This window comes from Bombina bombina, chromosome 3, assembly GCF_027579735.1.
Source record: "Bombina bombina isolate aBomBom1 chromosome 3, aBomBom1.pri, whole genome shotgun sequence".
In the NCBI taxonomy this organism is placed as follows: Eukaryota; Metazoa; Chordata; class Amphibia; order Anura; family Bombinatoridae; genus Bombina; species Bombina bombina.
Genome location: NC_069501.1, coordinates 889,122,966 through 889,195,054, shown reverse-complemented (window position 1 = coordinate 889,195,054; position 72,089 = coordinate 889,122,966).

The following is a 72,089-nucleotide window of genomic DNA, read 5'->3' as shown; positions in this document are numbered from 1 at the left end:
TACAGCTATAGCTGTAGTACAGAACACTTAGAACATTGGTAGTTAGAGTACAACTACAATACATAACACAAACAAGTAAACTCAACACACACAACAGCAAATTGAAATGAAATTAGCTGGACAGTTATTACAACAGCACATTGTCCATTTTTTCTTGGCCAGTCAGTCTAGCTGTGGTATGAGTAACATATGAAGAAGTGTATATGGATGGAGAAACTTGCAAAGTGCATACTGTGCAGCACTGATTCATGTTTCTAATTGCACATTAAAGGTAGTACTTAGTACAACACACACTTCTTCATGTGTTAGTCATTTAGCTGAGTGACTACTATCCAGGAAAACATGAGGGATGTGGCATTAACAAGGTAAATCCTGCAACCTGTTTTTAACATCCATGCATCAACTAATAGCAGCAGCACTGCAGCATAGTACAGTAAGATTATATTATTCAAAATTAAAACAGAGAATACAATACAAAAACATTGGAATTTGGAAGCTGACCTGCCCTGGTTATGCAGTGGCCATCAATACAGCCAGAATACAGTCAGTGCACAAAGTGCATGTGCATTTTCACACAGGAGAGAAATATGAATCACTAAGGCCTAGATTTGGAGTTTGGCGGTAGCCGTGAAAACCAGCTTTAGAGGCTCCTAACGCTGGTTTTAGGCTACCGCCGGTATTTGGAGTCACTCAAAAAAGGGTCTAACGCTCACTTTTCAGCCGCGACTTTTCCATACCGCAGATCCCCTTACGTCATTTGCGTATCCTATCTTTTCAATGGGATCTTTCTAACTCTGGTATTTAGAGTCGTGTCTGAAGTGAGCGTTAGAATTCTAATGACAAAACTCCAGCCGCAGAAAAAAGTCAGGAGTTAAGAGCTTTCTGGGCTAATGCCGGTTCATAAAGCTCTTAACTACTGTGCTCTAAAGTACACTAACACCCATAACCTACCTATGTACCCCTAAACCGAGGTCCCCGCACATCACCGCCACTCGATTACATTTTTTTAACCCCTAATCTGCCGAACGCCACCTACGTTATACTTATGTACCCCTAATCTGCTGCCCCTAACACCGCCGACCCCTGTATTATATTTATTAACCCCTAACCTGCCCCCCACAACGTCGCCGCCAGCTACCTACAATAATTAACCCCTAATCTGCCGACCGCAAAGCGCCGCCACCTACATTATAGCTATGTACCCCTAATCTGCTGCCCCTAACACCGCCGACCCCTATATTATATTTATTAACCCCTAATCTGCCGCCCTCAACGTCGCCTCCACCTGCCTACACTTATTAACCCCTAATCTGCCGACCGGACCGCACCGCTATTATAATAAAGTTATTAACCCCTAATCTGCCTCACTAACCCTATAATAAATAGTATTAACCCCTAATCTGCCCTCCCTAACATCGCCGACACCTAACTTTAAACATTAACCCCTAATCTGCCGACCGGAGCTCACCGCTATTCTAATAAATGCATTAACCCCTAAAGCTAAGTCTAACCCTAACACTAACACCCCCCTAACTTAAATATAATTTAAATCTAACGAAATTAATTAACTCTTATTAAATAAATTATTCCTATTTAAAGCTAAATACTTACCTGTAAAATAAATCCTAATATAGCTACAATATAAATTATAATTATATTATAGCTATTTTAGGATTTATATTTATTTTACAGGTAACTTTGTATTTATTTTAACCAGGTACAATAGCTATTAAATAGTTAAGAACTATTTAATAGCTACCTAGTTAAAATAATTACAAAATTACCTGTAAAATAAATCCTAACCTAAGTTACAATTAAACCTAACACTACACTATCAATAAATTAAATAAAATACCTACAATTACCTACAATTAAACCTAACACTACACTATCAATAAATTAATTAAATAAAATACCTACAATTACCTACAATTAAACCTAACACTACACTATCAATAAATAAATTAAATACAATTCCTACAAATAACTACAATGAAATAAACTAACTAAAGTACAAAAAATAAAAAAGAACTAAGTTTCAAAAAATAAAAAAATATTTACAAACATAAGAAAAATATTACAACAATTTTAAACTAATTACACCTACTCTAAGCCCCCTAATAAAATAACAAAGACCCCCAAAATAAAAAATGCCCTACCCTATTCTAAATTACTAAAGTTCAAAGCTCTTTTACCTTACCAGCCCTGAACAGGGCCCTTTGCGGGGCATGCCCCAAGAAGTTCAGCTCTTTTGCCTGTAAAAAAAAACATACAATACCCCCCCCCCAACATTACAACCCACCACCCACATACCCCTAATCTAACTCAAACCCCCCTTAAATAAACCTAACACTAAGCCCCTGAAGATCTTCCTACCTTATCTTCACCATACCAGGTTCACCGATCGATCCAGAAGAGCTCCTCCGATGTCCTGATCCAAGCCCAAGCGGGGGGCTGAAGAGGTCCATGATCCGGCTGAAGTCATCATCCAAGTGGGAGCTGAAGAGGTCCATGATCCGACTGAAGTCTTCATCCAAGCAGGAGCTGAAGAGGTCCATGATCCGGATGAAGTCTTCTATCAACGGCATCTTCAATCTTCTTTCTTCGGGAGCCATCATCTTCCATCCGACGCGGAACATCCTCTTCTCCCGACGCCTACTAGCCGAATGACGGTTTCTTTAAATGACGTAATCCAAGATGGCGTCCATTGAATTCCGATTGGCTGATAGGATTCTATCAGCAAATCGGAATTAAGGTAGGAATATTCTGATTGGCTGATGGAATCAGCCAATCAGAATCAAGTTCAATCCGATTGGCTGATCCGATCAGCCAATCAGATTGAGCTCGCATTCTATTGGCTGATCGGAACAGCCAATAGAATGCGAGCTCAATCTGATTGGCTGATTGAATCAGCCAATAGGATTGAACTTGATTCTGATTGGCTGATTCCATCAGCCAATCAGAATATTCCTACCTTAATTCCGATTTGCTGATAGAATCCTATCAGCCAATCGGAATTCAATGGACGCCATCTTGGATGACGTCATTTAAAGGAACCGTCATTTGGCTAGTAGGTGTCGGGAGAAGAGGATGTTCCGCGTCGGATGGAAGATGATGGCTCCCGAAGAAAGAAGATTGAAGATGCCGTTGATAGAAGACTTAATCCGGATCATGGACCTCTTCAGCTCCCGCTTGGATGAAGACTTCAGCCGGATCATGGACCTCTTCAGCCCCCCGCTTGGGCTTGGATCAGGACATCGGAGGAGCTCTTCTGGATCGATCGGTGAACCTGGTATGGTGAAGATAAGGTAGGAAGATCTTCAGGGGCTTAGTGTTAGGTTTATTTAAGGGTGGTTTGGGGTAAATTAGGGGTATGTGGGTGGTGGGTTGTAATGTTGGGGGGGGTATTGTATGTTTTTTTTTACAGGCAAAAGAGCTGAACTTCTTGGGGCATGCCCCGCAAAGGGCCCTGTTCAGGGCTGGTAAGGTAAAAGAGCTTTGAACTTTAGTAATTTAGAATAGGGTAGGGCATTTTTTTTATTTTGGGGGGCTTTGTTATTTTATTAGGGGGCTTAGAGTAGGTGTAATTAGTTTAAAATTGTTGCAATATTTTTCTTTTGTTTGTAAATATTTTTTTATTTTTTGTAACTTAGTTCTTTTTTATTTTTTGTACTTTAGTTAGTTTATTTAATTGTAGTTATTTGTAGGAATTGTATTTAATTTATTTATTGATAGTGTAGTGTTAGGCATAATTGTAACTTAGGTTAGGATTTATTTTACAGGTAATTTTGTAATTATTTTAACTATTTTAGCTATTAAATAGTTCTTAACTATTTAATAGCTATTGTACCTGGTTAAAATAAATACAAAGTTACCTGTAAAATAAATATTAATCCTAAAATAGCTATAATATAATTATAATTTATATTGTAGCTATATATATTCAAAGGTGGATACAGCGCCTATATGTCCAATATACTGATGTGGTATGTGGGGAATAAAGGATGGGAAAAAGCAAATAAGAACATAGAAAATAAAAGAAAAAATAAAAGAAAAATATATATATATATTAAAATAAAATAACAATAAAAGGTCCAGCTAAAAATAGCATATAAAATATATAAACTCTGAAACGATGTTCATATGAGTCCTAGAAGTAATATAAATCGTAGTGAATCTCCAGATGTAGTGGTTGTATAGATATAGTTGGTATATAATACCCTTACCAGATATTACCTCAATCGAATGAGGTAAGTATGCCGCACTGGGGGTATATATAGATGATTGGGTTTCCTCCTTGTATCCTGCTTGTGGTGTTCGTTGACCTCTTGGAGTATGCAGGGATATGCCTCTGATGATGAATAGATCCCTTATACTTCCTATGGATTCGTGGTTGGCCTCTTGGAGTGCTCTTTCTGCTCTGGTATTAACTTTCCTATTGGGCTGCCTCTTCCGACCATTGTGAATAGATCCTAAAGTCTTCCACGCATCTATTTCTCTATCTCTGGCAGCCAACGAATTAATGGACTTAATATATTATGTACAGAAAATCTTTCAGATCTGGGGAACCGAGAGAGTTAAGCCTACTGTTAGTGCGGCCTAGGTTCTGGCAAAAAGAGGATCGGGTTAGCGCACTCTCCAGAGCGCGTTAAGAAAGTTAATACCAGAGCAGAAAGAGCACTCCAAGAGGCCAACCACGAATCCATAGGAAGTATAAGGGATCTATTCATCATCAGAGGCATATCCCTGCATACTCCAAGAGGTCAACGAACACCACAAGCAGGATACAAGGAGGAAACCCAATCATCTATATATACCCCCAGTGCGGCATACTTACCTCATTCGATTGAGGTAATATCTGGTAAGGGTATTATATACCAACTATATCTATACAACCACTACATCTGGAGATTCACTACGATTTATATTACTTCTAGGACTCATATGAACATCGTTTCAGAGTTTATATATTTTATATGCTATTTTTAGCTGGACCTTTTATTGTTATTTTATTTTAATATATATATATATTTTTCTTTTATTTTTTCTTTTATTTTCTATGTTCTTATTTGCTTTTTCCCATCCTTTATTCCCCACATACCACATCAGTATATTGGACATATAGGCGCTGTATCCACCTTTGAATATATATTCTCTTTTACTGTCTAGGGCTTCACAACCCTCCCAGTATATGTCCTATACAGCTGCCACTATTTCCTATACACCTTCTGACCAGCGCCCACAACAGAGTATCACTTGTGTCAACTCAGTACACTGAGGAGACACATTTTACTTATTTCTACATATATTGTAGCTATATTAGGATTTATTTTACAGGTAAGTATTTAGCTTTAAATAGGAATAATTTATTTAATAAGAGTTAATTAATTTCGTTAGATTAAAATTATATTTAATTTAGGGGGGTGTTAGTGTTAGGGTTAGACTTAGCTTTAGGGGTTAATACATTTATTAGAATAGCGGTGAGCTCCAGTCGGCAGATTAAGGGTTAATAATTGAAGTTAGGTGTCGGCGATGTTAGGGAGGGCAGATTAGGGGTTAATACTATTTATTATAGGGTTAGTGAGGCGGATTAGGGGTTAATAACTTTATAATAATAGCGGTGCGGTCCGCTCGGCAGATTAGGGGTTAATAAGTGTAGGCAGGTGGAGGCGACGTTGTGGGGGGCAGATTAGGGGTTAATAAATATAATATAGGGGTCGGCGGTGTTAGGGGCAGCAGATTAGGGGTACATAGGGGTAATGTAAGTAGCGGCGGTTTACGGAGCGGCAGATTAGGGGTTAAAAATAATATACAGGGGTCAGCGATAGCGGGGGCGGCAGAATAGGGGTTAATAAGTGTAAGGTTAGGGGTGTTTAGACTCGGGGTACATGTTAGAGTGTAAGGTGCAGACGTAGGAAGTGTTTCCCCATAGGAAACAATGGGGCTGCGTTAGGAGCTGAACGCGGCTTTTTTGCAGGTGTTAGGTTTTTTTCAGCTCAAACAGCCCCATTGTTTCCTATGGGGGAATTGTGCACGAGCACGTTTTTGAGGCTGGCCGCGTCCGTAAGCAACTCTGGTATTGAGAGTTGCAGTGGCTCTACGCTCCTTTTTTGGAGCCTAACGCAGCCATTCTGTGGACTCTCAATACCAGAGTTATTTTAAAGGTGCGGCCAGAAAAAAGCCAGCGTTAGATACGCGGGTCCTTACCAACAAAACTCTAAATCTAGCCGTAAGTATTTGAGCTGACAACATCATAATGTTTTTTTTGTCATAGTGAGTGACACATTAAGTACAACTATAACATAGAGCTTGTAAAAGCATAGCCCATGAAGGAATTCTAATGATTTTTTGTAATTTGTAATAGTAAATAACTTAGTAATATGTAATAACAAGAGAATAACATAAATAAAATAGATTAAATATATATATATATATATATATATATATATATATATATATATAACATTTAAAATTTGCATGGTTTTTAGACTTTAGATAGGTTAGGTTGTTTTTGGATACAAAAACCAACATCTGACTAGGACAATACAGCTACAGTAGTACTGTAGTACCATTTTTTATTTCAAGCATTACTAGTGTTTTTAGTGGGTTAGTGGCTTCAAGCATGAACGTTGACAGGTCACCACATTTCCTCCTGTGCTAAAAGCCCTCTCTGATGGTGAACTAGTTGCAGGAACACAAAGATATTTTTGTGCAAGCTTGCTCAATTTTGGAAAGTTAATCTGATATAGTTTCCACCATTGCAGAGGATTTTTCTCACTATCAAATTGAGGGAGAAAACAGGTAGCTGTTCAGCTCTGATGCTATGGCTTCTTCAAATTGCAGAGATGACGCAGCGGACTCAGTCTTGAAAAGATTTCCTAAAGACTTTCTTGATTTCTTTGCGGGAGGAGGACCATCTGCTGCAGTTGCTGGCACTGTTTCTTCTTCTACATCTATAACTTTGTATGGGGGACTGCTGAATGCTTGACTTGGATTCTGCAAAACTTGCTGCTCAGACACAATGGCCATATCAGACATCACCCTGGCCTTGATGCTTGTAATTTTATCTGTATTTATGTAGGTTGTCTTGAATCATGGATCAAGGAATGATGCCATATCTAGCAGATCTTGAGTATCTTCATCTTCATAGTTTCTATTCATATATTCAAGAATTTTGGATGTCAGTGTCTTGGTAAGGTCAGAATCATCTGCCTCCAGAGCCAGTATCTTTGTATTTAATAGATGCAGAACTGGTTTAACATATGATACACTGACTTGCCCAAGTGCCTTACTCACAGATTCTAGAACATCAGTGTCCTGCCATTGTGGAACCAGATGTCTGTTTTTTTTGTCTGCAGAGAGAACCTGAGTCAATGCTCTCTGTTGCTCTAAAACTCTCTCTATCATCTTTTGCCTTGAGCTCCACCTTGTTGGGCACTCTGTTATAAGTGAATGCTTTGGCAGTTGAAGTTCTTCCTGGGCTTGAGTTAATGTCACCTTCTTTTTCCAGCTGTGTGAGAAATAGCAAACAATTTTCTTGCATAAGCCTGTGGATCTAGAAATGTGAGGCTCATCTTTCACTGCATTTTCAATTGCAAGATGCAACCTGTGCCCAAAACACTGTAGTCTTGTCCATTTATTCAGAGCAACAGCCTTGACGATGTTTGTGCCATTGTCTGTGGTGATTGATACTTGTTGATCCTCACAGAGTCCCCATGAGGCCAAAGCTTCTCTCCAACCTTGTGCTACATTCTCTCCAGTGTGGTCAGAAGGAAAGTATGATGTTTGCAATCATACGGCTAGATTAAGAGATTTGCGTTATGAGTGAAAAAGCCTCATAACGTTGCATTTTTCACTACCGCTGCTATTATGAGTCTTGTCAGAATAGGTGTACCACACACTTTTTTGGCCGTGCCCGTAACGCAACATAAAATAGACTAAAACTAAAATGGCATTTTAGTCAAAAGATTATGACTAAAACTTAATCAAAATGAAATTTTAGTCAAAAGACTATGACTAAAACTAAATCAAAATGGCATTTTAGTCAAAAGACAATGACTAAAACTAAATTAAAATGGCATTTTAGTCAAAAGACTATGGCATCTACTTATCAAAGCGTCAACTTTTTTGCATTCTGCGGCACCAATACGCTCACCTAACATCGCTGCCGCGGACCTGAATACGCTCTCCAAAGTTACCAAAAAAGCTGTCAAAAAGCTGAGCACCAAGTACGGTGCGATGAGCAGCGGACTGTTGTTAACAGTCATCGATCTCGCTGCTATTCTGCTTTTTTACAGCTTTCTTGGTACCCTGTCACTAAACGCCCACACTATACTATACTGTTTTACCCCCTAAACCGCCGCTCATGGACCCCGCCGCAACTAAAGTTTTTAACTCCTAAACCGCCGATCCCGGACCCCGCCAGAATTATTAACCCCTTATCTGCCCCCCTACACCGCAGCCACCTACCTACATTTATTGACCCCTAATCTGCCGCCCCAACGTCGCCGTCACTATATTAAATTTATTAACCCCTAAACCTAAGTCTAACCCTAACACCCCCTAACTTAAATATAATTTAAATAAATCGAAATAAATATTCCTATCATTAATTAAATTATTCCTATTTAAAACTAAATACTTACCTATAAATAAGCCCTAAGCTAGCTACAATATAACCAATAGTTACATTGTAGCTAGCTTAGGGTTTATTTTTATTTTACAGGCAAGTTTTTATTTATTTTAACTAGGTACAATAGTTATTAAATAGTTATTAACTATTTAAAAACTTCCTAGTTAAAATAAAGACAAATATACCTGTAAAATAAAAACTAACCGAAGTTCAAATTACACCTAACACAAAAATAAGTACAAAAAAAACAAAAACTAAATTACAGAAAATAAAATAATTACAAGATTTTTAAACTAAATACACCTAATCTAATCCCCCTAACAAAATAAAAAAGCCCCCCCAAAATGAAAAAGCCCTACCCTACCCAAAATTACAAATAGCCCTTAAAAGAGCCTTTTTGCGGGGCATTGCCCCAAAGTAATCAGCTCTTTTACCTGTAAAATAAAAATTACAACCCCCCCAACATTAAAACCCACCACCCACACAACCAACCATACTCTAAAACCCACCCAATCCCCCCTTAAAAAGCCTAACACTAACCCCTTGAAGATCACCCTACCTTCAGAAGTCTTCACCCAACCGGGCCAAAGTCATCCACGAAGCCAGCAGAAGTGGTCCTCCAGACGGGCAGAAGTGATCCTCCAGACGGGCAGAAGTCTTCATCCAGGCGGCATCTTCTATCTTCCTCCATCCGGCGCGGATCGGCTCTATCTTCAAGAAATCTGACGTGGAGCATCCTCTTCAACGTCTTCTTGATGAATGAATGTTCCTTTAAATGACGTCATCCAAGATGGCGTCCCTTGAATTCCGATTGGCTGATCAGCCAATTGGAATTAAGGTAGGAAAAATCCTATTGGCTGATGCAATCAGCCAATAGGATTGAGTTTGCATTCTATTGGCTGTTCCAACCAGCCAATAGAATGTGAGCTCAATCCTATTGGCTGATTGGATCAGCCAATAGGATTGAACTTCATTTAAAGGAACATTCATTCATCAAGAAGACGTCGAAAGAAGAGGATGCTCCGCGTTGGATGTCTTGAAGATGGAGCCGCTCCGCGCCGGATGGATGAAGATAGAAGATGCCGCCTGGATGAAGACTTCTTCTCGTCTGGAGGATCATTTCTGTCCGTCTGGAGGACCACTTCTGCCGGCTTCGTGGAGGACTTCGGCCCGGTTGGGTGAAGACTTCTCAAGGTAGGGTGATCTTCAAGGGGTTAGTCTTAGGTTTTTTTAAGGGGGGATTGGGTGGGTTTTAGAGTAGGGTTGGTTGTGTGGGTGGTGCTTTCAGACTCCCATTGATTCCTATGGCATCCGCCGTCTCCAGGGCGGCGGATTGTAAACCAGGTATGCTGGGCCGGAATTGTGCCGAGCGTATCTGGTAGTTATTTGATAACTTCCAAAAGTAGTCAGATTGTGCCAATCTTGCGTTTGGAACATCTGTAGTGACGTAAGCATCGATCTGTGTCGGACTGAGACCGGCGGATCGTATGTTACGTCACCAAATTCTACTTTTGCTGGTTTGTAGGGTTTGATAACTAAGGCGAATCAGGCTCGCCACAAATACTCTGCGGAATTCGAGCGTATTTGCGGTTGACGGCTTGATAAATACATGACTATGTCTAAAACTAAATCAAAATGGCATTTTAGTCAAAAGACTGACTAAAACTAAATCAAAATGGCATTTTAGTCAAAAGACTATGACTAAAACTAAATCAAAATGGCATTTTAGTCAAAAGACTATGACTGAATCTAAATCAAAATTTGCTGACAAAAACATTTTATGCAAGGTGTTATAATCAATCCATATCTAATGACTGCTCTTTTGTAAAATTTACGAAATTTAATTTGATAAAATTTAAGATAAAGACATTTAATAAGTTGCACTTCTGTTTGTTAATGAAACTTGGTTTTATTTAATTTGAAGTTTAATAAAGATGTTATATATCACAACGGCTAAATCTGTGTCTGTATTGCATGTTTAAACCTTAATACCATAAATAATAACAGGTGTTATGTTTACTCCTGGAGTATATAATGAGTTTGCAAATTATAGAAAAATGCTTAAATAATGCATTACACTTTAACTAAACCCCTTAGATTTTTGTTGACTAAAATCTACTGGGGATTTAGTCGACTAAAATCTGCTGGAGATTAAGTCGGCTAAAACTAGACTAAAACTAAAACAATTCAGATGACTAAAATACGACTAAAACTAAGATGGCATTTTAGTCAAAAGACTAAAATTAAGACTAAATCGAAACTTGCCGTCGAAATTAACACTGAACGTAACTACCGCACCTTTCAAAAAGTCCTTTTTCAATGGGACTTCCATAACGCCGGTATTAGATGTTTTGCCTGAAGTGAGCGGTACAGCCTATACTGACAAGATTTGTACCGCCATCTAAATTCAGTAGTTATGGGTTTTACGTTACAAAGCTGTAGCATAAAACTCATAAATAAAGTGTTACAAAGTACACTAACGCCCATAAACTACCTATTAACCCCTAAACCGAGGCCCTCCCGCATCGCAAACACTATAATAAAAATATTAACCCCTAATCTGCTGCTCTGGACATCACCGCCACTATAATAAACATATTAACTCCTAAACCGCCGCACTCCCGCATCGCAAACACTATTTAAATATTATTAACCCCTAATCTGCCACCCCCAACGTGACCGCCACCACTGTACTAAAGTTATTAACCCCTAAACCTAACCCTAAGTCTAACCCTAATTAAAATAAATCTAAATAAAAATTACTATCATTAACTAAATAATTCCTATTTAAAACTAAATACCTATAAAATAAACCCTAAGTCAGCTACAATATAACTAATAGTTACAGCTATCTTAGGTTTTATTTTTATTTCACAGCTGTTTGTATTTATTTTAACTAGGTAGACTAGTTAGTAGATCTTTGCCCAAACCCCTAGGCTAAAAATAAAACCCACCCAATAAATCCTTAAAAAAACCTAACACTAACCCCCGAAGATCCACTTACAGTTTTTGAGGACATTCATCCTCATCAAGCCGGGAGAAGTCTTCATCCAAGCAGGCAGAAGTCCTCAACGAAGCCGGGAGAAGTCTTCATCCAAGCGGGCAGAAGTTCTCAACAAAGCCGGGAGAAGTCTTCATCCTAGCGGCAAGAAGTCGTCCTCCAGGCGGGCAGAAGTCTTCATACAGATGGCATCTTCTATCTTCATCCTTCCGACGCGGAGCGGCTACATCTTCAAGACATCCAGCGAGGAACATCTTCTTCATACGGTCCCAGCCGTACACTGAAGGTTCCTTTAAATGACATCATTCAAGATGGCATCCCTTGAATTCCGATTGGCTGAATTCTATCAGCTAATCGGAATTAAAGGTGAAAAAATAATATTGGCTGATGCAATCAGCCAATAGGATTGAGCTTGAATCCTATTGGCTGATCCCATCAGCCAATAGGATTGAGTTCACATTCTATTAGCTGTTCCAATCAATTGCCGCTTGGATGAAGACTTCTCCCAGCTTCGTTAAGGATTTCTGCCCGCTTGGATGAAGACTTCTCCCGGCTTGATGAGGACGGATGTCCGGTCTTCAAAAACTGTAAGTGGATCTTTGGGGGTTAGTGACAGGTTTTTTTAAGGGTTTATTGAGTGGGTTTTATTTTTAGAATAGGGGTTTGGGCAAAGAAAAAGAGCTAAATGCCCTTTTAAGGGCAAAGCACATCCAAATGTCCTTTTCAGGGCAATGGGGAGCTTAGGTTTTTTAGATAGGATTTTATTTGGGGGGTTTGGTTGTGTGGGTGATGGGTTTTACTGTTGGAGTGGTTGTTTGTATTTTTTTTTTTTTACAGGTTAAAGTGCTGATTTCTTTGGGGCAATGCCCTGCAAAAGGCCCTTTTAAGGGCTGTTGACAGTTTAGTTTAGGCTAGGATTTTTTTTTATTGGGGGGGGGCTTTTTATTTTGATAGGGCTATTAGATTAGGCATAATTAGTTTAAATATTTGTTCATTTCTTTTTTATTTTGTGTAATTTAGTGTTTATTTTTTACTGTAATTTAGTTAATTGTATTTAATTAATGTAATTTATTTAATTGTAGTGTAATGTTAGGTGTTAGTGTAAAACAGGTTAGGTTTTATTTTACAGGTACATTTGTATTTATTTTAACTAGGTAGTTAGTAAATAGTTAATAACTATCTACTAACTAGTCTACCTAGTTAAAATAAATACAAACTTAGCTGTGAAATAAAAATAAAACCTAAGATAGCTACAATGTAACTATATTGTAGCTAGCTTAGGGTTTATTTTACAGGTAAGTATTTAGTTTTAAATAGGAATTAGATAGGTATTGATAGTAAGTTTTATTTAGATTTATTTTAATTATATTAAGGTTAGGGTTAGGTTTAGGGGTTAATATATTTATTTAGTGTTAGTGATGTGGGAAGCCAGAGGTTTAGGGGTTAATAACTTTAGCATAGTGGAAGCGGTGATGTTGGGGCCGGCAGATTAGGGGTTAATAAATGTATGTAGGTTGCGGTGACATTGGGGGCAGCAGATTAGGGGTTAATAAGTGTAGGTAGGTAGCTGCGACATTGGAGTGGAAGATTAGGGGTTAATAAGTGTAGGTAAGTCGCGGCGATGTCGGGAGCGGCAGATTAGGGGGTAATAAGTGTAATGTAGGTGGCAGCGATGTCGGGGGCGGCAGATTAGGGGTGTTTAGACTCTGGGTTTATGTTAGGGTGTTAGGTGTAAACATAACTTTTCTTTCCCCATAGGAATCAATGGAGCTGCGTTTACGGAGCTTTACGCTCCATTATTGCAGGTGTTAGGCTTTTTTTAGCTGGCTCTTCCCATTGATGTTTATGAAGAAATCGTCCACGAGCACGTAAAACCAGCTCAAAGCAGCGCTGGTATTTGTATGCGGTATGGAGCTCAACGCTGCCATATTGCCCACGGCTGCACCCTGGTCCGCCTCTCATCCTCCCTCTCCGCCTCTGTTTTCATGAAGAAAAAAGGATGTTTTTTACTGTACTGTATATATATATATTAGATAAAAAACTTGCACTCACTGGTCTTTTCAAATTTCTTTTACTGTGAATAAAAACTGCTGCTATAAAAAAGATACTTGGCTCCAACAGGGAAGAAGCACGGTTCATTCAGGTGCACAGGATGCACGACATGCAGTGCAATAATTCCAGGGTCAACCTTTGGGCACCCACACAAACAGGAAGAGATACAACATCAGGCATTTCATGACCTGTACTACCACCCACGTAGTTTATAGGTTGAACTGCAGCTGTGGCAGATTTTATGTGGGAAAGTCCACAGATGATGCTAGGACGCGCTTTGCTAATCACAGGTCCACTATTAGAAGTGCCATTAAGAAAGGAACAAGTGACCAGCCAGTGGTGAGACTCTTTTTTGAGTCCGACCATGGGATCAACTATCTTTGTTTTGACTTGATTGACCATGCCCACCCCCCCAAACATGGTGGAGATGGATCCACCGCTCTACAACCAAATGGTTTAAACACCATGTTTGATTGGCATTGCTTCCTGTGAACTATTATTGACTGATGCTAACCTACTTTGGAGTACAACTGTCCTGTATTGAGAGTCTACGATAATGACCATTCTGATAGTCTTCTATATTCTCTAGAGAATTTTCTTAAATACCCTGTATATGTGTAATGCTGATTGTAGATATTGGCTCTGAGCTACTGGGCCTTAGTGAGGCTGCTTTAATTTATATATATTCTGTATGTAGTATATATTTTGTATTTTGCATGTATGCTGGGCTCCGCTTTGTCCCTATATAGGTGCTATATGCACAGTGTATAGTGGACATTGTTTATGGATGTGCTATTGTCTTTGGTAATCTGCCGATTATTTCTCAGGCATATATAGTGCTACATTATTTCATAGTGTCCTGTATGATCCCCTATATACAAGTGCAACCTTACAAGTTAATGCACATAACACCGCTAGCAAGCGTTGTGATGTAACTTATCCGCTATATTGTGCCTGAGAAGGCATACTGTGACAAGCTTTCCTGTCATTGCGTTGGTTGTTTACTCTTCTCCATGGCAACCATGAGGCCAATAACAGATTGGCTCCAGAGAAGCACGTGACTATGACGTGCACCGGAGTGTAGGATGCTGTTACTTCCAGGTACACGCCGCGGCCAATCTGCAAGGATTGTTTGCGGTCCCGGTGATCGGATCATGGCATTGCCATGGGGGTGAGTTTATGAACACCAACGCATGGGAGATGTGATTATTATGCGAGTACCTAGAATCAATACTGATGCTGCATTCAGTCTGTATATTTTCATTATATGTAGGAAGGTTGTGCCTGTATATACTTCCCATTTTTGTAATTCATGTTATGCTTTTCCCCTTTTTTTAAAATATAAGTCACTGTTCACCCATATTGTTTGATATAAGGCTTAGACAGCCACTTGTATATACCACATAAAGGTGTTTTGTTGAATCTGTGACATAGTGGTCACCATGGCAACCATTTGGTGGTCTTTTTGTCCTAATTGGGGGGTGAGGCTATATTTTCAATTTTTATACGTTTGTATCACTCTGTATATTTTGTGTCTGAGGAAGGGGATACTCTGTCCCCGAAACATTAAAAAATACACTTTTTCAAAGTAAAAGTTTTTTGAAAAGACCAGTGAGTGCAAGTTTTTTTATCTACTATTATCAATTCCACTAGCACCCTGGCAGATATATATATATATATGTGTGTGTGTGTGTGTGTATATGTATATATATATATATATATATATATATATATATATATATATATATATATATATATATATATATATATATATATATATAATTATATATATAGGTATAGATATATATACAGATAAATATAGGAATATCTATTTAAAAAATACATAGAACATATTCCTCTATGGGAAGAACATTGGAGGTGAAATATTTACTGTAAATACTGTAAATGTTTTGTATTCATTTTTTGCTTCACGTAACAGTAAACCAATGCTTCCTAGGTCGCGGTAATTATTCTAGCATAAATTGCGATTGCGCTCATGCTTTCGCATTTACTTTCAACTTGTATTACGAGCGCTTCTTCCCATGCAAGCAACCAGCCACGATAAACCCGATATCGCTCAGGCAAAACAGTGTGCCACTCGTAATCTGATCCTTTATAAGTTACACGTGTTTAGCACACCTCAGATCATGAGCTTGGGTGGAGACCCCATGTCAGCCATATACCAGTATTAGACCTCAAATTAGATCCAATGGTCCTACTCCTATGTCAGCTTCTTGTCCACATCAAATTTTATTTCAGACACAAAGACCCGACTTATGCAACATTGTCTGTCTGGTTAAACTAAGGGAAATAAAACTACTTATCAGTCTGCATAAATCAGTGGTTCCTGTAAAATATTTTAATTAACATCTGCAACTACTAACATTACTAAAATATTTTAATTAACATCTGCAACTACTAACATTTAGAAAGTTACCTACTTCTTCCTTTCTTATGTAACTACAATTCGATTTTATTTAGTGTCTACTTGCATTAAGAGGCGGGAGATAAGAATAATTCTCAGCTAGACAGGCTTTATTGATTGAGTAAGAACAGTTGGTAGTGCTGATAAAAGCTTTTTCTATATATACATAGCAGGGAATAATAGACAGACAGAAAGATTGTCTCTATAATATAACCTGCATGTTGTAAACAGGGCAGGTAATAGTGACTATGGAAAGAGTAACTGATTAAGCAATTTAGACTATTTAGAAATTAGACTCAAATTAACCTTTTATTAAATTATATTCATAACTAATTATATATATAAGATATGTATAGTATAGGGTCACAAGATCCTATAAAATAACAGGTGGCAGGTGCCATTCTACAGCTGCATGTTATATCTTTGTATACACTCTTAAAGCTACAATGCTACAAATCTAGTGTCATCACATCTAAGATTATAACTGGTTTTATTTTTAGTCCTATAAACTGTATTTTGTGGATTTTACCTCTATCTAAATAATCCCTCATATATAGGTTTGTTTTTGTTTTCGGGTTGCCTGGTTACTCCTTGCATCATTTGTTTGTGCCGTCCATAGTTGCATCTTTTTAATACCGCACATTGTTTTGTTTTTGTTTTCAGGTTGCCTGGTTACACATTGCATCATCCTTTGGCACTGTCCATGGTCACGTCTATTTTGGTGTCATTGTTTCCACATGGGTCGCATCTCTGACACGGTTCTTCCAGCCATTGGCGTCATTTGATGACATGGTTTGTGACCATCTTTGCACATTTCTCAGACTCTACTGCCTGGGTGTGCTATGCGTTGTCTTAAGTTTTGTTTGCTTGTCTTGGACCATTCTTCTGCCTGCTGCTTTTGTCTTGTTGATGCCTAGAACTTGGCCTTATTATCAACCTCTCTTCTGTCTGCTTATTCCAGTATTGTATTTGCCCGATTGTTGCTGTTTTTGGTCTGTCTACTGATAATTCTGTTTCATAGTGATGGTAATGCTATCACCACTGTGCCAAATACTTGCCCAACTGTCATTTATTTTGGTTATAAGTTCCCTTTTTTTATATTTCTCCATGTCCTTATATATTTAAAAATTGATTCTGTCTTTTTATTTACTGTGTCATTTGACTTCTGCTTCCTATATTTTCACATTCTCCTATTATCCATTTTCCACTTTAGAATAGCACTGTATTGAATGACATGCCTACCCAATTAGCCCATAATACAGGAAAGAAATGTATAGAAAGAAAAAAGATCGGTACAGCAAGGCTGTTAAAAAAATTAGAAGCACAAATTTTATTTTGAGAAAAATTTATGTTGTTATGTAGTGTTCTTTTTTGTGAAACAGAGGCTCCTACATTACAATACAAGGTCTAAAAAAAAAAAAAAGACTGCGTGATTTCTCTCCATGCTGGGCAGTTTTGAATATCACTTTCTTAGAGCCCCCCTTTCAAAAAGTGTTATGTGAAACGCACGTAAGGGGTGTTTTTAGTGGAATTATATTTCCTATTTTAAATATTTTGTCTGGCGATTAATGAAAAACAATATTTGAATAGCATTTATCCTTATGCAGCATGATAATCTTATTACATTATCGAGTCTATCTGATTCCATTATTTTAGGAGCCTTAGCCTCCTTTTGAGTTAATTGTTAGCAGTGTGGAATCAGTGTTATTCCCACTATTAGTACAAAATATACTCAAATATTTCACGCATCATTCCTAACTAGAATATTTTGTCCTAAAGCCCTACTCAATGTGAGTATAGATAAATATTTATTCACCTGCTATGATAGCAGATCATGGGGGAATGCGATTTTAGGTTCACAAGTTCTCAAAGTCTATTTATTACTGCAACACTGCCAAAGTGAGAGGGCAAACTTTCTACTTTCAACACATAATACGAGCATGAATCTCCGAGTGCAAAAAAAGACTTCTAGCTGTTTTAGCATGAGCACAAACTATCGCTCCACTTGTAATCTATCCCTTAATGTGTTTTCAAGAGGTTGAGGTTTTTGAAAAAGAAACAGCTTCTGTAGGGGTAGCTGTGATTTATAGAGATAAACTGCAGCCTAAATAAATAGGAAGAATTCTCATTGTATTGTTCTGTTTTTTTTCTTTGCTCGGTTAAACATTTTAAGGGAAATTTAAATTTTAGTTTAATTTCCCCTGTAAATAATAAATGTTGCAAGGAGTACTTATTGCTAAACATTTCCGCCACATCGTTCTTTCTTTTTTAGAGTTTGTATTTGTAAAAAAAAGATAAATATTATAATGTGTAATTTGCTGCAAAGTATGTAAAATATTTAAGTGGCACTGTTTACCTTTTAAACATCTCAGTAATAACAGTGCATGTATAGAGAGTATGCTTATTGATATTTATAAGAGTTCATTAAACCAGAATGTCCAGAAAAATACTAAACATGTTTGCACATTTTTATAATCTGAAGAACTATGAAAAGAAATGCTAAATAGCAAATGATAGAATAATGTGTATGTAATATGCGGTCATTTGACTTTATTTGACTTTTTACCTTCAGTATTTCTCTAAGTAAAAATCATTGACACTAAACTATCCATTAATGGCAATAATCATTAATATAGTCTACTTGTCTCTTTAGTGCTGAAATCCTTAATAGGCAAATATTTGAAAAAGAAGGGTAATAAAACATTAAGGATGAGTTAATTTTCTTGCAGTGGAAGGGCCAGGAACACTATCCCTCTTTTATTAGCAGCTGTTACTTACTGAGAAATTGGATTCTTTGTAGGCTATGATAACTTTTATTGGTACAGCATTAAAATTACACAGAGATACAGCGGTACATGAATTTCTCAGATCCCATGGAGTTACTGAAATGTAAATAGACTGATGTTACTAATGCTTTTCTCACACATGTAAAGCATCTTGAAAGCTTTTCGTGGAGAAACTATTTAAAGAGCACCATTTGTATAAAGTGAATTTCCTGCCTCAAATAATACATATGAATGTATGATTATAACACATTCAGACGCACTTATTTTGAAGTATTTGTTTGCTAATATTATGTATCCATGTTGATGAAATAAATAAATATAATTTCCAAGCCATGGTAGCAGAAAAAAATACAGATTTTTTTTTTTGTCTTAGACAACTCTTTTTTCTTTACCATTGAGGATCCTATATAAAATGCAGAAATTCTTTAATCTTGAATTTATTAATACCATATATGACTGTCACAAAATATTTGATTTATCTACTATTTTATGTTTTTGTTTTGATTATTTTGAAGTGTACATTTGTTTTATGTTGCAATTTTATTGTAATAATGGTTACTGATTTAAGTAGCCTACTTATTAATGTAATAAAAACAAACATTCATATTAAAATCTGAAAACTGACTAAAAATAGGTTTCTTTCCTAAGATATAGAGAGTCCACAACGCCATTCAATTACTAGTGGGAATATCACTTGTGGCCAGCAGGAGGAGGCAAAGAGCACCACAGCAAAGCTGTTAAAAGTCACTCCTCTACCAATATTCCCCAGTCATTCTCTTTTCCTCTGTCAATGGAGAAGGTGCAGTTTGGTGTCTGAATAAATGTTTCCTTCTTGGGGGTTTTATCCCTGCAAGCAAGGATTTGGGTTTAGATTTAGTCCATGTCAATCTCTGGAGCAGAGTAGTGGTGGCTTTTAAGCAGTTAGGAAGTTGTAAGGTTATGCTTACTTTGTTTCCTAACACATTGCTGCCCTAGTTATAGAAAGCCAGAGTTGGTTACTCTGTTCTTTCTTTTGTCTACAGGTCTTTGTAAGGATGTGTCCTTTAACGCCTTAAGAGCTGTCTGCCTTTTTGTCTTCTAGGTATTGGAGATATTGCACTTTACAAATGTTTAGCTGCAGTTTTCTGTTTGGGGACATTTTATCCTTTGGATAGGATATTGATTGGCAGGGTGCAGGCTCTGGTATGTGATTGTAGACTAAAGGGTTCATGAAAGTTCTTAGCCTTTATTTTTGATTGTGGCTCATTATGGGGGGGCACGTTTGAGTAATCAGTGTTTGTGCATTACATTTTCTCCTCATGAGACGCAGGTGTGTTTTTGTGTATAGACCGCTCTTTTTAAATACAGAGAACTCACTTGAGGGAGTAACGGTAGTTATTTCTTTTTTTCTGTATCACACGCTTTCTTTTCAGCTGTGCCTCTGCTTCGGCCGGATGGTCATGTGACCCGCTCTCCGCTTTTAGTTATAAGCGTAGCGGCTTCTTCTCCGACATCTCAAGCTTTTATTGTTCGGCAGGAGAGTTATATACCGCTTTTTTATTTCTTGGGACACCTCAGTTGGACTGAGGTGTAGAGGTCTTTGTTAGTTTGGTTTATTTAGCGAATGTTACGCTCTGAAACGAAAGAGAAGTTTTGCTATTTTCTTAAAGGTACAGTTCCTAAGTAAAATAAAATAAATAAGATTATTGGTTTTTTTTTCTTAAATTCTTTTGCAAATCTCTGTGTTATGTTTGGTCTTGTGGCAGAAATTATTTTGCCCATGCAATTCTGTTCTGCATGTTTATTTAGAACTCTTGAGTGTAAAGATAGATTGTTGCCCTCTGAGCCTAATGTCTCCTAGGATGTTGCTGTTCAGGCAATACCTCAGCCTTCTCCTAAAACGTTCCAAGCCTCAATGGTGTCACATGCAGTGCCCTGCGGTTCTTCTCAGCCCCCTTGAGGCGTATATTTGCCTGCAGAATTTGCTGCACACGTATCTTCTGTGGTATCTGTGGCAGTATCTGCTTTTCCTATGCTAAAGGGGAAAATGCAAGAGGAAAATTAGAGAATTCAGATTGTAAGGTTTCTGTCCCACCTGCTGCTACACAGGTTGCCTTTCCTCATAAGTATGATGAGGAGGATACGTTGGTAGCCTCTGAGAGTGAAATCTCAGATTCGGACAGTATAATTCCTTTATCTGATACTGAAGAAGTAATACTTCAGATTTAAGCTTGAACACCTTTGTGTATTGTTTTATGAGGTTTTGGCTACTTTGGACGACTCCAATACTTCTGTCATTGTCAACCCTAAGAAATCTAGTAAACTTGATTAATTCTATGATGTTCCTTCCTCTATGGAAGTGTTTTCCTGTTCCAGACCGTGTGATGGAGATTTTATCACAGGAATGGGAGCAGCCAGGGATTCCTTTCTCCCCGTCTCCCCTCTTTTAGAAGATGTTTCCTGTTGTTGACTCCATTTAAAGATTCATGGCGCACGGTGCCTTATGTAGGAGTTTACATTTTTTTTTTTATAAAAATGTATGTTCACCAGGTTCTTCTATAGCAACTTGCAGTTTGCATTGCCAGCAAGTGCTGCATCTAATTGGTGTGATGCCTTGTCTGAATCAATTTTATCAGTGACTCCGTTGGAGGAGATTCAAGATAGGATTTAGGCTCTCTAACTAGCCAATTCTTTTTTTTCAGATGCTTACATACACATTTTTAGACTTGGAGCCAAGATGTCTGGCTTTACTGTCTTAGCTCGCAGATATTTATGGCTTAAATCTTGGTCAGCTGATGTTACCTCTAAGTCCAAGCTTCTGGCGCTTCCTTACAAGGGTAGACCTTGTTTGTACCTGGTCTGGCAGAAATAATTTCTGATATTTCGGGTGGAAAAGGGTCTTTTCTACCTCAAGTCAAGAAGAACAGTACTATAGGATGTCAAGTAATTTATGTTCTTTTTGCAACTTCTGAGGGAAGTCTTCCTCTCTCTCTTCCAAGCAGGAACAATCCAAGTATTCTTGGAAATCCAATCAGTCTTGGAACAATGGGAAGCAATCAAAGAAACCCACAGTTGAGTCTAACAGGCCCATTTATCAAAGGGCTTGCGGACCTTATCCGACACTGCGGATCAGGTCCGCAAGACCTCGCTAAATGCGGAGAGCAATACGCTCTCCGCATTTAACATTGCACCAGCAGCTCACAAGAGCTGCTGGTGCAACGCCGCCCCCTGCTGACTCGCGGCCAATCGGCCGCCAGCAGGGAGCTGTCAATCAACCCGATCGTATTCGATCGGGTTGATGTCTGGCGATTCCTGTCCGCCTGTTCAGAGCAGGCGGACAGGGTTATGAAGCAGCGGTCTTTAGACCGCTGCTTCATAAGTTGTGTTTCTGGCGAGTCTGAAGACTCGCCAGAAACACGGCCCTTCAAGCTCCATACGGAGCTTGATAAATGGGCCTGTAAGTCAGCATGAAGGGTCTGCCCCTGATCCGGGATCAGATCAAGTGGGGGGGAAGACTTTCCCTGTTTTGTCAAGCTTGGATATGAGATGTCCCAGATCCTTGGGCTGTGGACTTAGTGTCTCAGGGTTATAAAATAGAATTCATATCTCTTTCTAACAAGGGCAGATTTCACCTCTCAAGATTATCTGCAGCTCAGGTAAGAAGAGAGGCATTTCTGAACTGTGTTCGGGCTCTTTTCTCCCTGGGAGTGATTTTTCCAGTTCCAGTAAGAGAACAGGGTCTAGGATTCTATACAAACTTGTTTGTGATTCCCAAAAAAGAGGGAACTTTTCGATTCAGTCTATACCTAAAGAGTCTCATAAGTTTTTCTGGGTACCATCCTTCAAAATTGAAACCATTTGTTCCATTTTTCCTTTGGTCCTAGAGGGTCATTTTATGTTGACTGTAGTCTGGAAGGATGTGTATCTTCATGTTACCATCTACAGGGATCATTATAAGTTCTTGAGGTTCGCCTTTTTGGTGAAACATTTTCAGTTTGGCTCTTCTGTTTGGCCTTGCCTCAGCTTTTTTTTCAGGCAGTGATCAGGTCTCGGGGAATTGCGGTATTGTCCTCCCTGGACAACTTTTTGGTTCAGGCGCCATCTTCTCAACAAAGTAAGCTCTTATACAGACCGTCTTTTTACGTTCCCACGGATGGAAAGTGAATCTGTAAAAGAGTTCTCTTGTTCCAGCTACAAGGGTAGTTCATCATTTCCTTTACTCAATTCCATTTGAGAGTTCTGCAGTTAGGCATGCTCCGACAATGGAACGGAGACCATTCAGGTCCGTCTCATAGGATAGTTCTAGTCCAGTTGACAAGAGACTCTCTCCCGTGGTGGTTTTCTCAGGAGCATCTGTCTCAGGACACATGTTTTTGGAGATCTTCCTGGGTGATTGTGAACTCGGACTGGGGAGCAGTCTGGGACTCATTAAGGGCGTAGGGTCTATAGACTCGGGAGGAGTTTGTTCTCCTCATTAATTTCTTGGACTTGAGAGTGATTTTCAATGTTCTGATGGTTTGGCCTTAGTTGTCCTTATTCCGTTTTTTTTTAGGTTCCAGTCGGACATCACCTCAGTGGCTTACATCAACCACTAGGGAGGAACTCTGAGTTCCTTAGCCATGAGGATGTGGCTCGGATAATTCAGTAAACGGAAGCTCACAATTGTTGTCTATCTGCCATCCATTTTCCAGGAGTGGACAACTGGGAAGTGGATTTCCTGAGCAGACAGAATTTTATCCCGGGGAGTGGGTTCTCCATCCAAGGGTGTTCTCTGGGTTAACCCTCAAATGGGGGGTGCCGGAGATGGATCTGATGACGTCTTGGCAGAACGTCAAGCTTTCAAGGTATGGTTCAAGATCTAGAGATCCGCAAGCCGGTCTGATAGATTCTCTGGCAGTTCCTTGGGTTTTCGGTCTAGTATATCTGTTTCTTATGTTTGCGCTCCTTCCACGAGTCATTGCTCGTATCAAACAGGAGGGAGCATCGGTAATTCTATTAGCTCCTGCATGGTCTCGCAGGATCTGGTATGCAGACCTAGTGAAGATTGTCATCTCTTCCATCTTTTATGATAATGTGAATATCCTTTTTTCTGACTTTGTTTTATATAGCTGTAATAAGATGTTATTTATGCATGTGTGTTTATTTATTTTAAGATTTGAGTTGCAATAGTATGAATAGTATCCAGGCTTCCTTATATTTGATACACCGTATGACCAATTAAATTGTTTCCCCTGCTTGTAGGAGGTCTAGGTGTGAATTGGCTATAAAGGAACTCTGGTGTTGAGGATTGGCATCACCTCTGAGGAAGCTGGGAGGAGCCCAGCGAAACGTGTCAGGCCACGCCCATTTTACGCATCGGAGGATACAGGTGAGCTGTGTGTAGTGGCGGTTCTGAAGCCGGCTTCTTTGCAGAGTTACCGTTGCCTCAGCTACACCACCTCCATTTATATTCTTTTATGTGTTAAAAATCCCTGTCCTGTAGCCCTAAATACAAAGCTCACCAGCACTATATAGTAAGAAAAATATAATCTTTATTAAAGAGCCATTAAAAGCAGCAACGTTTTGGGAATCCTGTCCTGTAGCCCTAGTTACTCTTTGTGTAGGGGTAATATGTTGAAATACTATCAGCTGTAAATATCCCAAACATCCTATGGGGGCAAGATACAAGCATAAGGAGTACAAGGGACATCTACACATTTTGTGAAATTGTTGTTTGAGGACAACATTTTAACCAACATTTTTACATACCTCATATATTTGAGGGTGTATCTTGTGAGTGTACATCTTTTTATTTTAATATAATAAACCGTATTTGAATGATCTGCACTTAGATCGTCTGTGCACTTTGTTGCGCTCCATGTTATCTGTCTTCACAGATTGACTCTTTTTTCTACTTGCTGTTCTCTGGGTTAACCCTCAAATGGGGGGTGTCGGAGTTGGATCTGATGGCGTCTTAGCAGAACGCCAAACTTTCAAGGTATGGATCAAGATCTAGAGATCCGCAGGCCACTCTGATAAATGCTCTGGCAGTTCCTTGGGTTTTTGGTCTAGTATATCTGTTTCTTATGTTTGCGCTCCTTCCACGAGTCATTGCTTGTATCAAACAGGATGGAGCGTCGGTAATTCTATTAGCTCCTGCATGGTCTCGCAGGATCTGGTATGCAGACCTATTGAAGATGTTATCTCTTCCATCTTGGAGGTTTCCTCTGAGGAAGGACCTCCTAGTTCAGGGTTCTTTCCTCCATCCAAATCTCTTTTCTCTGAAGCTGACTGCTTGGAGATTGATCGCTTAGTTCTGGCTAAGTGTGGTTTTTTCTGGGTTGGTCATTATGACCATGCTGCAAGTTTGTAAGCCTGTAACTCGTAAGTTTTACATAAGGTATGGCGTATATACTTTTATTGATGTGAATCATAGGGCTACTCTTGGAGTAGGGTCAGGATTCCTAGAATTTTGTCCTTTCTTCAGGATGGTCTAAAGAAAGGTTCAGGCCTGTGTTTTAACCTGTTGCTCTACCTAGGAGCTTTAACCTTGTTCTTAAGTTTTGTAGCAGGCTCCGTTTGAGCCAATGCATTCCATAGATTAAGTTGTTATCTTGGAAGTTTTGTTTCTTATTGCTATCTCTTCTGTTTTGAAACCTTCAGTTTTTGCAGTTTGATTCGTCTTTCCTTATCTTTAATGCAGATAAGGCGGTACTGCGTACTAAATTGGGGTTTCTCCCTAAATGGTTTCGGTTAGAAATATTCATCAGGATATTGTTGTTCCTTCTCTCTGTCCTTATCCTTCTCATAAGGAATGTCTGTTGTACAACTCGGATGTTGTGTGTGTTTTAAACTTTACCTTCAGGTAACTAAGGATTTTCGCCAATCTTTTGTCCTGTTTGTTTTGTTTTTTTGTGTAAGGGCAGAAGGCTTCTGCTACTTCTCTTTTCTTCTGGTTGTGAAGTATGATTTGTTTTGCTTATGAGACTGCTTGTCAGCAGCTTCTTGAGAGAATTACGGCTCATTCCACTTGGGCTGTCTCCTTTTCTTGGGCTTTCTAAAATGAAGCTTCTGTGGAATAGATTTGCAAGGCTGCAACTTGGTCTTCTTTGCATACTTTTAAAAAAATGTTCACAATTGATACTTTTGCCTCGGCTAAGGCCTCTTTTGGGAGAATGGTTTTTCAAACGGTGGTGCCTTCTGTTTAGGTCTGCCTGTCTTGTTTTTCCCTCCCTATTCATTCTGTGTCCTCTAGATTGGGTATTGGTTCCCACTAGTAATTGAATTACGTCATGGACTCTATATCTTAGGAAAGAAAACAAAATGTATGCTTACCTGATAAATTTCTTTCTTTCCGGATATGGAGAGTCCACGACCCCACCCTTAATCTAGAGTAATTTTTTTACTAAACGCCAGGCACCTCTACACCTTTGTGTTATTTCTTTTTCCATTGTCCTTTGGTCAAATGACTGGGGATTATGGGTAGGGGAGTGACTTTTAACAGCTTTGCTGTGGTGCTCTTTGCCTCCTCCTGCTGGCCAGGAGTGATATTACCACTAGTATTTGAATGACGTTGTATTCTCTCCATATACTGAAATAAATAAATTAATTAGTTAAGCATAAATTTTGTTTTTACATTTTTAAGTGCTTGAAAAAAAAAAAAACGAAAAAGAATATTTTGTGATTCAGATTTCGGTGTCCATAAATAAGGTTTTATTGGAGTGCAGCCACTGTCATTCATTTATGTATTTCTATGGCTGATTTTGACCTATAATGGCAAACTTCTCTTTGCATTGCTCAGTGCACTAATATTTCTCAACAATATATTCCCAACTCAAATGAAAGCAATGGACTGAAATGAAACTGCAATTTTTAGCAACTATCTAATTTACTCCTATTATCATTTTTTTCTTCGTTCTCTTGCTAACTTTCGCCTAGATTTAGAGTTTTGCGGCCAAAGGGGTGCGATAGCTTCGCGTGTTTTTTTTCCCTCGCACCTTTTAAATAACGCTGGTATTGAGAGTTCTCTGAAGGGCTGCGTTAGGCTCCAAAAAGGGAGCGTACAGGCATATTTACCGTCACTTCAACTCTCAATACCAGCGTTGCTTACGGTAGCAGCTAGCGGGAAAAACGTGCTTGTGCACGATTCCCTCATAGGAAACAATGGGGCAGTTTGGGCTGAAAAAAAACCTCACACCTGCAAAAAAGCAGCGTTAAGCTCCTAACGCAGCCCCATTGTTTCCTATGGGGAAAGACTTTCTAAGTCTGCACCTAACACCCTAACATGAACCCCGAGTCTAAACACCCCTAACCTTACAATTATTAACCCCTAATCTGTCGCCCCCACTATCGCTGACCCCTGCATTTTATTATTAACCCCTAATCTGCCGCTCTGGACACCGCCGCAACCTACATTATACCTATGTACCCCTAATCTGCTGCCCCTAACATCGCCGGCCCCTATATTATATCTATTAACCCCTAATCTGCCCCCCCCCAACGTCGCCGCTACTTTACCTACACTTATTAACCCCTAATCTGCCAACCGGACCTCGCCGCCACTATAATAAATGTATTAACCCCTAAACCGCCGCACTCCCGCCTCGCAAACCCTATAATAAATTGTATTAACCCCTAATCTGCCCTCCCTAACATCGGCGACCTAACTTCAAGTATTAACCCCTAATCTGCCGACCGGACCTCGCCACTACTCTAATAAATGTATTAACCCCTAAAGCTAAGTCTAACCCGAACACCCCCCTAAGTTAAATATAATTTTTATCTAACGAAATAAATTAAATATTATTAACTAAAGTCTTCCTATTTAAAACGAAATACTTACCTGTAAAATAAACCCTAATATAGCTACAATATAACGAATAATTATATTGTAGCTATTTTAGGATTTATATTTATTTTACAGGCAACTTTGTATTTATTTTAACTAGGTACAATAGCTATTAAATAGTTATTTACTATTTAATAGCTACCTAGTTAAAATAATTACAAAATTACCTGTAAAATAAATCCTAACCTAAGTTACAATTAAACCTAACACTACACTATCAATAAATAAATTAAATCAATTAACTACAAGTACCTACAATTAAATAAACTAAACTAAATTACAAAAAAATACAAACACTAAATTTCAAAAAATAAAAAAAGATTACACAAATTTTAAGCTAATTACACCTACTCTAAGCCCCCTAATAAAATAACAAAGCCCCCCAAAATAAAAAAATTCCCTACCCTAATCTAAATTAAAATAGTTAACAGCTCTATTACCTTACCAGCCCTTAAAAGGGCTTTTTGCGGGGCATGCCCCAAAGAAATCAGCTCTTTTGCCTGTAAAAAACACAATACCACCCCCCAATATTTACAACCCACCACCCACATACCCCTACTCTAACCCAAACCCCCCTTAAATAAACCTAACACTACCCCCTGAAGATCTCCCTAACTTGAGTCGTCTTCACTCAGCCGAGCAGCGATGGACCAAAAGAAGACATCCGGAGCGGCAGAAGTCTTTATCCTATCGGGCAGAAGAGGACATCCGGACCGGCAAACATCTTCATCCAAGCGGCATCTTCTTTCTTCATCCATCCAACAAGGAGCGGCTCCATCTTCAAGACCTCCGGCGCGGAACATCCTCTTATCCCGATGACTAGACTATGAATGAAGGTTCCTTTAAGTGACGTCATCCAAGATGGCGTCCCTCGAATTCCGATTGGCTGATAGGATTCTATCAGCCAATCGGAATTAAGGTAGGAAAAATCTGATTGGCTGATTCAATCAGCCAATCAGATTCAAGTTCAATCCGATTGGCTGATCCAATCAGCCAATCAGATTGAGCTCGCATTCTATTGGCTGTTCTGATCAGCCAATAGAATGCAAGCTCAATCTGACTGGATCAGCCAATCGGATTGAACTTGAATCTGATTGGCTGATTCAATCAGCCAATCAGATTTTTCCTACCTTAATTCCGATTGGCTGATAGAATCCTATCAGCCAAACGGAATTCGAAGGACGCCATCTTGGATGACGTCACTTAAAGGAACCTTCATACGTCATCTAGTCGTCGGGAGAAGAAGATGTTCCGCGCCGGAGGTCTTGAAGATGGAGCCGCTCCTCGTCGGATGGATGAAGATAGAAGATGCCGCTTGGATGAAGATGTTTGCCGGTCCGGATGTCCTCTTCTGCCCAGATAGGATGAAGACTTCTGCTGCTCCGGATGTCTTCTTTTGGTCCATCGCTGCTCGGCTGAGTGAAGACGACTCAAGGTAGGGAGATCTTCAGGGGGCTAGTGTTAGGTTTATTTAAGGGGGGTTTGGGTTAGAGTAGGGGTATGTGGGTGGTGGGTTGTAATGTTGGGGGGTGGTATTGTGTTTTTTTTACAGGCAAAAGAGCTGATTTCTTTGGGGCATGCCCTGCAAAAAGCCCTTTTAAGGGCTGGTAATTTAATAGAGCTGTTAACTATTTTAATTTAGATTAGGGTAGGGAATTTTTTTATTTTGGGGGGCTTTGTTATTTTATTAGGGGGCTTAAAGTAGGTGTAATTAGCTTAAAATTCTTGTAATCTTTTTTTATTTTTTGTAATTTAGTGTTTTTTTTTTTATATAATTTAGTTTAGTTTATTTAATTGTAGGTACTTGTAGTTAATTGATTTAATATATTTATTGATAGTGTAGTGTTAGGTTTAATTGTAACTTAGGTTAGGATTTATTTTACAGGTAATTTTGTAATTATTTTAACTAGGTAGCTATTAAATAGTAAATAACTATTTAATAGCTATTGTACCTAGTTAAAATAAATACAAAGTTGCCTGTAAAATAAATATAAATCCTAAAATAGCTACAATATAATTATTCGTTATATTGTAGCTATATTAGGGTTTATTTTACAGGTAAGTATTTAGCTTTAAATAGGAAGACTTTAGTTAATAATATTTAATTTATTTTGTTAGATAAAAATTATATTTAACTTAGGGTTTATGGTTAGACTTAGCTTTAGGGGTTAATACATTTATTAGAGTAGTGGCGAGGTCCAGTCGGCAGATTAGGGGTTAATACTTGAAGTTAGGTGTCGTCGATGTTAGGGAGGGCAGATTAGGGGTTAATACAAATTATTATAGGGTTTTTGAGGAAGGAGTGCGGCGGTTTAGGGGTTAATACATTTATTATAGTGGCGGCGAGGTCCGGTCGGAAGATTAGGGGTTAATAAGTGTAGGTAAGGTAGCGGCGACGTTGGGGGGGGCAAATTAGGGGTTAATAAATATTATGTAGGTGTCGGGGATGTTAGGGGCAGCAGATTAGAGGTACATAGGGATAATGTAGGTGGCGGCGGTGTGCGGTCGGCAAATTAGGGGTTAAAAAAAATTATTAGAGTGGCGGCAATGTGGGGGGCCTTGGTTTAGGGGTACATAGGTAGTTTATGGGTGTTAGTGTACTTTAGAGCACAGTAGTTAAGAGCTTTATAAACCGGCGTTAGCCCATAAAGCTCTTAACTCCTGACTTTTTTCTGCTGCTGGAGTCTTGTCGGTAGAGGGTCTACCGCTCACTTCAGCCAAGACTCTAAATACCAGCGTTAGGAAGATCCCATTGAAAAGATAGGATACGCAATTGGCGTAAGGGGATCTGCGGTATGGAAAAGTTGCGGTTGGAAAGTGAGCGTTAGACCCTTTCCTGACTGACCCCTTAACGCTGCTTTTGACGGCTAACGCAGAACTCTAAATTTATGCGTTTATTTGGAAAGCAGGAGTGTATGTTTTTTAATTCAGTAACTGGGTAGTGCTTACTGATTGGTGACTAAATGTAGCCACCAATCATCAAGTGCTACCCAGGGTGCTAAATAAAAAATGGGCTTGCTCCTAGCTAACATTACTGCTTTTTCAAATAGATACTGAGAGAATGAAGAAATATTGATAATAGGAGTAAATTAGAAAGTTGCTTAAAATTGCACGCTCTGTTCTGAATCATGAAACAAAAAACTTGGGTTTCATATCCCTTTAAAGCAGAATCTCATCACAGCAGAACATCTTTACAAAACAATAATAACAAACAAAAAATATGAGGCTGCAAACAAACGCCTAGATTTAGAGTTTTGTCGGTAAAAACTTGCAGAGCTAATGCTCCTTTTTTTTCCAGCGCACCCTTAAGCCAACGCTGGTATTACAAGTTTTCTGAATGGCCTCAGAAAAGTGAGCGTTGAGCCAAATTTAGCTCCACATCTACTCTCAATACCAGCGTTGCTTACGGTAGCGGTAACCTGGAAAAACGTGCTCGTGCACGATTCCCCCATAGGAAACAATGGGGCTGAGCTGGCTGTAAAAAAACCTAACACCTGCAAAAAAGCAGCGTTCAGCTCCTAACGTAGCCCCATTGTTTCCTATGGGGAAACACTTTCTAAGTCTACACCTAAAACCCTAACATGAACCCCCAGTCTAAACACCCCTAACCTTACACTTATTAACCCCTAATTTGCCGCCCCCGACATCTTCGCCACCTACATTATATTATTAACCCCTAATCTGCCGCTCCGGACACCGCCGCCACCTACATTATCCCTATGAACCCCTAATCTGCTGCCCCCAACATCGCCGATTATATTTATTAACCCCTTATCTTCCGCCCCCAATGTCACCGCCACCTACCTACACTTATTAACCCTTAATCTTCCGACCGGACATCGCCACCACTATAATAAATGTATTAACCCCTAAACCGCCGCACTCCCGCTTCGCAAACACTATAATAAATTTTATTAACCCCTAATCACCCCTCCCTAACATCGCCGCCACCTGCCTACAATTATTAACCCCTAATCTGCTGCCCCCAACGTCGCCGCTACTATAATAAAGTCATTAACCCCTAAACCTAAGTCTAACCCTAACACCCCCCTAAGTTAAATATAATTTAAATAAAACAAAATGAATTTACTATAATTAAATAAATTATTCCTATTTAAAACTAAATACTTACCTATAAAATAAACCCTAATATAGCTACAATATAACTAATAGTTACATTGTAGCTATTTTAGGATTTATATTTATTTTACAGGCAACTTTGTATTTATTTTAACTAGGTACAATAGCTATTAAATAGTTAATAACTATTTAATAGCTACCTAGTTAAAATAATTACAAAATTACCTGTAAAATAAATCCTAACCTAAGTTACAAATACACCTAAAACTACACTATCAATACATTAATTAAATAAATTACCTACAATTATCTAACATAAAATACAATTACATAAACTAAACTATAGTACAAAAAAACCCACTAAATTACAAAAAATAAAAAATATTACAAGAATTTTAATCTAATTACACCTAATCTAAGCCCCCTAATAAAATAAAAAAGCCCCCCAAAATAATAAGATTCCCTACCCTATACTAAATTACAAAAGTATTCAGCCCTTTTACCAGCCCTTAAAGGGGCTTTTTGCGGGGCATTGCCCCAAAGTAATCAGCTCTTTACCTGTAAAAAGAAATACAAGAACCCCCCCAACATTACAATTCACCACCCACACACCCCTACTCTAAAATCCACCCGATCCCCCCTTAAAAAAACCTAACACTACCCCATTGAAGATCACCCTACCTTGAGCCGTCTTCAGCCAGCCGGGCACCGATGGGACAGAAGAGGACATCTGGACCGGCACAAGTCTTCATCTGATTGGGGCAGAAGAGGTCCTCCATTCAGCAGAAGACTTCATCCAGGCGGCATCTTCCATCTTCATCAACCCGGCGCAGAGCGGGTTCATCTTCAAGACATCTGACGCGGAGCATCCTCTTCTGACAACGACTAACACTGAATGAAGGTTCCTTTAAATGACTTCATCCAAGATGGCGTCTATAGGATTCTATCAGCCAATCGGAATTAAGGTAGGAAACATCCGATTGGTTGATTAAATCAGCCAATCGGATTGAAGTTCAATCTGATTGGCTGATTGGATCAGCCAATAGAATGCGAGGTCAGATTTTTCTTACCTTAATTCCAATTGGCTGATAGAATCCTATCAGCCAATAGAATGTGTGGTCAGATTTTTCCTACCTTAATTCCGATTGGCTGATAGAATCCTATAAGCCAATCGGAATTCGAGGGACACCATCTTGGATGACATCACTTAAAGGAACCTTCATTCAGTGTTAGCGGTTGTGAGAAGAGGATGCTCCGCGTCAGATGTCTTGAAGATGGACCCGCTCCGTGCCGGATGGATGAAGATAGAAGATGCCGCTTGGATGAAGACGGCTCAAGGTAGGGTGATCTTCAATGGGGTAGTGTTAGGTTAAGGGGGGATCGGGTGGGTTTTATAGTAGGGGTGTGTGGGTGGTGGGTTGTAATGTTGGGGGGGTCTTGTATTTCTTTTTACAGGTAAAAGAGCTGATTACCTTGGGGCAATGCCCCGCAAAAAGCCCTTTTAAGGGCTGGTAAAAGAGCTGATTACTTTTGTAATTTAGTATAGGGTAGGGAATTTTATTATTTTGGGGGGCTTTTTTATTTTATTAGGGGGCTTAGATTAGGTGTAATTAGATTAAAATTCTTGTAATATTTTTTTTATTTTTTGTAATTTAGTGTTTGTTTGTTTTTGTACTATAGTTTAGTTTATTTAATTGTATTTTATTTTAGATCATTGTAGGTAATTTATTTATTAATTTATTGATAGTGTAGTGTTGGGTGTATTTGTAACTTAGGTTAGGATTTCTTTTACAGGTCATTTTGTAATTATTTTAACTAGGTAGCTATTATATAGTTATTAACTATTTAATAGCTATTGTACCTAGTTAAAATAAATACAAAGTTGCCTGTAAAATAAATATAAATCCTTAAATAGATACAATGTAACTATTAGTTATATTGTAGCTATATATAAGGGTTTATTTTATAGGTAAGTATTTAGTTTTAAATAGCAATAATTTATTTAATTATAGTAAATTTATTTAGTTTTATTTAAATTTTATTTAACTTAGGGGGTGTTAGGGTTAGACTTAGGTTTAGGGGTTAATAACTTTATTATAGTAGCGGCGATGTTGGGGGCGGGAGATTAGGGGTTAATAATTGTAGGTAGGTGGCGGCGATGTTAGGGAGGGCAGATTAGGGGTTAATAAAATTTATTATAGTGTTTGCGAGGCGGGAGTGCTGCGGTTTTGGGGTTAATACATTTATTATAGTGGCGGCGATGTCCGATCGGCAGATTAGGGGTTAATAAGTGTAGGTAGGTAGCGGCGACATTAGGGGGGGCAGATTAGGGGTTAATAAATATAATATAGGTGTCGGTAATGTTAGGGGCAGCAGATTAGGGGTTCATAGCTATAATGTAGGTGGTGGCGATGTCCGGTTGGCAGATTAGGGGTTAAATAATTTTATTTTAGTAGAAAATAGAGAGGAAAGAACCTCCCTGAAGGCTTCACATATAGCACTCTGTGCCTAGACTTGTGTGTAGAGAAGTTGGGAAAATTAAAACATAACTTTTAATAAGGTATTTAAAATAAACAATCAATTAAAATCAAACCAAAAACTGGGCCCCTTTCCCCCAGTAATAACATTTAGCCTTTGATATGTAAATCGTAATAATGGGAAAGGGCACAGGTGGGCTGTCTAACTCTAAGACCACTAGCTGGTGATACCGCTGAGACTAAAATTACAGGTAGAGAGCTATCTGTTATTACTGAGGACAAATTATTGATAGTTATTAGTAAAATACAGATCAGAGCTCATAATATTGTCTCAAGTGATCTTGTCTAGTTGTGTGACATTAATAAGAAATATCTGTCATGTTATGTGACACCACTTGGGTTAGCGGGGGTATTCGGGCAGCCAATGTGTAGATTTATTCAAACAGGCATACACTTTTAATTGGTGTTGCTATGATATATAATATCAGTTCGAACCACTTTGGAATAATAAGTTTATGACAGTGTTAATTGTGCTTAGTGCTTATACTGTAAATTTCAGCGGTGTTAAATTGCATAGTTGAATACTGTGGTATTCACGGTCGCGGCTTGTTGTTGCTGTAATCAGTATAATGCTGCAGTTTGAAAACTCATTACTGATAGACTAGAATTTGCTGGATGACAAAAAATGACTTGGTAATATTATTGGGTTAGATTATCGTGTTTTGCCGATGTATTTTCCGGTTACTAAGTATCAACCAACAAGCTGTTCTGTGCGTAAAGAGTTAATTTTAACAACAAGTCTTAGCCGGTTAGTTTTTTTGTATTTTTTGTTGTAATTTTCCCAGATAGACTATTATAGTACCGGTGTGTATCCGGTGTATGTTATTATCATAAAATAATATCAACAATTAATTTTAACATCTCACATGTTACACTCACTTCTATTGTAAATGGCAGAGAGTATAAATGCTAAAGTGTTGTGAATAGATAAGGTAAAAACCTATTGCTAGTTGACTCAATGCTGTCAGTCAGTTAGAGAAAATGTGGGTATAAGCGTTGTCGCTGCCGCTTAATGTGGTCTCGGTATTACAATTAAATTAGTGAGTATCCCCGCTATGGAGAGTATCCCCGCTGTGGAGATCAACAGTCTGATCGCTGCGGCAATTACACCACTAAGTGTCGGCCAGCAAGCTGCTCTGTGCGCAATGAGCTAACTGTAACAACAAGTATTAGCCGGTTGGTTTTTAATCTTTGTAGTTTTCTCAAATGAACTGTTCTAGTACCGGTGTGTATCCAGTGTGTGTTGTTATCATAGGATGATATCAAGGGTTAATTTTAATACCACACGTATTGCGCTCACTTCTAATGTGAGTAACAGAAAGTGTAATCACTAAAATACTGTCAGTAGATAAGGTAGGAACCTATTGCTGGTTGACTAAGTAGTGTCAGTGAATTAGAGACAACGTGTACATAGGCGTTGTAGCTGCCGCTTAATGCGGTCTCAGTGTTGCAACTAAATTAATGAGTATCCCCGCTATGGAGATCAACAGTCTGTTTGCTGGGATAATTACATCAACTAGATAGGTAGAGTTTGTGCGGTTTCTATTAAGTAACTATATGTATATAATATGCCAGCCTGTGCAGGCCAACAGTTTAGGTTTAAAGATTTAAAAGTAAATAGAGCTCCCCAAAGCTCTATAACCCCCTGATGTGTTTCGCCCGTATAGGGCTTTTTCAAAGGTGGTGCCACTGTATTCTTAGTTTGGTATAATTTTATTTTAGTGTTTGCGATGTGGGGGTCCTCGGTTTAGGGGTTCATAGGTAGTTTATGGGTGTTAGTGTACTTTATAGCACTGTAGATAAGAGCTTTATGTTCCGGCGTTAGCCCATAAAACTCTTAACTACTGACTTTTTTATGCGGTAGGAGTCTTGGCGGTAGAGGCTGTACTGCTCACTTCTTCCAAGACTTGTAATACTGGCGTTATTCAAATCCCATTAAAAAGATAGGATACGCAATTGACGTAAGGGGATTTGTGGTATGGAAAAGTCGCGGAAGAAAAGTGAGCAGTACACCTGTACCTGCCAAACTTGTAATACCAGCGGGCGTTAAAAAGCAGCGTTAGGACCCCTTAACGCTGCTTTTTAAGGCTAACGCAGAACTCTAAATCTAGGTGAAAGTAAGTTTCTGAATGTCAACCAAAGTAAGTTTCCAAGTGTGGAAATTTTTTTCTGACTTGTTAAAGAAGCACCTACATAATATCTTTAAATTTGCCTCTTGGTCTGCAAAGCCTATTTAGGACCACTAAATTCAAAATTACATTTTCATGATTTATATAGAGCATGCAATTTAAAACAACTTTCCAATATCCTACCTTTATTAAATTGTACACAATGGGGTAGATTTATGCTGGGTGATTCCCTTAAGCGAATAATGTCCGCTCAACCTCGCTAAATGCTGACAGCATACGCTGTTGACTTTTAACAATGCACAAGCATTTTTTAGTGAAATGCTTGTGCAATGCCGCCCCCTGCTCACCGGCAGGCAATCGGCCGCTAGCAGGGAGTGTCAATCATTCTGATCGTATGGGATTGGGATGATTTCAGTCCGCCACCTTCTTAACTTCCGTTTCTGGCGGACCAGAAACGATCCGGGTCGGAAGCAGCATTCGCTGTTTGTTAAATCTACCCCAAAGTCTCTTCATATTCACACATTCTGTTCAAGAGATCACAGAGTATATGTAAATGCATTTGTTTTTGGCTGATGCTGTCACATGATATAGGGGTAGGAAATGTAAGCAAATTTTGAAATTTGTCAGAAAAAAATCTACTGCTCATTTGACATTCAGAGTAAAGGCTATAGCATTGTCTTGTTATTGTGCATTCACTTGCCTGCACACAACGAGAAAAGATTGTCATGCAAACATCTGCCTTTGAGTGCATAGATAAATCTACCCTTAGTATTGGTAATACAATCAGCAGTTACATAAGATTGATCATTAGCTCCCTGTAAATGACTTTGAAACTAAAATCCTTGTGGCTGGGCATAACATAGGCCCCAGTATGAAGTTGCTCGAGCCTCAGACTATAAAAGCTTTTATACATGTGTAGCAGAAACAATTTGAAGAAAAGTCGAGGCCTAAAAGAATGAATTCATGTAAAAAAAGTAGAACACAATTAACTTGTTTTTGGATTCAAATCAGCCAATAGAATTTCAGTAGCTCTCATCCTATTGGCTGATGTGAACAGCCAATAGGATTTCAGCAGCTCTCATTATATTGGCTGATTTGATTTTCAAAAATCAAATCAGCCAATAGGAATGCAAGGGACGCAGTTTTGAAAACTCTCCCTTCCATTGAAGATTCAGTATATGGCAACTACCGTATGAAGAGGATGCTCCGTGCCAGCTGTCTTCAGGATGGACCCGCTTCGTGACCGCTGGGATGAAGATAGAAGACGCCGCCGGGATGACGATAGAAGATGCCACCTGGATGAAGATAGAAGACGTAGCCTGAATGGATGAAGACCTCGCCGCCTGGATGAAGACCTCTCGCCGCCTGGATGTCCGGACTTCAGGAACTGTAAGTGGATCTTCGGGGTTAGTATTAGGATTTTTTAAACTTTTTTGGGTGGGTTTTTTTTTAGTTTAGGGTTTGGGCTTTTCTTAAAAGAGCTAAATGCCCTTTTAAGGGCAATGCCCATACAAATGCCCTTTTCAGGGCAATGGGTAGCTTAGGTTTTTGTTAGAGTTAAGTTTATTATTTTGGGGGGTTGGTTGGGTGGTAAGTGGTGGGTTTTACTGTTGGGTGGTCTTTGTGTTTTTTTTACAGGTAAAAGAGCTGATTTCTTTTGAGCAATGCCCCACAAAAGGCCCTTTTAAGGGCTATTGGTAGTTTAATGTAGGCTAGGGTTTTTTTATTTTGGGTGGGTTTTTTTATTTTTATAGGGCTTTTAGATTAGGTGTAATTCTTTTTTTTTGATAATTTCGTTTGTTATTTTTCATAATTTAGTGTTTGTTAATTTTTGTAATTTAGTATTTTTTATTTTTTGTAATTAGGTACTTTGTAATTTTTATAGTAGTGTTAGGATTTTTTAGGTAGTTAAATTTTAGTTTAATAGTTATATTAGTTTAATTGTTAGTTTAAACTTTGTTTTTTTAATTTGACAGGTAAGTTTTAATTTAAGATAGGGTAATTGTAATTTTAATATAACGTTTTGGGGGCGTTAGGTTTAGGGTTACTAGTTTAAATTAGTTTATTGCGATGTGAGGGGCTTTCGGTTTAGGGGTTAATAGTTTAATTTAGTATATTTTGTTGTGGGGGCTTGCGGTTTAGGGGTTAATAGGTTTATTATAGTGGCGGCGGTGTCGAGAGCAGCAGAATTGGAGTTAATATATTTTATTAGTTGCAGCAATGTCGGGAGCGGCAGACTAGGGGTTAATAGGTTTAATATAGTGTTTGTGATGCGGGAGGGCCTCGGATTAGGGGTTAATAGGTAGTTTATGGATATTAGTGTACTTTTTAAAACTTTGGTTTAGTGAGTTTTATGTAACAGTTTTGTTGGATTCTATCAGCCAATCGGAATTAAGGTAGGAAAATTCTGATTGGCTGATGGAATCAGCCAATCAGAATCAAGTTCAATCCGATTGGCTGATCCAATCAGCCAATCAGATTGAGCTCGCATTCTATTGGCTGATCGGAACAGCCAATAGAATGCGAGCTCAATCTGATTGGCTGATTGGATCAGCCAATCGGATTGAACTTGATTCTGATTGGCTGATTCTATCAGCCTATCAGAATTTTCCTACCTTAATTCTGATTGGCTGATAGAATCCTATCAGCCAATCGGAATTTGAGGGACGCCATCTTGGATGACGTCCCTTAAAGGAACCGTCATTCGTCGGGAAGTCGTCTGTGAAGATGGATGGATCCGCGCTGGAGGTCTTGAAGATCAGCCGGTCGTCATCGGATTGAAGAACATAGAAGATGCGGCTTGGAAGAAGATGTTTGCCGGTCCGGATGTCCTCTTCTGCCCGCTTGGATCAAGACTTCAGCCGGAGGATGGACGTCACTCTTTAGCCCCCACTTGGGCTTGGATCAACACTTCCGAGGCTTGGATCAAGACTTCCGAGGACGGATCGGTGAACCTGGCATGGTGAAGATAAGGTAGGAAGATCTTCAGGGGCTTAGTGTTAGGTTTATTTAAGGGGGGTTTGGGTTAGATAAGGGGTATGTGGGTGGTGGGTTGTAATGTTGGGGGTTATTGTATGTTTTTTTTACAGGCAAAAGAGCTGAATTCTTTGGGGCATGCCCCGCAAATGGCCCTTTTCAGGGCTGGTAAGGTAAAAGAGCTTTGAACTTTTTTAATTTAGAATAGGGTAGGGCATTTTTTTATTTTGGGGGTCTTTGTTATTTTATTAGGGGGCTTAGAGTAGGTGTAATTAGTTTAAAATTGTTGTAATATTTTTCTAATGTTTGTAAATATTTTTTTATTTTTTGTAACTTAGCTTTTTATATTTTTTGTACTTTAGTTAGTTTATTTCATTGTATTTATTTGTAGGTATTGTATTTAATTAATTTATTGATAGTGTATTGTTAGGTCTAATTGTAACTTAGGTTAGGATTTATTTTACAGGTAATTTTGTAATTATTTTAACTAGGTAGCTATTTAATAGTTATTAACTATTTAATAGCTATTGTACCTGGTTAAAATAAATACAAAGTTGCCTGTAAAATAAATATTAATCCTAAAATAGCTACAATATAATTATAATTTATATTGTAGCTATATTAGGGTTTATTTTACAGGTAAGTATTTAGCTTTAAATAGGAATAATTTATTTAATAAGACTTAATTTATTTCGTTAGATAAAAATTATATTTAACTTAGGGGGGTGTTAGTGTTAGGGTTAGACTTAGCTTTAGAGGTTAATACATATATTATAGTAGCGATGAGCTCCGATCGGCAGATTAGGGGTTAATTATTGTAGGTAGACATTGTGGGGGGCAGATTAGGGGTTAATAAATATAATATAGGGGTCGGCGGTGTTAGGGGCAGCAGATTAGGGGTACATAACTATAATGTATGTTGCGGCGGTTTACGGAGCGGCAGATTAGGGGTTATTAATATGCAGGTGTCAGCGATAGCGGGGGCAGCAGATTAGGGGTTAATAAGTGTAAGGTTAGGGGTGTTTAGACTCGGCGTACATGTTAGAGTGTTAGGTGCAGACGTAGGAAGTGATTCCCCATAGAAAACAATGGGGCTGCGTTAGGAGCTGAACGCTGCTTTTTTGCCGTTTTTTTTCAGCTCAAACTGCCCCATTGTTTTCTATGGGGGAATCGTGCACGAGCACGTTTTTGAAGCTGGCCGCGTCCGTAAGCACCGCTGGTATCGAGAGTTGCAGTGGCGTTAAATTATGCTCTACGCTCCCTTTTTGGAGCCTAACGCACTGAAAACCCAGCCATTCTGTGAACTCTAAATACCAGCGGTATTTAAAAGGTGCGGGGGAAAAAAAGCACGCGTAGCTAACGCACCCCTTTGGCCGCAGAACTCTAAATCTAGCCGTTAATTTTTACAAGTGTGGGACTGACGTTGCGTTACAGGCTAAAAGGCTTTCAGTACAGCTATACCGACAAGACTTGTAATGGCTACGTTGCTGTTTTAACACTGAAATGACAATTTTTTCAGCGTTAAAAGACGAACGCACAACACATAATCTACCTGAGAGCCAGTGGTCCTTGTATCATGTCAGCAGTGATGGAAATTGAGTGATTATCAGATGATACAAGCACATTAGGCTCTCTGAGCAAGTGCTGTGTTTAAAATGCTGGTGCACGGTGCATATAGTTTTTATTAGACACATAGCTAATACATGTATATTGCAAAAATGCTTCTACTCAAAACTGCACCTGTGGACATTTCCATTTTGGCTGTGATGTCCTTTTAAGATTATCACACATATATAGAAACAAATATTTAATAATAAAAATTAAAAAGAACATAGAAATGTAAAATATGCATAACAAGCTTAGGGGTTAACAATTTAGTTCTAACGCTATGTCGGGTTAGCACACAAGGACCTAGATTACAAGTCGCGCGGTATGGTGCAATATGGTTTTTGCGTGAGGAATTGTCACCTACCTGATATTACAAGTCACGTGGTATGGCGTTCTCGCAAGGGTTATGGCCTTAACCGCAACGATCCATTCCGCATTCAAAGACCTATAGTTATGTTTTACAAAACAAAGAAGTTTCACCTAAAAATAAAGCTGTTAACTCCTTAACTGCCATCCCCCTTAGCAACTAATAAATAAACCTATTAACCCCTAAAGCGCCATCCCCACACAACTCAAATACCTAAATTAAACTATTAAACCCTAAACCTAACACCCCCTAACTTTAACAAAATTAAAATACACCTAAATTAAAGTTAAAATATACTAACTACCTTAAAATAAGGTGTGAAACAAAATTAAAACCTAAGCTTAAACTAAAAGCAAACCTAACATTACTGGTTTTACAAAAAACAAATACAATAAAAAAAAAAGCTACATTACAAAAAAAAACAAGAAACCTTACATTATTAAAATAATAAAACCTAACATTACCAAAAATAAAAAAACACCATTACGAAAAAATAAACACTAAAATTACAAAAAATAAAAAAAGCTGCCATTACAAAAAACACACAATTATCTAAAATAATAAAAACTATTCCTATTCTAATACACCCCCAAAAAAACACCCCCCAAAAAAATAAACCCCCCATATCTAAAAATAATCTACCAATAGCCCCTAAAAGGACCTTTTGCAGGGCATTGCCCCAACACTAACAGCTCTTTTACCTTAAAAAACACCAACTACCGCCTTACAACCCCCAACCCCCGAAATAAAAAAAACCTAACTAAAATCTAACCATTGCCCCGTTTTTTGTTTTATTTTGGGGTGTTATAATGTTAGGGGGTAATTGGTGGTTTCTTAAGGTAAAGGAGTGGATAGCTTTGGGACAATGCCCTGCAAAAGGCCCTTTTAAGGGCTATTGTTAGTTTATTTTTAGATTAGGGGTCTATTTTTTTTAGGGTGTTTTTGGGGGGGGTATTAGAATAGGAATAATTTTTATTATGTTGGATAATTTTACTTGTTATTTTTTGCAATGATAGCTTTTTTATTTTTTGTAATTTTAGTGTTTATTTTTTGTAATGGTAGTTTTTTTTTTTTGGTAATGTTAAGTTTTATTTTAGTAATGTTAGGTTTGCTTTTCTTTTGTATTATTTAGTTTTGTAAAACAAGTAACGTTAGGATTGTTTTTAGTTTAAGTTTAGGTTTTAATTTTGTTTTACAGGTAAGTTTTTATTTATTTTAAGGTAGTTAGTATATTTTAACTTTAGTTTAGGTGTATTTTAATTTTGTTAAAGTTAGGGGACGGCGGTTTAGGGGTTAATAGCTTCATTTAGTGTTGACAATGTGGGGAGGCGGCTGTTTAGTGGTAAAAGGGACACTAAACCCACATTTTTTCTTTCATTTACTCCTGTTATCAATTTTTCTTTGTTCTCTTGCTATCTTTATTTAAAAAGCAGGAATGTAAATCTTAGCAGCCAACCCATTTTAGGTTCAGCAACATGGATAGCACTTGCTTATTGGTGGCTTACATTTAGTCACCAATAAGCAAGCATAACCCAGGTTCTCAACCAAAAATGGGCTGGCTCCTATGCATCATATTCCTGCTTTTCAAATAATGGCCTAGATTTGGAGTTTGGCGGTAGCTGTGAAAACCAGCGTTAGAGGCTCCTAACGCTGGTTTTAGGCTACCGCCGGTATTTGGAGTCAGGAAAGGGTCTAACGCTCACTTTTCAGCCGCAATTTTTCCATACCGCAGATCCCCTTACGTCAATTGCGTATCCTATCTTTTCAATGGGATCTTTATAACTCCGGTATTTAGAGTCGTGTCTGAAGTGAGCGTTAGAATTCTAACGACAAAACTCCAGCCGCAGAAAAAAGTCAGTAGTTAAGAGCTTTCTGGGCTAACGCCGGTTTATAAAGCTCTTAACTACTGTGCTCTAAAGTACACTAACACCCATAAACTACCTATGTACCCCTAAACCGAGGTCCCCCCACATCGCCGCCACTCAATTACATTTTTTAACCCCTAATCTGCCGACCGCCACCTACGTTATACTTATGTACCCCTAAGCTGCTACTAACACCGCCGACCCCTATATTATATTTATTAACCCCTAACCTGCCCCCCACAACGTCGCCGCCAGCTACCTACAATAATTAACCCCTAATCTGCCGACCGCAAAGAGCCGCCACCTACATTATAGCTATGTACCCCTAATCTGCTGCCCCTAACACCGCCGACCCCTATATTATATTTATTAACCCCTAATCTGCCCCCCTCAACGTCGCCTCCACCTGCCTACACTTATTAACCCCTAATCTGCCGAGCGGATCTCACCGCTACTATAATAAAGTTTTTAACCCCTAATCCGCCTCACTCCCGCCTCAATAACCCTATAATAAATAGTATTAACCCCTAATCTGCCCTCCCTAACATCGCCGACACCTAACTTCAATTATTAACCCCTAATCTGCCGACCGAATCTCGCCGCTATTCTAATAAATGGATTTACCCCTAAAGCTAAGTCTAACCCTAACACTAACACCCCCCTAAGTTAAATATAATTTAAATCTAACGAAATAAATTAACTCTTATTAAATAAATTATTCCTATTTAAAGCTAAATACTTACCTGTAAAATAAACCCTAATATAGCTACAATATAAATTATAATTATATTATAGCTATTTTAGGATTTATATTTATTTTACAGGTACCTTTCAATTTATTTTAACTAGGTACAATAGCTATTAAATAGTTGAGAACTATTTAATAGCTAAAATAGTTAAAATAATTACAAAATTAACTGTAAAATAAATCCTAATCTAAGTTACAATTAAACCTAACACTACACTATCAATAAATAAATTAAATAAAATACCTACAATTACCTACAATTAAACCTAACACTACACTATCAATAAATTAATTAAATACAATATCTACAAATAAATACAATGAAATAAACTAACTAAAGTACAAAAAATAAAAAAGAACTAAGTTACAAAAAATAAAAAAATATTTACAAACATCAGAAAAATATTACAACAATTTTAAACTAATTACACCTACTCTAAGCCCCCTAATAAAATAACAAAGACCCCCAAAATAAAAAAATGCCCTACCCTATTCTAAATTACTAAAGTTCAAAGCTCTTTTACCTTACCAGCCCTGAACAGGGCCCTTTGCGGGGCATGCCCCAAAGAATTCAGCTCTTTTGCCTGTAAAAAAAACATACAATACCCCCCCAACATTACAACCCACCACCCACATACCCCTAATCTAACCCAAACCCCCCTTAAATAAACCTAACACTAAGCCCCTGAAGATCTTCCTACCTTGTCTTCACCATGCCAGGTATCACCGATCGTTCCAGGCTACGAAATCTTCATCTAAGCCCAAGCGGGGGCTAGACATCCATCATCCGACGGCTGAAGAAGTCCAGAAGAGGGTCCAAAGTCTTCATCCTATCCGGGAAGAAGAGTAGATCCGGACCGGCAACCATCTTCTTCCAAGCGGCATCTTCTATCTTCATCCGATGAGGACCGGCTCCATCTTGAAGACCTCCATCGCGGATCCATCCTTCTTCTCCGACGACTTCCCGATGAATGACTGTTCCTTTAAGGGACGTCATCCAAGATGGCGTAGCTCCAACTCCGATTGGCTGATAGGATTCTATCAGCCAATCGGAATTAAGGTAGGAAAATTCTGATTGGTTGATGGAATCAGCCAATCAGAATCAAGTTCAATCCGATTGGCTGATTCAATCAGCCAATCAGATTGAGCTCACATTCTATTGGCTGATCAGAACAGCCAATAGAATGCAAGCTCAATCTGATTGGCTGATCGGATCAGCCAATCGGATTGAACTTGATTCTGATTGGCTGATTCCATCAGCCAATCAGAATTTTCCTACCTTAATTCCGATTGGCTGATAGAATCCTATCAGCCAATCGGAATTCGAGGGACGCCATCTTGGATGACGTCCCTTAAAGGAACCGTCATTCGTCGGGAAGTCATCGGAGAAGAAGGATGGATCCGCGATGGAGGTCTTCAAGATGGAGCCGGTCCTCATCGGATGAAGATAGAAGATGCCGCTTGGAAGAAGATGGTTGCCGGTCTGGATCTACTCTTCTTCCCGGATAGGATGAAGACTTTGGACCCTCTTCTGGACTTCTTCAGCTGTCGGATGATGGATGTCTAGCCCCCGCTTGGGCTTGGATGAACATTTCGGAGCCTGGAACGATCGGTGATACCTGGCATGGTGAAGACAAGGTAGGAAGATCTTCAGGGGCTTAGTGTTAGGTTTATTTAAGGGGTGTTTTTGGGTTAGATTAGGGGTATGTGGGTGGTGGGTTGTAATGTTGGGGAGGGGTATTGTATGTTTTTTTTACAGGCAAAAGAGCTGAATTCTTTGGGGCATGCCCCGCAAAGGGCCCTGTTTAGGGCTGGTAAGGTAAAAGAGCTTTGAACTTTTTTAATTTAGAATAGGGTAGGGCATTTTTTTATTTTGGGGGTCTTTGTTATTTTATTAGGGGGCTTTAGAATAGGTGTAATTAGTTTAAAATTGTTGTAATATTTTTCTTATGTTTGTAAATATTTTTTTATTTTTTGTACTTTAGTTAGTTTATTTAATTGTATTTATTTGTAGATATTGTATTTAATTCATTTATTGATAGTGTAGTGTTAGGTTTAATTGTAGATAATTGTAGGTATTGTATTTAATTAATTTATTGATCGTGTAGTGTTAGGTTTAATTGTAACTTAGGTTAGGATTTATTTTACAGGTAATTTTGTAATTATTTTAACTATTTTATCTATTAAATAGTTCTTAACTATTTAATAGCTATTGTACCTGGTTAAAATAAATACAAAGTTACCTGTAAAATAAATATAAATCCTAAAATAGCTATAATATAATTATAATTTATATTGTAGCTATATTAGGGTTTATTTTACAGGTAAGTATTTAGCTTTAAATAGGAATAATTTATTTAATAAGAGTTAATTAATTTCGTTAGATTTAAATTATATTTAAGTTAGGGGGGTGTTAGGGTTAGACTTAGCTTTAGGGGTTAATGCATTTATTAGAATAGCGGTGAGCTCCAGTCGGCAGATTAGGGGTTAATGTTTGAAGTTAGGTGTCGGCGATGTTAGGGAGGGCAGATTAGGGGTTAATACTATTTATTATAGGGTTAGTGAGGCGGATTAGGGGTTAATAACTTTATTATAATAGCGTGCGGTCCGCACGGCAGATTAGGGGTTAATAAGTGTAGGCAGGTGGAGGCGACGTTGTGGGGGGGCAGATTAGGGGTTAATAAATATAATATAGGGGTCGGCGATGTTAGGGCAGCAGATTAGGGGTACATAGGGATAATGTAAGTAGCAGCGGTTTACGGAGCGGCAGATTAGGGGTTAATAATAATATGCAGGGGTCAGCGATAGCGGGGGCGGCAGATTAGGGGTTAATAAGTGTACGGTTAGGGGTGGTTAGACTCGGGGTACATGTTAGAGTGTTAGGTGCAGACGTAGGAAGTGTTTCCCCATAGCAAACAATGGGGCTGCGTTAGGAGCTGAACGCGGCTTTTTTGCAGGTGTTAGGTTTTTTTCAGCTCAAACAGCCCCATTGTTTTCTATGGGGGAATCGTGCACGAGCACGTTTTTGAAGCTGGCCGCTTCCGTAAGCAACTCTGGTATCGAGAGTTGCAGTGGCGTTAAATATGCTCTACGCTCCTTTTTTGGAGCCTAACGCAGCCATTCTCTGGACTGTCAATACCAGAGTTATTTAAAAGGTGCGGCCAGAAAAAAGCCAGTGTTAGCTACGCGGGTCGTTACCGACAAAACTCTAAATCTAGCCGAAAGATAGCAAGAAAATGAAGAAAATTTGATCATAGGAGTAAATTAGAAAGTTGCTTAAAATTGCATGCTCTATCTGAATCATAAAAGAAAAAAAAATTGTGTTTAGTGTCCCTTTAATAGCTTTATTTAGTGTTGGTGATGTGGGGGGACGGCGGTTTAGGGGTTATTAGACTAGGTGCTAATGTTAGGGTGCATGAGCACACCAAGTCGGAACTTGCAAGCTTTTAAGTCACGTTGTGATATCAGTGTAATAAATAAAATAATGATAAATCACAATCAATTCAAAACATTAAAATGTGATAAAAATAAAATAAAAAGTGAACTTTGTGAATTTAGTGAAAATATTTATATACAAATGGGTACACTGTCCCTGATTTCTCCCTGGGTTCATCTTATGTTTTCAACCAAACACCTCAGAAAGAAGAAACAGAGGGAGACAATAGTGTCATTCTATTAGGAGAACCAACTGCTAAATTCAGTTTTTCATTACTCACATGAGTCTGAGCTTTTACCGAGCTCTATCGTAAAACACCAATTCCCTTACAGGCACATCTGGTAACAAATGGTACATATATTGTATCACAATCCCCAAAAATATTTTGAGGACAAAAACAATATGTCTTAATACCCAAATGTCCCTTCACTTGACCCAGGGTTGATAAATGTTCCCACACGTGTTTCGCTTTTCCTGGCGAAGGGATATTTGGGTATTAAGACATTTTGTTTTTGTCGTCAAAATATTTTTGGGGATTGTGATACAATATATGTACCATTTGTTACCTGATGTGCCTGTAAGGGAATTGGTGTTATTTTAAAAATATATCTATATCTATATCTATATCTATATCTATATATATATATATATATGTGTACAACAAAGGTTTTTTTTTTTGGTTAAGCACACCACAAAAAGACTATTTGCAACCTAGCACACACATTGTGGAAGTGCTACCAAGGTGACCAGCAATGATTAATTGAAAAAAACAAGAAAGTGTAGGTGCACATTCTACCACTAGAGTCCACATAGTTATAGCATATTGTGTGACTAAGATCCCATTTTTATTTAAAAGCATATTTTTTTGATAATATTCTTTGCAATTTAAATATATGTCGATATTATTGTGTGAGATGTCTATCCCCAATCTTATTTGAACAGTGCAAGTATATTTAGCAAATTGAAGTATATATTTAAATATGCTATAACTATGTGGACTCTAGTGGTAGAATGTGCACCTACACTTTCTTGTTTTTTTCAATTAATCATTGCTGGTCACCTTGGTAGCACTTCCACAATCTGTGTGCTAGGTTGCAAATAGTCTTTTTGTGGTGTGCTTAACCAAAAAAAAACATTTGTTGCATCTTTTAAATTAGGGAGCTGACCAAACCCTCCTTTTGGTTAATGCACACCACCCAGTTCAGGTGTGTTCCAGTTTAACTATTGTGTCATATATATATATAGCTAAGGAACTCTGCATAGACATAATTTGCTGCAGTGTGGGTACTGATTAGCATAGGACCAGTCTGATTTGGGACACCTTGTAAGTGGTAGACTGGCTTAGCAGAATATGATCATATTGTGTGACTAAGATCCCATTTTTATTTAAAAGCATATTTTTCTGATAATATTCTTTGCAATTTAAATATGTCGATATTATTGTGTGAGATGTCTATCCCCAATCTTATTTGAAAAGTGCAAGTATATTTAGCAAATTGAAGTATATATTTAAATATGCTATAACTATGTGGACTCTAGTGGTAGAATGTGCACCTACACTTTCTTGTTTATATATATATATATATATATTTGTAGATACAACAGAGGTGTGGCTGGTTGTGTGCCTAACATAACATTGCCCCAATTCGATAATACTCGGTAAAAGCTCAAAACCACGTGAGAAATGAAAAATTGAATTTTGCAGTTGGTTCTCCTAATAGAATTACACTATTGTCTCCCTCTGTTTCTTCTTTCTAAGGTGTTTTGTTGGAAACATAAGAAGAACTCGAGGGTAACACATGTTGAATATTGATGTGGTCTGAGGCATTTACCCAGATTGCAGCACATCTGGGTAAATCTAAATATTTGTGTGCATATCTCCCCTAATAAATCCTGCAGTGGAAAGAGCCAAATGCCTCAGACTGTAGCAATATTCGGCATTCCTTCATGAATAGTAAATGCGGAATATATGCACATGCCTTATTATAACGTATGAAAACCTTAGCATTAGGCTTTTTTAGCTACAGTGAAGAGTTTTTTGATGGTAACATATTGCACTAGTAGCAAGCTATGAATGAATTAGGATATACAACAGAAATAAAAAAATGCTGAGAAAAAAAAAGCCAGATATTAGAATGAGGTAACTATAGCCATAACAGAGGTTCATACATTATTTTACCCACTTACTCTGCTATAATATGTCTCACCTACCTGTATAACAAAACATTTTTGTAGCAAATTACATCACTAGAGTTATCACTTGACTCCATACCTGAACCCACAAACCCATGATGCATGCTAACTTTCTAAAACTTCCATAACATCGATACTTTACCTTTATGTTATCTCAGAAGCACCTTGGTGGCTTTATGTATGTAATGCTCTCTGCATAATAATGAGGTAATGCTTTAAATATTGATTAACCCTCATAACCAACAAATGTGGCTATATAGAGATCCCAAAGATAAACTAAAAAATAAGTCCTAAAAGCCCTCACCATATTAGCCACAGTCATATTCCCATCTGCACCCAATAAGGATATTTAAATTATGTACTGGCTGAGAGTTGTATGAAAATGAACCAATTCATGGGAGGTCCACATAAAATAGACATTCTGATATTCCATATCTGTCTCCCATTCTAGTGAGAATCTTGTATCCCTTTTGCCATTATCTTTGGTAGATAGCTAGTTGATAATTATGAGTAGCATAGATTGAAATTGAAAAACAATGTTAAGGCCAAATGTAATTTATTTCTTTAAAATAAATAATATCATAGAGCAACACACCACCTATGCTCAAGGATATGGTTCCAAATTCAGTAAACCATGAGTGACCCCTTAGCATCAAGATCTCCACATATTGTAAATAAGAGTTCTAAGCATAAACATACACATGAAGACAAAGTTTCAAAGTGTCATGCCTGTGCCTGGAGTTGATCCTGGGACCTTCATTCTCTGGCTGTTTACCTTCCCTCTTGAGCTACTGGAATGCTCTGTGTGAAATTCCTGAATCCTACTGCCTGCACTGGCTGGCTCTCTGCTCCACCTGCCTACCAGCTGCAGGCAGTTAACTAATCAGTATATAGGTTAATCTTGTACCTCCTGGGTGTGCTTCCTCTTGAGAGTGATTTTCTGTTTTGACCTCTGGCTTACTGTGACTTTACTGTTGGATAATCCAGCTGACCTTTTGCCTGTTATCCTGTTGCTGACCTTGGCTTGGACACAGACCTGAATTTGCCTTTTCCTTTGCCGTCATGTGCCTGTTATTTTGTTGCTGACCTTGGCTTAGACTCTGACCTGTGTTTTCTTATTTTTCTGCCTGCTCTATTCTTGGTCAGTATAGACTATCTCCTTTTCATCATCTGGTCCCTGGGCAGCAGAGGGTTCTATCTGCCACTCCACCTGACTATTGGGCAGGAAATTGGGGTGGGAGGTAGGATCCTCTTGCAGGCCTGATACAAAGTTGATTATTAATAATAATCATCATCAAATTATAATCATCTGTCTGTCTGGGACTTTATCTACATAGCTCTCTAGGGTTTTAAGGAATATACACACAAAACTGATGTCAAATTGACATGACCTGTGGCCTATATATTCACAACAGAAATGTATCAAATCAAACAAACAATAAGTTTTCATCATATAATCCAGAGAAATGGCAACAGTCTAATTAACACTGGTTCATTCCAGTGTATTGCAGCACTTTCCTTTACCACAATAACACACACCTCACTCATTACTGACTTAAGGAGACCTTTATAGTCTCAGCACACTTCAGATGTCAGACTCATTAACTCAAACTAGAAAAATGTAGACTAGATCCTCTACATTCAATCACCCTAATAGTGGGGTGGAGAATTTCTGAATACTATACCCCATCTACAACTGAATATCGCATAAATATGTTAACTATGTATTTACTGTAAATATTTAAAATTCCAATATTCTGTACATAGCAGATTAGGTTTTGAGTATTTTTAAATATATATATATATATATATATATATATATATATATATATATATATATATATATATATATATATATATATATATATATATATATATATATATAGTACAAAAAAGAGCACTCTCACCTTGAAATCAGCTGCCAGGGTGCCAACAGTTAAATATACAGATAGAAGAAGGCACCCACTGGTCTTTTGAAGTGTACTTTATTAGAACAAGCATTACTGTTTGGGGATACACTCCCCTTCCTCAGACAAGCAAACATAAAACACAGGAGTCTATTTGAATATATAGGCCCCTCCCACAGTGAATTGTGCCAATTATATACAGTATATATATATATATATATATATACTATATATATATATATATATATATATATATATATATATATATATATATATATATATATATATATATATTGCTTCTATGGGGGAATACATGAACGCGCACACAATATTCTAAGTTGGGATTTTTGCGCTAGCCGGGTTACTGCTAGAGCAAAAAAAGTTTTCTTTCAACTTGAAATACCAGCGTGTCAGGGTGCCAGGAATCGGACTGAGACGAGAAGTGCAAAAATAATCACACCTTTATTAATATCAAAAAATAATAAAAAGTCCACAAGTCAAATAACAAGCCAGAAGTCAAAACCAGAGCTGGTAGTCAGACAAGCCAAGTCAGGAGCCAAAGCGAATAGTCAGACGAGCCGGAATCAGCAACAAGGAAAACAGCAGAGTCAGGAACAAGCCAGGGATCAGGAACCAGGAAGGACGTCAGGCAGCCAGGTAATACACAGGAACTCTCACAAAGAGGTCTGAGACAACGCAAATGCAAAGCATACTGAACAGAGGCCCTTTAAATAATAAGTGATGATAATTCTGAGAGTGCATCCTGTCTCACACGGATGATGCATACCAGTCTGACCATAAAAGGAAGTGCAGGAAATGAGCAGCGTCCCCCACAATGCACCATAGTCAGGAAGAGAGGTGAGTAAAATGGCTGCCAGCAGCACATGGCAAACAAAACAGGGAAAAAAAACTGACAGTACCCTCCCCTCAACGACCCCTCCCCCGCGGGAGGACAAAAGGCTTATTGGGGAAACGGGCATGGAAGGCACGGATGAGGGTGGGAGCATGAACATCAGAGGAGGGAACCCAAGAACGCTCCTCCAAACCGTAGCCCCTCCAGTGAGCCAAATACTGTACACGGCTGCAGGAGAGCAGGATTTGTGAATGATCCCACGCGACAGAGCATTGGCAACATACTCCTCCATAGCACAATTCTCTGCAACAGACAGAGGGTACACCCGGCCCCGAGGAGGAATGGCTCCTGGTTGCAGGTCTATGGCACAATCGTAAGACCGGTGAGGAGGCAACGTACCGGCACGCACCTTGTCAAAAACATCTAGGAACTCGGTACTCCTCTGGCAATTGAGATACCGAAGAAGTGCACAAGACTTTAACTGGTTTCCGAAGAAAAGTGGAAATACATTGCGGGGACCACGATAAAATTTCGGACCTGCGCCAGTCGAGACTGGGATTGTGTTTTTGGAGCCAGGAATAACCCAGAAAAAACGGAAAATGTGGAGAGTTTATCACCTGGAACTGGAGGGTTTCAAAATGGAGAGCCCCAACAGCCATGGACAACGGAGCAGTTTCGTGAGTAATGAGTGCGGGCTGAAGGGGCCTGCCATCAATGGCCTCAATAGCAAGCGGAACAGACCAAGGCAAAATGGGAATGGAGCGCTATGATACAAAAGCATTGTCAATGAAATAGTCCGCAGCACCGGAGTCAACAAGAGCCTGAGTGACTATGAAGGAGTCCACCCAGGAAAGGACAACCATGACCAAAGGTTTCTCCTTAAGCGGTTCCGTGGATGAGGATAAACCACCCAAGGTCTGCCCCCGACAGGACCTTAACTGTGAGCGTTTCCTGGCTGTGTAGGACAAGACTTCAAAAGGTGGCCCTGTAACCCACAATAGAGGCAGAGCCCCTCCCTCCTCCTAAAGGCCCTCTCCACCGCGGAGAGACTCGTGAATCCCAACTGCATCAGCTCAGCATTACCTGGTGACTTGGGACCAGGAGGCATGGGGGGAAAGGGAGGCATGGGTGGGAACGTAGGAGACAACTGAACAGGAGGCTTCCGCAAGCGCTCTTTGAAAGAGGGCCTCTCTCTGAGTCTGATGTCGATTAGGATCAAAAAAGACACCGATGCCTCGAGATCCTCTGGTAAATCTCTGGCAGCAACTTCATCTTTAATCGCATCAGAGAGCCCATGAAAGAAGGCAGCAACAAGGGCTTCATTGTTCCAACCTACCTCTGCGGCAAGCGTACGGAACTCAATAGCATACTGAGCAACAGATCTTGTACCTTGCTGAATGGACATGAGTCGTTTAGCAGCAGAGGAGGATTGAGCCGGAACATCAAATACCCTTCGAAAGGAGGCCACAAATTCAGGGTAATTTGAAATCACAGGTTTAATTGTCTCCCACAAGGGATTAGCCCAGGCAAGAGCTGTGTCAGAGAATAACGAGTTGAGAAATCCCACCTTAGCTCTGTCAGAGGGAAACACCTGAGGAAACATCTCAAAGTAAATGCCCACCTGGTTCAATAACCCTCTGCACTGAATAGGATCGCCTCCATATCACTGAGGTAGAGGTGCAGAACTGGACATGCTCCTGGTAGGCATAGGTGCAGCAGCGGAAACAGGAGCAGCCATAACTTGCGGGACACTTTGGTCCAAATGTGCAGTGCGAGTCAGCAGGGCTACTGCAAATTGATCCAAGCGGTGTCCTGTACATCCATCCTGGAAATGAGGCAAGTAAAGGTGGATTATTAGCACCATCAGGATTCATGGCCTTTGCGTAATGTCAGGGTGCCAGGAATCAGACTGAGATTTTATTTATTAATAGCAAAAAATAATAAAAAGTCCACAAGTCAAATAACAAGCCAGGAGTCAAAACCAGAGCTGGTAGTCAGACGAGCCGAGTCAGGAGTCAAAGCGAATAGTCAGACGACCCGGAATCAGCAACAAGGAAAACAGCAGAGTCAGGAACAAGCCAGGGATCAGGAACCAGGAAGGACCTCAGGCAGCCAGGTAATACACAGGAACTCTCACAAACAGGTCTGAGACAATGCAAAGGCAAAGTATACTGAACAGAGGCCCTTTAAATAATAAGTGATGACATCACAATTCTGAGACTGCATCCTGTCTCACACGGATGATGCATACCAGTCTGGCCACAAAAGGAAGTGCAGGAAATGAGCAGCACCCCCCACAATGCACCATAGTCAGGAAGAGAGGTGAGTAAAATGGCTGCCAGCAGCACATGGCAAACAAACAGGGAAAAAACCCTGACACAGCGCAACCCGACTTGGACAAAAATCTTAATTCTAGCGAACTTTTCGCTTTAGTGAAAACACAAAATACTGTGCCACATCTAGCCCTAAATATGAACATTGCATAAATATGTGTTTACATGTTTTCATCTACTGAACTGCAAAGGGCTTAAATACTTATATATATATATACATATATCTATATATTATATATGATTATATATAGGTACATATATATATATATATATATATATATATATACACACAACAGGCAAACATGAATGATTTTTATTTCTTTTTTATTCTCTTCTATGTCTTCCTCCTTTAATTGGCAAAGTATGTATAATGGTCTTGACTGATTACATACGTATATATGTGTGTGTGTATATATGTATTTATGTTTCTATATGTAAATACATATATACACATATAGAAACATAAATACATCTATACAAACATATGAACAGACAAACACACACATATATATATATATATATATATATATATATATATATATATATATATATATATATATATATATGCAATATTTGAAGTTGTATGTTTTACCTCATGCTCAAAACCTATTTAATAGGGGCTAGATTACAAGTGGAGCGCTAAATTATCGCACGCCCATTTCTGACGGCATCAGAATGAGGCTCCCATTGAAGCCTATAAAAGTACTATTTTGTGAGCGCTATGCTTCCTAGCAATGCAAGCGTGAGGTAACTTGTAATACCAACGCACATTAGCATTATTATTATTACTACAAAGTGGAGCGCTAATATCACTTGTGTGCAAGCAATATTTAGCGCTCTACTTGTAATCTAGCCCTATTTTTGTTGTAAAAATAATCTTACCAAATAAAATCTAATTAAATGAAAAACTCTTTGCACATTATTTTCATATAATTAATTATTTTATGCATGTTATCTATCCATTGAGCTATACTAGAGGTTCATCTTGTTTCCACATAATAGCAATTAAGAGTTTTGCACTATTATAGCTAATTGTAAGGGTAAAAGTTGTTTAGGTGGTTTATTTAAAAGCCATATTACTGGATCTATTAGGATTTTGGTTCCTATTTTTTTTTTGTTAGTATGGCAACTTCTTTCCAAAAATTATTTATTTTGTGACGTCCACCAAATGTGGCCCACAGTGCCAACATAAGTGGAATCTATGAGTACATATGATTTTTAAACTCACTGGTGTATAAACAAATTAAATTAAATCAAATTAAAATTTTGAAGTTAGTTTCCAATATTTGTGAGGATATGCAAGTTTTCATAGTTTTTGAAAAATAAACGTTCCTGCCTGAACAAAGATAGGTTTTTTTTTTTTTGGGGGGGGTGGATTTGTAGAAAAAATGTCCCTCTCCAGTAGCAGAGCTGTGAGAGTTGAACAAAGACTAGCTATTCCATATAGACTTCTAGGACATATCTCACTGTCGCAGAAGAAAGCCTTAAATGGAAAGCTCAATTATGGCAGTTTACTTGCCTAACATTTGGCCCATCATAATCCCCATATACAGGGAGTGTAGAATTATTAGGCAAATTAGTATTTTGACCACATCATCCTCTTTATGCATGTTGTCTTACTCCAAGCTGTATAGGATCAAAAGCCTACTACCAATTAAGCATATTAGCGGCTAGATTTAGAGTTGGGCGGTAGCCGTGAAAACCAGCGTTAGAGGCTCCTAACGCTGGTTTTAGGCTACCTCAGGTATTTGGAGTCACTCAAAATAGGGTCTAACGCTCACTTTTCAGCCGCGACTTTTCCATACCGCAGATCCCCTTACGTCAATTGCGTATCCTATCTTTTCAATGGGATTTTTCTAACTCCGGTATTTAGAGTCGTGTCTGAAGTGATCGTTAGAAATCTAACGACAAAACTCCAGCCGCAGAAAAAAAGTCAGTAGTTAAGAGCTTTCTGGGCTAACGCCGGTTCATAAAGCTCTTAACTACTGTACTCTAAAGTACACTAACACCCATAAACTACCTATGTACCCCTAAACCGATGTCCCCCCACATCACCGCCACTCGATTAAATTTTTTTAACCCCTAATCTGCCGACCGCCACCTACGTTATCCTTATGTACCCCTAATCTGCTGCCCCTAACACCGCCGACCCCTATATTATATTTATTAACCCCTAAACTATCCCCCACAACGTCGCCGCCAGCTACCTACACTTATTAACCCCTAATCTGCCGAGCAGACCGCACCGCTACTATAATAAAGTTATTAACCCCTAATCCGCCTCACTAACCCTATAATAAATAGTATTAACCCCTAATCTGCCCTCCCTAACATCGCCGACACCTAACTTCAATTATTAACCCCTAATCTGCCGACTGGAGCTCACCGCTATTCTAATAAATGTATTAACCCCTAAAGCTAAGTCTAACCCTAACACTAACACCCCCCTAAATTAAATATAATTTACATCTAACGAAATTAATTATCTCTTATTAAATAAATTATTAATCTAATATAATCCAATCAGCCAATCAGATTGAGCTTGCATTCTATTGGCTGATCGGAACAGCCAATAGAATGCAAGCTCAATCTGATTGGCTGATTGGATCAGCCAATCGGATTGAACTTGATTCTGATTGGCTGATTCCATCAGCCAATCAGAATATTCCTACCTTAATTCCGATTGGCTGATCCTATCAGCCAATCGGAATTCGAGGGACGCCATCTTGGATGACGTCCCTTAAAGGAACCGTCATTCTTCAGTTGGACGTCGCCGGAAGAAGATGGGTCCGCGGTGGAGGTCTTCAGGATGGAGCCGGTCGTCATCGGATGAAGATAGAAGATGCCGCTTGGATCAAGATGGTTGCTGGTCCGGATTGCCTCTTCTTCCCGGATAGGATGAAGACTTTGGAGCCTCTTCTGGACCTCTTCAGCCACCGGATGATGGATCGCCAGCCCCCGCTTGGGTTGGATGAAGATTTTGGAGCCAGGACGGATCGGTGATACCTGGTGAGGTGAAGACAAGGTAGGATGATCTTCAGGGGCTTAGTGTTAGGTTTATTTAAGGGGGGTTTGGGTTAGATTAGGGGTATGTGGGTGGTGGGTTGTAATGTTGGGGGGGGGTATTGTATGTTTTTTTTTTACAGGCAAAAGAGCTGAACTTTTTTGGGCATGCCCCGCAAAGGGCCCTGTTCAGGGCTGGTAAGGTAAAAGAACTTTAGTAATTTAGAATAGGGTAGGGCATTTTTTATTTTGGGGGTCTTTGTTATTTTATTAGGGGGCTTAGAGTAGGTGTAATTAGTTTAAAATTGTTGTAATATTTTTCTTATGTTTGTAAATATTTTTTTATTTTTTGTAACTTAGTTCTTTTTTATTTTTTGTACTTTAGTTAGTTTATTTCATTGTAGTTATTTGTAGGAATTGTATTTAATTTATTTATTGATAGTGTAGTGTTAGGTTTAATTGTAGGTAATTGTAGGTATTTTATTTAATTAATTTAATGATAGTATAGTGTTAGGTTTAATTGTAACTTAGGTTTGGATTTATTTTACAGGTAATTTTGTAATTATTTTAACTAGGTAACTATTAAATAGTTCTTAACTATTTAATAGCTATTGTACCTGGTTAAAATAATTACAAAGTTGCCTGTAAAATAAATATTAATCCTAAAATAGCTATAATATAATTATAATTTATATTGTAGCTATATTAGGATTTATTTTACAGGTAAGTATTTAGCTTTAAATAGGAATAATTTATTTAATAAGAGATAATTAATTTCGTTAGATGTAAATTATATTTAACTTAGGGGGGTGTTAGTGTTAGGGTTAGACTTAGCTTTAGGGGTTAATACATTTATTAGAATAGCGGTGAGCTCCAGTCGGCAGATTAGGGGTTAATAATTGAAGTTAGGTGTCGGCGATGTTAGGGAGGGCAGATTAGGGGTTAATACTATTTATTATAGGGTTAGTGAGGCGGATCAGGGGTTAATAACTTTATTATAGTAGCGCTCAGGTCCGCTCGGCAGATTAGGGGTTAATAAGTGTAGGCAGGTGGAGGCGACGTTGTGGGGGGCAGATTAGGGGTTAATAAATATAATATAGGGGTCGGCGATGTTAGGGCAGCAGATTAGGGGTACATAGGGATAATGTAAGTAGCGGCGGTTTACGGAGCGGCAGATTAGGGGTTAATAATAATAATATGCAGGGGTCAGCGATAGCGGGGGCGGCAGATTAGGGGTTAATAAGTGTAAGGTTAGGGGTGTTTAGACTCGGGGTACATGTTAGAGTGTTAGGTGCAGACGTAGGAAGTGTTTCCGCATAGCAAACAATGGGGCTGCGTTAGGAGCTGAACGCGGCTTTTTTGCAGGTGTTAGGTTTTTTTTCAGCTCAAACAGCCCCATTGTTTTCTATGGGGGAATCGTGCACGAGCACGTTTTTGAGGCTGGCTGCTTGCGTAAGCAACTCTGGTATCGAGAGTTGAAGCTGCGTTAAATATGCTCTACGCTCCTTTTTTGGAGCCTAACGCAGCCTTTATGTGGACTCTCAATACCAGAGTTATTTTTATGGTGCGGCCAGAAAAAAGCCGGCGTTAGCTTTTCGGGTCGTTACCGACAAAACTCCAAAGCTAGCCGTAGGTGATTTGCATCTCTGTAATGAGAAGGGGTGTGGTCTAATGACATCAACACCCTATATCAGGTGTGCATAATTATTAGGCAACTTCCTTTCCTTTGGCAAAGTGGGTCAAAAGAAGGACTTGACAGGCTCAGAAAAGTCAAAAATAGTGAGATATCTTGCAGAGGGATGCAGCACTCTTAAAATTGCAAAGCTTGTGAAGAGTGATCATCGAACAATCAAGCGTTTCATTCAAAATAGTCAACAGGGTCGCAAGAAGCGTGTGGACAAACCAAGGCGCAAAATAACTGCCCATGAACTGAGAAAAGTCAAGCGTGCAGCTGCCAAGATGCCACTTGCCACCAGTTTGGCCATATTTCAGAGCTGCAACATCACTGGAGTGCCCAAAAGCACAAGGTGTGCAATACTCAGAGACATGGCCAAGGTAAGAAAGGCTGAAAGACGACCACCACTGAACAAGACACACAAGCTGAAACGTCAAGACTGGGCCAAGAAATATCTCAAGACTGATTTTTCTAAGGTTTTATGGACTGATGAAATGAGAGTGAGTCTTGATGGGCCAGATGGATGGGCCCGTGGCTGGATTGGTAAAGGGCAGAGAGCTCCAGTCCGACTCAGACGCCAGCAAGGTGGAGGTGGAGTACTGGTTTGGGCTGGTATCATCAAAGATGAGCTTGTGGGGCCTTTTCGGGTTGAGGATGGAGTCAAGCTCAACTCCCAGTCCTACTGCCAGTTTCTGGAAGACACCTTCTTCAAGCAGTGGTACAGGAAGAAGTCTGCATCCTTCAAGAAAAACATGATTTTCATGCAGGACAATGCTCCATCACACGCGTCCAAGTACTCCACAGCGTGGCTGGCAAGAAAGGGTATAAAAGAAGAAAATCTAATGACATGGCCTCCTTGTTCACCTGATCTGAACCCCATTGAGAACCTGTGGTCCATCATCAAATGTGAGATTTACAAGGAGGGAAAACAGTACACCTCTCTGAACAGTGTCTGGGAGGCTGTGGTTGCTGCTGCACGCAATGTTGATGGTGAACAGATCAAAACACTGACAGAATCCATGGATGGCAGGCTTTTGAGTGTCCTTGCAAAGAAAGGTGGCTATATTGGTCACTGATTTGTTTTTTGTTTTTTTGTTTTTGAATGTCAGAAATGTATATTTGTGAATGTTGAGATGTTATATTGGTTTCACTGGTAAAAATAAATAATTGAAATGGGTATATATTTGTTTTTTGTTAAGTTGCCTAATAATTATGCACAGTAATAGTCACCTGCACACACAGATATCCCCCTAAAATAGCTATAACTAAAAACAAACTAAAAACTACTTCCAAATTATATTTGGATCTGAATTCTTTCACACCATCGTAAATAAAGTACTTACTTGGTGGCTCATAATGATATTTAGAATGAAGTGTCATTTTTTAAACGATTAAAAGTCATAGTAGAGTCATATGCCAGTTGTTTTGGTGTGTTTCTTGATAGTAAAACGATTTACAAAACACAAGCATCATGTTGCCTCTTTCTCAGAATGAACAACACCTCCACAATTTTATACCTCTGTCACTTAAGGGAGCAAAATTTAAATTGCTTTCAGTTTTTACATTTCGCAAATAATTTTCTATATCAATTCCTAGACAGATATTTTGGGCTAGATTACAAGTGGTACTCTAACTTGCACGCAAGCTATAAGGAGTTTGCACGCATTAAAAGTTGCGCATGTATTACAGGTTGAAAATAACCGGGTTTGCTTCAGCACAATTTAATTTAACGCACGTCAGGATAGTGCGACTTCCGAGCTCTGGTTAACTGTCATGCTCAACAAAGATGTTGCACAAAACACATAAAAATTATATTTAAAGGTACAGTTTCAATCATATAAACACTATCTATTAAAAATTATTAAAAATAAAAAATTGCAATAAAAAGTTATAACGGTTTAAAGATACGAGGTCTCAGATGTTAGAGAGAAAGAAAGGCAGGCAAAGGGCTTTAACATAGAGATACATACCTATACATGTCTAAATATGTGCAGTATATGTATGTATATTCAGTATATTTATGTACAGTATATATGTATGTATATATATATATATATATATATATATATATATATATATCCTCCATGTGTATCTGCACTCCCAATGTCATATAGTCGCCAACCAGGATGGCCCAGAACATCAGGAACAGATGGGAGATCTTGGCGACGGACCCGAATTTACCGTTTGAACATATGGATCCCCCCATTATGGGATATAGACGTGGAAGGAGCCTAAGGGATCTACTCATGGCCACAGACCCACAACAATGCTATATGAAGCAGCAATGGCTGAAAACAAAGAAGAAGGGTTGCTACAGATGCCTGGGATGCACAACATGCAGTGGTATGATCCCATGTAAAGTTTTCAGACATCCACATACGACTCAGAAGTATACAATAAGACATTATATCACTTGCACGACCACTCATGTCATCTATCTTTTGAGTTGCTGTTGTGGCCAATTTTATGTTGGAAAAACGACAGACAATGCACGCCTGAGAATGGCTAATCATAGATCAGCCATAAGGAGCGCCTTGTATAAAGGGACATCAGACCAACCTGTGGCAAGGCATTTCCTTACGGCCAAACATAAAGTCACAGACCTAAGGTTCATCCTAATCGACCACGTCCCGGCCCTCAAACGGGGTGGGGACAGGGATACTACCTTACTCCAGATGGAAGCTACATGTATTCATAGACTTGGTACCCTATACCCTAAAGGACTAAATATGTCCAATGACTGGCACTGCTTCCTCTAATAAAAATGCAGAATGACTATTATTCCTTCCGCTCCTGTGATGATGCACCTGGTGAGTTTCGCCCGCGATTGTGGGACACAGGCAAGATCTGGACTTTGACCAGCGGAGTACAGGTAATACACCTCTTTGGCCATACTTTGTCATATTGTAGGTGATTAACTAACCAGTGAGTTTCATATGTCCTAGTGTGATAAACACTTGGTGGGACCTACTTAAAGAGTCTTTTTTATGGGCCTATAGGGTGGCTGTACACTGATGGAAGCAGGTCATATTAGCATATGGCATATGGGTATTCATGCGGTACCTTGGAAGATCCTGGAATGATTAAGGGTCAGCTTCTTTTTCAGTCTGTGAACAGATACATAACTACGTAACACTAGAACTCTGTTTGGATGTATTAACACGGGTCCTATTGGATCACAAGGACCAACTTTATGCTGCTAAATCCTTACTTATTCATTAGTGATATTGTGATGTAACTTTGATTGCCACTTATAACAGTGTACCAATGATAAAATTTGAGGTTCTACTGTATGGACAAGTTGGAGTCCAGGCACAAGGTATTGTACTATATTATCTTATATAAGTTTGCACGTATGTGACATTGATTAGCCTCTATTCTGCGTATTTGACACTACAGGTAGCTTAACCCTATGGCTAGTATATTAGACAGTAGATCACGGTTAATAATGTATGAAACTACCAGTATCTGTTGGGGTGCCTATGTTGAAATATTTGATGGTTTCATAATATTGAAGTGTATACGGCCTCTTGAAATGCACGCTACTTATCTCAGACATGAGACATTTGCGTACTTCTTATGTACAATATGGTTTCCTTATGAGCCTCTTTTTTACATTAATGACCAACCGTGGTGGTATAGACTTATACACACTACCCAATATGCTGTCCACCTCTAACAACATACACACTCTGACTGCAGGGGACTCCCTATATGAGACATCCACATATAGCCTCGTTTACAGCTAACACATGTGACAACGGGCTGGCATGAGCGCACACTAGTGTTGTTTTCAGGCCAGCAACTAGGTTACCATGACGACGCACACACACGCGCATACGTCACTGGTATATGCTAATTAGCAATGCGCTAGGCTAAGGAACAGTACGGACGCCGGAGCTGCTTCTCTTGGCGCTTGATACTAAAAAGGTTTTGTTTTTCTGATCGCTACGTTGTTCCCTCACAGAGCTTTTGGAGCTTGATTTGTTCTTTAGGAAGAACATGACTTTTTGACACGCAACGCATCTACATCTGATATAGGATTGATGATTTTTTCCTAGAGACTATCACACACCAATCTGTTATAATACGATTTGACGTAAACTAACTACAGGTACAATACTTTATTTTGAATGAACCCACAGATTGTATACGATAATATGGACTTGCTGCAATATGACATTTGAATTGTATAGGTCTGTTTTGACTGGTAATAACATATATAGTTATTGGGATTGAATGTGATATATTGTGACATTTGAATTTGCAACACATAGCAGTGTTTGTCTAAAATCAATATAACATGTTTTAGAATTTGTATGCCTCTAAATGTAATGATTCAACTAAGGTATGAACATATGGTTGCCTGGATCCACTTACATATTTAATCATTAGCATATCTGATAGTTTATGCATTTATTATACCATCTATACAATTTTGTAAAATATATGAATGCCTGTATTGGTAGTAAGGTCACACTGAGGTATACAGGGGTTGTCACCATGACAACCCTAGTTTTGGCGCAATTCACATTTGATTTGGTGGTGGGTGGGGCTTAAGGGGTATATAAGTCACTGTGTTTAGTTGCATGTTTGCTCTGGTCTGAGGAAGGGGTCTGTGAACTCCGAAACGTTACCTAATAAATAAAAAAATTTATAAAACCCAGTGAGTGCAGTCCTATGTTGGATATAGACTGTATACTTGTTTGACTTTGCACCCTGGTTGATGACTACACAGCATTGGGAGTGCAGACACACACGGAGGATATATATATATATAAGCAAGCACAAGGGGGAGTTGCTTAAGCACACCACAAAAAAAAAAACATTTTAAAGTTTTTAAAATATTAGCACACATATTGTGGGAGTGCTGCCAAAAAGACCAAAACAATAACAAAACAACAAAGAGGGTTGGCGCACATCTAAATACTTGAATCCACATGTATATAACATTAACAAGCAAAATTATATTTATGCTGCAAGACTTTAAGTCTAAATATCTTTAAATAAAGTTGGGATCTTAGTCACACAATATGGCCATATTCTGCTAAGCCAGTCTACCACTTACAAGGTGTCCCAAGTCAGACCAGTCCTAACACTAGTCTGTTTAGCTATGCTGGGCTGAGTCATTCGATTCTAATATTAAATACAGAATTCCAACATTGCAGTGCTATGCCTCAAATCATGACTGCACAGAATGAAACTCCCTAGCTATATATGTATATATATACCATAGTCACATTATACTAGTCAGTTTACCTTTGCTGGGCTGAGTCGTTCGATTCTAATATTAAATACAGAATTCCAACATTACAGTGCTATGCCTCAAATCATGACTGCACAGAATGAAACTCCCTAGCTTAGTATATATATATATATCAAGATCACATTATATGGGATACACCTGGGCTACTGGGCTGGGTGGTGTGCATTAACCAAAGGGATTTGGTCAACTCCCTATTATAGAAGCAAACACAAGGGGGAGTTGCTTAAGCACACCACAAAAAAAAAAACATTTTAAAGTTTTTAAAATACTAGCACACATATTGTGGGAGTGCTGCCAAAAAGACCAAAACAATAACAAAACAACAAAGAGGGTTGGCGCACATCTAAATACTTGAATCCACATGTATATAACATTAACAAGCAAAATTATATTTATGCTGCAAGACTTTAAATCTAAATATCTTTAAATAAAGTTGGGATCTTAGTCACACAATACTGCCTTCACTCCGGATGAAGATAGAAGATGATGGATCCATCTGGAAGAAGACCTTCTCTGCTGGACTTCAGGAACAGTAAGTACCTATTTGGGGCTTAGGTTTAGGATTTTTTATTTTCATTTTTGGGGTGTTTTTTTTTAGATTAGGGTTTTTTTGGGGCTTGAAAAAGAGCTGATTGCCCTTTTAAGGGCAATGCCCATACAAATGCCCCTTTAGGGGCAATGGGTGGTTTAGTTGTTTTTAGTGTTAGTTTATTTTTATTTTGGGAGGTCTGTTAGGGGGGACTTAGTATTTTTTAGAGGTAAAAGAGCTGTTTAACTTAGGGCAATGCCCTACAAAAGGCCCTTTTAAGGGTTATTGGTAGTTTAGATTAGGGGTGTTTTTATTTTGGGAGGGGGCTTTTTTATTTTCATAGGAATTCGGTATAAATTTTTAAATTTTTTGATGTAATGTTAGACTTTTTTATTTATTGTAATTTAATATTAGTTATTTTTTATTTTAATTGTAGTTTAGTAGTATATGGGGTTAATTTAGGGGGTATTAGGTTTGGTGGCTTAGTAATTAAATTAGTTATTTGCATTGTGGGGGGGGGGTTGGCGGTATAGGGGATAATATATTAATTAGGGTTATTGCGATGTGGGGGTTTGGTGGTTTAGGGGTTAATAGGTTAATTAGGTTTATTGCAATGTTAGGGGTTGGCCGTTAAGGGGTTAATATTTTAATTGTGTTATTTGCGGATTAGGGGTTAACAACTATTATTTTGCGATGTGGGGGTTGACGGTTTAGGTGTTTGGTAATACTTTGTTGCGGGAGGTTAGGTTTTTTTGTTATACTTCATGCGGGCGATTACGTGTTTTTATTTTTATTTTTTGCGTGCAATTACGTGTTTTTTTAGTTATTTTGTGCAGGCAGTTGCGTGTTTTTCTTTTTCTTTTAAGGATTCGGGTTTGCCTACGCTGCATCCAGGTGGATTTCGAAAATGGCAGGGTGGTGAAAGAATCACGGTGGATTCTTTCACCCCTCTGCCATTTTCAGAATCCACCGGGATGCATCTTCTATGCATCCAGGTGGATTCTATTGGCTGCTCAAGCAGCAAACATTCTTTTGGCTGCCTCGCACAGCCAACATTCCTTTGAGGATGCGTGTGCAACTGGCGACGGACGCGTTACAAATGCGATTATAGTATAGATATATAGTTATAAATATATATTTGTGCAAAAAAACGTCAGATATATGTAGAAATATGTATTTATGAATAAATAGAACATATTCTTCTATGTGAAGAACATTGGAATGTGAAATTAATATTTTCATGTCGGGTTAGCACACTTGAGAAAACACGATCAGGTTCGTGTGCGACTAAGGGTGTTAGGATATTTTTTACTGTTCGTGCTCCTTTGAAGTCTATGGGGGAATAGGTTAACTTGGTTGTGATATTTGAAGTTCGGCTAAGTACCGCTCCACCCGTAATCTAGCCCTTTATTAGGCACAATTGCAAATTGATTTTCACATCCCTTAAGTGAAGACAAGAAGAACAAACACATTTTCCTTTAAACTCTGAAGATTTGGGGTCCCTTTGCAGTCCACCTTTCTGCAAATAACCTTAACTTTCCAGCTGTTTGTTTTTTTAATGTTTTTCCTCCATTTGCAGTGCAGCCCAGAGATCTTTTTCAAATTCAGAGATATCATTTAACTTTACAAGGACATGAAAGTCAAAAATAATTTTGTTTGGTTTCCTTTGTTGAAAAGCATAGTAACATGCAAGCAATAGTGTAATAATACAATGCACATTTTAATCTTTACCTTTTGCACTTTATGCCCCTTTAATAAACCCTTTATGGTCACCAAAAACTCTCTTCCTATTAGAGATGTCCATCAGTTATCCTATACTTCCTCTACATTTCCCTCACCACTCTTCAGATCCCAAGTGATTCCTCACAAAATAATTCTTCATTAAGTTCTTTTCTTAAATGGGATGGTTAACTTACAGGAATATAAACTTATCACATTCAGCAATCTCTGCAGGGCATGTCCTCATTAGCAGTGCTCATATAGGTCAAACTCAGTACATCTGTAGAATTCTGAGAGCTATTCGTATTATCAAAAACAAAATCTACACATTCTATATTTTTCTAAAGGATGTTAAGTTAGTAGCTTCTTTCTTTAAATCTTGGCCTCCTAACAATTTACTGTCTGCCAAGTTAGTCACACTCCTTTATCCTTCAGACAAATGTGAGATGCAGCGAGGCCGATTTATCATTGCCCGAATGGGGCCAAATACCCCAGTTTCTGCGCGAGCCTTCAAGCTCGCCGTAAACTTGAGTTAAGAAGCAGCAGTCTTAAGACCGCTGCTCCTTAACTCGTCCGCCGCCTCTGAGGCTGCGGACATCAATCTGCCCAATTGCGAATCTGCAGGGGGCGGCATTGCACAAGCAGTTCACCAGAACTGCTTGTGCAATGATAAATGCCGACAGCATATGCTGTTGGCATTTATCAATGTCTGGCGGACATGATCGCTACAGTGGATCATGTCCGCCAGACAAATGATAAATCGGCACCAGTGACTATTCATTTTAATGTTCAAACGCTCAATTCTAAATTTTTGTTTTCCAGAACTATATTTTGGAAGGTGGTTTGTTTTAGAAATAAAATCAACAGTTATGTATCACAGCTTGCATCTCTGAGACCTGTTTCTATTAAACAACTTTTGTTTCTCTTTATTCTATATCATTCTTGTTACTTCCACTAGTATTGCTAGGTGACTTAAAGGGATATGAAACCCACATTTTTTTCTGTCATGATTCAGATAGAACACCAATCAACAAGCGCTACCCAGGTTCTGAACCAAAATTTGTCCGGCTCCTAAGCTTACAAATCTTTCAAATAAAGATACCAAGAGAACAAAGAAAAAATTATAATAGGAGTAAATTAGAAACTTGCTTAAAATTGAATGCTCTATTTGAATCATGAAAGAAACAAAATGTGGGTTTCATATCCCTTTAAATAGATCTTGATCAATTCCCACTTTGAATGTAGTTGTTTCTAAAGGTTGTATGAAATCTCTTTTTTTACAAGACCCGAAAATCTGAAAATTTGCTTAAAGTGAATGTAAACTCACCGTCACCTCTCATCCTCATGTTGTGAATCTCGCAAAATAAAGGCTAGTTTAATTCATCATTTTTTTATAAATGCATAACAAATACGAATATAAAGGTATTTATCAATATTTTTCTTACTTTACTCCTCCCGCATTTCTCAGGTGATTGACCGTTCCTTAAATAATCGATTACACCCCGTGGCATCCAGCCCCTTTTTTTCTACGTCACGCGATGTAACTGTGCATGCGTTCCCTGCAGATTCGTGATTGACAAGCAATGAGATTGCGATAAAAATTGTGCCACGCATGCGCAATGTAATTTTCTTTGCGGATAACGATTCTCAATGGATCAGGGAACGCATGCGCATATTAGACATCGATTTAAACGCATGCGCAAATGGATTTCTCGTTCTGAAGGGGGTTTCAGGACTACGTAATAGAGCAGGCGAGACAGCTCTATACGCAATGTTGTCTGAGTACAGGAAGTCCAGGATGGGAGGAGTTATCCTTCAAAAGAGATAAGTTCTTATATAAATTATAATATGATAAAAATATTTTTTATGAATAATAACATTGCAGTTTCAATGAGAAGTTTATTGAGAATTGGTAGTGTAGATTAAAAATCTTAAAATTTACATTCACTTTAAGCTTTTCTTTATTTGTTTATTTTAGTATTTATTGATAACACAATTTTTAGTATTATTTGTTAACAATTCTTTATTTGGCATTAAACTAGTCTTGAAATCAAATGATGACTGTTTTACCTGTGTAACAGAGCAATCAAGGTTTTGCACAAAGGCAAATATTTTCTAAACCCTCTTGAAGACTTTCCTTCTAAGGGCAAGATTACAAGTGGAAAACTATTTATAACTTTATAAAAATAATGTACACGTTGGATTCCGCACGTAAAAATCAGTATATTCAACTCTATATAATAGTACCCAAAGTAAAAAGCATAACATACTGATTACAGTATGGTCCTTTGTACAACAGGATGTGTATCCTAAACATATAAAGGACACAAGCAATCTAAGATATCCATTCCTCCCAACATTTCCCAGCTAGATTCCAGAACCGGGAGTTGCAGCTGCCTGGTGTTCTTCGCATAACAAAATATGTTCTATTTATTTAAAAATAAATATTTGTATATATATATATATATATATAAAAATTCAACAACAAACAGGAAAAGGCACCCGGTCTCCAGACATCCAATCTCCAAACATTAATACAAAGAAAATGATCCAAGGGAGGTAATCCACAGACTGTCACTCTCAAAGGTAAAAGCAAGCTGGAAGTTTATTCAGCAGTAAAATATCAATAAACAACGGCATCCATAAAGGAAGTTACAAATGATTAGCACAGGTCAAACATGTTTCGTATACATCAGATACTGAACTTTCTCAATGACCGCTAGTTGATAAATGGCTGCAGTAGCCTTTAGATATGCCTGAATTGACTCCTCCTCTGATGGTTATCCAATCTAAATGTTTAGATAGTTACAAATCAAATAATCAATTAGTTAATTAAATTATTCTCAATCAGCATATGTGCTTATACAATTTAGTAACACAATGATAGCAAACTATTTACATATAAGGAAAAACCTATTAGTGAAGGTACAATATTATTACATCTTCAAGGCACTCAAATCAGATAGGAAAAAAGTAAGAGGGTGAAAATTACTCAAAAATAAAATACTAAATCCAAAAGCAAAAAACCCCAAAAACAAAACATAATTATTCATTTTGTGAACAATTTTACATCACACTCAGAGTTTAATCCTCTCGGCACTCTAGTGTCCAATTGAAATATCCAAAATACTTCTCTTTTTCTGAGAATCTCATCTCTATTTCCCCCTCTGGGGAGTCTGGGGATAACTTGGATACACTTGAATGTCAAGAGGGAAACATCTGAATTATGTTCCCTTTTAAAATGTAGCGACACAGGAGTGGTAGACTCAGGATCTTCAATTGACCTAAGATGCTCTAAAAAACGATCTTTCAGGGGATGAGTAGTGAGCATACTGCTTATTGCACCCCCTGCAGGTGAGAAGATATATAACATATGAAGAATTGCATGTTAAATGCTGTCTAATCCGATATGTCTTACCAGTTGATTGTGAGGTAAATTATAAACTAAAAAGAGCAAAAGAGCAAGATTTACATCTGGTGCTGCTGCACTTAAAAAACCCCGGCTTCAAAGAGAGACAGTTTTTATTCTTGTTAAGTGGCAACATAGAGGGTGCCAACATGTTTCCTAAGGTCTTATTTTTATGTGGAATAAAGTTACACTTCTCATGCACTATATCTTTTAGAGCTTCATCCACTTCTAGAATAGATAGCGAACTCTTCACAATATTGCATATTTTATGATATTCCTTATTATAAGTAGTTATAAACTTTGATTTATTCTCAAAAGTACTAGGCTTACTCTTGCGTACAAAAAGAGAACCTTTTTCCAAGACATCCACTTGTGTCTTGGCATCATCAAGCATACTCTTATTATAGCCCCTTTTCAGAAAACGATTGGTTAATTCCTGAGCATGCAACTCATATTTCTCAGGCTCAGTACAGTCACGTTTAACCCTCATATACTGGCTTTTGGGTATTAAGGCAATAGTATGTCTAGGATGACATGAATTGGCATTCAAAATAGTTTTGCCTGCAACCTCCTTACAATACAATTGTATGTCAATGTTTTTTTTCTCAATATTAGGATAAAGCTCAATGTCAAGGTAAGAAATTTTCTCCTCACTATTCTCATATGTGAATTTCAAATTTATATCATTATCCTGCAAGTACATCACAAATAAGGTAACAATCTCTTTGGGACCCCTCCAAATAAAGAGAAGGTCATTTATATACCGACCAAAATACGCAAAGTGCTCCTTGAAGGGGTTAGTATCCCAAAAGATGTGGAACAGTTCCCACCAACCTAAATAAAGGTTGGCATATGAGGGGGCGAATTTCGCCCCCATAGCTGTTCCGCGCCTCTGGAGATAATTTTCCCCTCAAACAGGAAAAAATTGTGTGTAAAATGAATTGCCTTCATGATGAATTCTTTTAACTCAATACTATAACTTGAATAATTATCCAAAAAGTTCTCAACAGCTTTAACACCCTTTTCATGAGGGATGCAAGTGTAGAGTGAGACAACATCCACTGATAGAAAAGAATAACCAGTCTTCCATTCCCGACCTTCCATCTGTTTAATCACATCACTGGTATCCCTTACATGATTCATTAAATTCACAACCAAAGGTTGCAAATAAGCATCTATTATTTCAGATAATGGCTCAATAAGAGAACCGATTCCAGCAACTATTGGGCGCCCAGGTGGTTTATATAGACTTTTGTGGATTTTAGGCAGATAGTGGAAAATCGCAACTTTAGGAAATTTAACTGCCAAGAATTCTGCATTCTTCTGGTTTATTACACCATTATAGGTAGCCCAATCAATGATGGAATTTAATTCTCTTTGAAACTGAAAAGTGGGGTTGTGGGGCAGCTTAACATATACCTCATTATCTGATACTTGTCTAACTGCTTCAACTAGATAGTCTTTCTTATTCAGGACAACAATCTTACCCCCTTTATCAGATCCTCGAATGACATGTCATCAAGTTTCTGCAATGACCTTAAGGCCTGGTACTCATGTTTTGTCAAATTGTCACCCTTATGCAGATTAAAATTGCTATTAGCATGTAGATCTTTTAATTTTAATTCCACTGTCTTTTGAAAAATTTCAATTGCACTAGACCTTGTATTGACAGGATAAAAATCAGTTCTGCACACTTGTCTTGAAAATCTCCAGGTGTTGAAGTATCCATATCTGCTGAAGCAGCTGGTTTATCA